We start from the raw sequence: 70,245 nt of genomic DNA, 5'->3' as shown, positions 1-70,245 counted from the left end.
GTGCCCAGGCCCCACAGGGCCATGAGATGTTTGTGCTGCACATTCAGCTCTAGGAGGCAGACGTCCTCTGGGTGCACGAAGGGCAGCAGGGGGCTCCTAGCTTTTGGGGCTCTGTCCCCAGCAGGGATCAGCTTGGGGAGGGGCAGCCGGGAGACGAGATGCAGCCTTTGCCAAGAGCGTCTCACTGCAGTGGGGATGGCCCCCAGCCGGGTCTCCACACATTTCTTTGCCACGTGGATCTGCAGCCGCTCCTGAGCGTCACGCCCCAGGCTGAGCCGTGGGCGGGGAGCAGCGCCCACTCTCCTGGCTTTCCCCACGCCCCGCTCCACGTGCACGTCACTCTTGTGCCATGGCAGCAGGAGATGCCCCCGTGCTTCCTTTTCTGCGGGGCTGTGGGGCCCAAAATCTGCGGGAGCTGAGGCAGGCCGGAGCAGCCGCACCGACTCCTGGATCCTCCTGGGCAGACCCCAGCGCCGGTGCATGAGTCTCTTGCGCAGGCTGAGCTCCAGCTCTCGTCTGCTGCTCTCGCTGAGGAAGGGCACCTCGGCCTGGAGAATGGCCACGTCCCTGGTGGCCGGCAGAGGGGCCTTGGGCTGGCCGGGGCCGGGGGCAGCCGCCATCAGGCCCCGAATGGATTTCTGGATGATGAGAGGCAGCCCCCACTCGTGCTGCAGCCTCTTCTTCCTGACGTGCAGCTCCAGGGCCTCTCTGGCCTCCGGGCCCAGGAACAGAGCCTCCCGCGCCCCGAACTCGACTACGGCCTCGCGGGGTGGAACCGGCGCAGGGGGCGCCCGGGGAACCATCCTGCTGAGGGACTGGGTGTAGAGAGTGCCCAGGCCCCACAGGGCCATGAGATGTTTGTGCTGCACATTCAGCTCTAGGAGGCAGATGTCCTCTGGGTGCACGAAGGGCAGCAGGGGGCTCCTAGCTTTTGGGGCTCTGTCCCCAGCAGGGATCAGCTTGGGGAGGGGCAGCCGGGAGACGAGATGCAGCCTTTGCCAAGAGCGTCTCACTGCAGTGGGGATGGCCCCCAGCCGGGTCTCCACACATTTCTTTGCCACGTGGATCTGCAGCCGCTCCTGAGCGTCACGCCCCAGGCTGAGCCGCGGGCGGGGAGCAGCGCCCACTCTCCTGGCTTTCCCCACGCCCCGCTCCAGGTGCACGTCACTCTTGTGCCATGGCAGCAGGAGATGCCCCCGTGCTTCCTTTTCTGCAGGGCTGTGGGGCCCAAACTCTGTGCGTGGTGAGGCAGGTTGAAGCAGCCGCACCGACTCCTGGATCCTCCTGGGCAGACCCCAGCGCCGGTGCATGAGTCTCTTGCGCAGGCTGAGCTCCAGCTGTCGTCTGCTGCTCTCGCTGAGGAAGGGCAGCTCGGCCTGGAGAATGGCCACGTCCCTGGTGGCCGGCAGAGGGGCCTTGGGCTGGCTGGGGCCGGGGGCAGCCGCCATCAGGCCCCGAATGGATTTCTGGATGATGAGAGGCAGCCCCCACTCGTGCTGCAGCCTCTTCTTCCTGACGTGCAGCTCCAGGGCCTCTCTGGCCTCCGGGCCCAGGAACAAAGCCTCCCGCGCCCCAAACTCGACTACGGCCTCGCGGGATGTAACCGGCGCAGGGGGCGCCTGGGGAACCATCCTGCTGAGGGACTGGGTGTAGAGAGTGCCCAGGCCCCACAGGGCCGTGAGACGTTTGTGCTGCACATTCAGCTCTAGGAGGCAGATGTCCTCTGGGTGCACGAAGGGCAGCAGGGGGCTCCTGGCTTTTGGGGCTCTGTCCCCAGCAGGGATCAGCTTGGGGAGGGGCAGCCGGGAGACGAGATGCAGCCTTTGCCAAGAGCGTCTCACTGCAGTGGGGATGGCCCCCAGCCGGGTCTCCACACATTTCTTTGCCACGTGGATCTGCAGCCGCTCCTGAGTGTCACGCCCCAGGCTGAGCCGTGGGCAGGGAGCAGCGCCCACTCTCCTGGCTTTCCCCACGCCCCGCTCCAGGTGCACGTCACTCTTGTGCCATGGCAGCAGGAGATGCCCCCGTGCTTCCTTTTCTGCGGGGCTGTGGGGCCCAAACTCTGCGGGGGCTGAGACAGGCTGGAGCAGCCGCACCGACTCCTGGATCCTCCTGGGCAGCCCCCAGCGCCGGTGCATTTGTCTCTTGCGCAGGCTGAGCTCCAGCTCTTGTCTGCTGCCCTCGCTGAGGAAGGGCAGCTCGGCCTGGAGAATGGCCACGTCCCTGGCGGCCGGCAGAGGGGCCTTGGGCTGGCTGGGGCAGGGGGCAGCTGCCATCAGGCCCCACAAGGATTTCTGGACGATGAGAGGAAGCCCCCACTCGTGCTGCAGCTTCCTCCTCTTGATGTGCAGCTCCAGCTCCTCCCGGGCTCCCAGTGGGAGGAAGGGCAGCTCCTGCTCCGTGAACGTGGTCCCAGCTGTGTGGTAGCTCGAGAGTGGCGGGGCAGACGGGGGGCCTGCGTGGAACAGCTTGGCCAGGGACTGTCGGTAGAGCGTGGGCAGCCCCCACCTGTAGCTCAGGTGTTTGTGGAGAAGGTTGAGCTCCAGGCGATCTGAGGCTGCCTGCTCCAGGAAGAGCAGCCCCCGGGGCCGCAGCTCCAGGGATCTCTGGCCTGGCCGAATGAGCCGGGGCAAGGGGAGCTTTCCCGCCCGGCGGGTGGCCTCCTGCGAGTGTTGGGCCCTGCGGGGGATCAGGCCCAGCCGGATCTCTATGTTTTTCCTGGTCACATGTCTCTCCAGCAGCTGGTGGCATGTGTCTCGGCTGAGCTGCTGGCTCCATGCAGTTCCCAGGGGCCCGGCCAAGGAGACAGCCACTGCCATGGGGCCCCCGGGTGCCCCTCTGGAGGGTGATTCCCTTGGAGCCCGTCTCGCTGACAGCCCCCTGAGAGGCTGGCTGGCCCTTCTGCCTTGCGTGTCTGGACGTGTCCCCGGAGCTGCGGTCATGGGGGGCATGAAGCCCCGCAGGGACTCCCGCACCCTCCTGGGGAGCCCCCACCTCCTCTTGGCCACCCTCCGCTGGATGTGGGCTTCCAGCTCCCTCTTGGTGGCCAGAGGGATGGGAGGGGCCCCGCTGCTGACACAGAGCTCCATGGCTGCCGGCCGGACGCTCCCCTTGGGCCTGGGGCGCGCGGGCGGGGGTGGCATGAAATGCCTCAGCGATCGCCGCACCAGGCCCGGCAGGCCCCATTCGTGCTGCAGCCGCTTCCTCAGGACATGCCTCTCCAGCAGCTCCCGGCCCTCGGGGGCCACGAAGGGGGTCTCCAGAGGGCAGAACTCGATGGCTGTTCCCAGGGGCAGCAGGGGGGCGGGTGGCCTGGGTGGGCAGGGCACCATCTTGGCCAGGGACTCTGCGTACAGGGTGGGGAGAGCCCAGAGATACTGGATGTGCTTGTGCCTCACGTTCAGCTCCACACTGCCCGCCTTGTGCCTGAGCAGTGGGCCGAGCCGGTGGCGGGACAGGGGGGCCTTGTGGCCTGGGGGGATAAGTTTAGGCAGGAGCAGCTCTCTGCGCCCCAGGGCAGCCATTTTCTGAGAGCTCCTCAGCATGGCGGGCAGTGCGCCCAGTCTGATTTCCAAGCCCTTCTTGGCAATGTGGCCCTGCAGTTCCCGGGTGTCTCTGCAGCAGTGCAAGCCAGGCGTGGATTTGGACGCTCTGGCGGGGCCCCGGGAGGGCCGGGCTGGGGCTCTAGTTCTGAGGCCGGGCGTCTGGGCTGCCCCCGTCACTGGGCCTGGCCCCTTTGGAGCCCATCTACCAGATGGCAGGGGGCTGAGCCAGGGGCGTAGAGGTGTGGCCGGCATCAGCAGCTTCAAGGACTCCTGGATCCTCCTGGGCAGCCCCCATCTCTTCAGCTGCACCATCCTTTGCAGATGCCGCTCCAGCTCTGCCCTGGAGCCGACGCTCAGGAAGGGGAGGGCCTGTGGCACCGTCACCACCCTGCCCGCCCCACAGGGTCTGCGTGCGGTGGGTTTCGGTGCTGGGGGCATGAAGATCTTCAAAGCACTCTGCAGGATGCAGGGCAGCCCCAGGGTGTGCTGCAGCCTCTTCACCTGGACGTGCCGCTCGAGACTCGCCCTGACATCGCCCTGGAGGAAGGGAGTCTCCGCTTCGGCCAGTTCGATCCTGCCGAGCAAACGCAGGGCTCCAGGGCTGCCCCGCGCTGGGGGTCTCCCAGCCAGAGACGTCAGAGCTTCCCCCGTGGCCCTGGGAGCCACGCTGTCTTGGTCCCGTTGCTGTTTGGCCTCCCGCCTTGACATCCTGGCCCCGCCTGGGGACTGGGCCAGAAACGGCACCCAACCGGGGTGATGCGCCTGCCTCTGGGGAGCAGCCTGGGGACTCCTTGCTCTGTCTCTGCACAGGAAACTCCCTCCCCAGCCATGTTCCCCTTGGCTTGGAGGGAAGGGCTCGTGCTGGGCAGGAGAGGGGCTGGGGTGCTCCTCATGCCTGGGAAGAAACATCTTGTGCTGGCTTGATCCAGTTCTCAGCTCCCAAGTGAATAAGGGTGGCTCATGCTGGAGAGAAGAGGAGCTCTGAGCTAGCGCCCAGCTGCGCAGGAACAGCTCCTGCTGGCTCCATGGGACTTTCTGCTCCTGATCCCAGCTGGTGCGGGACGCTGTGTAGTGGCTGGATGAGGAGCTCTGGGGCTGCTCCCAGCTGTGAAGGGCCGGCTCTGGCTGGCTGGACGAGGAGCTCTGGGCCTGCTCCCAGCTGTGAATGGCCGGCTCCGTCTGGCTGGACGAAGATCTCTGGGCCTGCTCCCAGCTGTGAAGGGCCAGCTCCGTCTGGCTGGACGAAGATCTCTGGGCCTGCTCCCAGCTGTGAAGGGCCGGCTCCGGCTGGCTGGACGAGGAGCTCTGGGCCTGCTCCCAGCTGTGAAGGGCCGGCTCTGGCTGGCTGGACGAGGAGCTGTGGGCCTGCTCCCAGCTGTGAAGGGCCAGCTCTGGCTGGCTGGATGAGGAGCTCTGGGCTTGCTCCCAGCTGTGAAGGGCCAGCTCTGGCTGGCTGGATGAGGAGCTCTGGGCTTGCTCCCAGCTGTGATGGGCCAGCTCTGGCTGGCTGGACGAGGAGCTCTGGGCCTGCTCTTGCCCGCGAAGGAGAGTCTCATCCCAGAGAGAGGAGCAGCAGAGACATTCCTCCCGCTCCCTGGAGGAGCCTTCGGCCTGCTGCAGGCGGGGCAGCCCCTCCTCATCCTCCCCCGGCGGGCGGCCCTCTGTTTGCCGACTGCCTGCCTGGCGCTCAGGAGTGGAGCGGGACTTGCTGGGTGGGAAAGGGTCTGGCGCGGGTGGGAGGACCCGGTCGCCTACGCATGTCCTAGAGCGAGACCACTGCAGCACGTCCAGGCCTCTCCACATGGAGCTGTCCAGCAGGTTCCTTCCTTTGGGCCCGGAGGCAGGAGGGGGAGGTGACCCTGGCCCGGCAGGGACCCACGCGCCGGCCCTGTCGGCGTACACCAGCCGCTCGGCTTGCCGGGCTGCCTCGTTGCACAGGGTGCAGTCTGCGTTGTCACACAGCAGCTGGCGGATGGAGTGGCGCCTGGCAGCCCGGCAAGCGTGGCTGGGGGGGTCCCGACACAGCCGGTCACGTGGCTGCTTCACCCGCTGCTTCTTTGCGCCTAGAACAGAACAGCAGAGAGGGTGTGACGTTATTGACATAATCTGGGACCGTATAGATCATCGTTGCAACCAAGGTCCTCTAGTGGCACCAAATCTTATATAAAGGGGGTCAAATGAGGTGTCTAAGACAAGGTGATGGTTTGCTGACTATGATTATGCTGTCTGTATGTGAGTATTATTTTTGTAGTTGAAGTTATGAATATTGGCTCTGTACTGTCTGTATTTCAAACCTGTGCTATGCTTCTGGGTGACACCCCAGACAAGTTGGTGTCAGCTCTGCCTAGCCTGCTGGATGGCCCATTAAGGACCATCAGCGATACAACTGACCCACTGAGAGAAAGCAGACACGCCTTGGGACTCAGCAAGGCATGCAGGGACCTGCCTATGGACAGAACTCTGAGGTTTTTCCAGGCCATGGGATGGGCAGCTTGTCTTTGGGACAAAGAAAGAAAGACCACATGGCAAGAGACTATAAAAAGCTGCTGCAGATCCTCCATCTGGTTTTCAATCCTGCTTCTTACCTCTGGAGGGACTTTGCTACACTGAAGCTTTGAACCAAGGACTGAAAGACCCATCCCAGCTGGGGATGTTCTCCAGAGACTGCATTTGAGCCTGCAGTTTATTCCATCACTGCTGCCAGCCTGAACTGAGAACTTGGCCATTACTGTATGTCATTGATTCCATTTAGCCAATTCTAGCTCTCATCGATATCTTTTTCCTTTTATGAATAAACCTTTAGATTTTAGATTCTAAAGGATTGGCAACAGCGTGATTTGTGGGTAAGATCTGATTTGTATATTGACCTGGGTCTGGGGCTTGGTCCTTTGGGATCAGGAGAACCATTTTTCTTTTACTGGGGCATTGGTTTTCATAACCATTTATCCCCATAACGAGTGGCACTGGTGGTGATACTGGGAAACTGGAGTGTCTAAGGGAATTGCTTGTGTGACTTGTGGTTAGCCAGTGGGGTAAAACCAAAGTCCGCTCTGTTTGGCTGGTTTGGTTTGCCTTGGTGTGCATAGAAACCCCAGCCTTAGGCTGTAACTGCCCTGCTTTAAGCAATTTGTCCTGAATTGGCTCTCAGTTGGGTCTGCCAGAACCAGCATCGTTACAGAGGGCTCCTGAGGAGAGACGGGGATGTGGAGCTGCTCCTGGGCCAGGAGCCACAGAAGCTCCCTTAATGTAGCGGGGGCCATGGGCACCTGCCCTGTGACCCCGCCCACCCGCACCGCCCCAACCCCGAATCCCCACTCCCGCACTGCCCCTAACCCCGAGGTCCCGCCCCGTGCCCCTCCTTCTCCCAGCGCCCCCGCCCTCATGTGACCCATTTCCCCCCGAGGCCTCGCCCCCACACCAAGCCCTGCTCCTCCGCCACTGCTTCCCTCCAAGACCCTGCCCGCCGCTTGCTCTTTCTTCTCTGCACCCCCTGCCTCCGGTTGCTCGCCCTTACAGCCAGTCAAAAGTCAGAGGGCATGGCCCCCCCCACCCCGCCCTCTCAGTCCAGTACCCTGGCCCCTGGCCGCTCTGTGCTGCTGCTCCAGGACTTGGCACGCTGAGCTTGTGAGAGCACGGGGCCCGATGAAACACTCCGCCAGCACCATGCCAGGCCCCCTCTCAAACACTGCCAGGGCGCTGGCCCAGTGCTGTGAACCTGTCCAGGGCAAAGTCCCAGTGCTGTGAACCCGGCAAGGGCATCGTGCCAGGGCTGTGAACCCGGCCAGTGCACTGTCTCAGTACCAGAAACCCAGATGGCGCATCATCCTAATGCAAATAACCCAGCCGGTGCCCCGTCCTGCAGAAATGGGTCTAGCCAGTGTGCGGGATCCCAGAAAAACTCTCTGGCAAATGCCAGGGGCTGGCAGCACCTAGCTGCCTTGGCCTTGCAAGCCCTGGTACGATGCACAGCAACGGAGTGCCAGAGGGCTACACCCCTATCCAAGACAGAGCAGACGGGGTGAAATAAAGAGAGAAGATATGCAGGGCAGTGGGCATCGCCTCCTGCTGGCAAAACTGCCCTGTTTAGGAGGCTCCTGGGAAGGGCAGGTATCTCCCCTCCCCCCACCCCCACACCCTGATGCTCACCATCAGCCAGCACCAAGCCCTGGAGGACATGGGGACAACCAGCCAGAGGGGACAGACAATCGAGCGTTTGCCTCCGTCGCGGCAAATCCCCCAGAAGACGGTTTGCTGGCACCATGTCAGCTTATCCCGGCTCCAATCAGCACCTTGGCTCCCCCTCCCATCCCCAAGGACAGGCCAACCGTGGGGGTCTCGTGTGGGATCCCTGGGCCAGGGTGAAGGACTTGGGAGAGGCCCTGGGATTCTGAGCCTGGGAGCCGGCAGGGAGTGCGAGGCAGGGCCTTACCTTCTCCCTCGTCCTCCGTCCCCCTCCGCCGGAGCCTGCTGACCAGAAGGGCCTGCGGGAGACAAGGAAGAGATAGAGTTATGTGGTACCCAGACTGAGGCTGTGCAGTGCCAGCCTCCCGCCCATCCCAGCCCGGTGCCAGGGGTGCCCGCACTTCCCTCCACCCCCCTGCAGCTGGAGAACTCCAGGCTCCTCCGGCCACACCCCAGGCTCCCCACCCGAGTGTCATCGGAATAATCCTGGGTCCCCGTCCCCCCCGCGACATCGGGCCATCGCCACACCGGACTCAGAGCAGGGTCCTGGGAGAAAAGCCAGGACCCGTCTGCCCTTGAAGCTGGCAGGGTGATGCCCAGCTTGTACAGATTCACGCTATAGCCCCTCCAGCTAGCATGCTAAAGCCAGAGGTGTATGCTCCGCATCGCACACAGCGGCAGCTCAGGATAGTGCAGACCCATCTAGATGCCGTGGGTACGGATGGGGGCAGCTAGCCTGTGGCACGGCTCCCACTGCCCGTGTCACCACTGGGCCCACTTGGTGAGAACCTCCTGCCAGCTGGGAATCGCCCCCTAGCTCTGGGTAGGGGCAGCCACGGAGCCGGAATGTAGGAATTGGCCTCTTTCTGCAGCCTCCCAGCCGGGTAACCTGGGCTTCCCTCTCCAACAACACGCCAAGGGGTCCCTGGCTCGCCCATGCCCCTCACCCAGCCCATGGTCATATGCCAGGGAACACAGGCTGGAGGGAATGCCCCGGGCTCCCCTTTCTATTGCCTGGGCACCAGGCTGGCCCGGCACTCTCTCAGCCCCTTGAACTCCAGGCTGCCTGCTGTCCTGGGCCCAGCTGAGACGCGGATTACCGCCTGTTCAAGAAACCGAGGCTGTAGGAGCTGCCGCGTCGCCCCTGGGGCTCTGGGGACCCCTGCACCCCGAGCCCAGGAAGCCCGAGCAGGGCCATGTGCTGGGACGTTAGTTCTGGGACTGGGGCCGGCTGAGCTGTTCAAGGCCCAGTTGTTTTGGGGAGCTGGGTATCAAACACAGACACTGTAGCCGGCTGGGCACCCTGCCCTGAGCCGAAACGGCATCAGCCCCAGAGTAACCCGGGGGGAGGGGCGGCAGGTTCCTCCTCTGTCCGTGGGCCCTGGGTCTGACCCTTCTGGGGGGTGATTTCTGCCCCCGGTGTTATGAGTCGAATGGGGATCAGGCCTTCGGTCTTCTTGGGCTTCACACTGTGCTCTGGCTTCCTCTTCTCTCCCCATCTCCTGTGGTTCCCACCTCAAAGCCCAGCTCCCCAGCTGATCTGGGACGGAGGCAGGACTCTGCCCACCCGAGCCAGGAGCCCCATCCGATCACACCCACCGGCTGTCCAAAGATCTGTCCCTGCTTCCCCCTTTCTCCACCCCCCATTGACTGCCCTCTCCCTGCCCGGCTGGGAGGCCAGGGACCCAGGAAAGCTTGTGCCTTTGGGAGGGAACTGGGAGGGTTTGTTGGTCAGCTTCCCCAATGGTAGGGAAATAACTGGCCAGAGCCGGCTCAGTGCCGGGGGTGCCGGGGAAGCTTGGGACCACGAGGGAGAGCCCTGGCATTTCTAGCACTAGCCGGGGGTCGGGGCAGTAAGGAACAACCAACGAATGGAGCCACTGGCTCTGTCTGTGGCCCTGTCTCTCTCTGCGGATGTGCCCCACCAGCCCAATGGGGCCTGGTCAGAACAGGGGGCCTCGGGTGCTCCCATCCCACCCTCCCTTCCATGGGGCTGTGTCCAGGAAGGGTGTGCTGAGAGAGCAGGACGGCTGCAGGGTGGTCGGGGGTGGTGGGGTGGTGGTGGTGGCCTCCTACCATCCTGCTTCTCCAGGAGAAGCTGCGCTGGGTCACCACAGCCACACAGATGACCAGGGCCAGAAGGACACAGGTGTACAACACCCAGGAGCTGTCCCAGCAGCCACAGAACCAGCTCTGCGTGATCCCCACCCCCGCGCCAAACATGGCGAGCTGGGGTGGAGACGCTGCGCTCCTTGCTGCTGCTGCGGCTGGATCTCTCCTGAGGGGCTGTTTCTTCCAGTGGCGCATCACAAAGGGGCAGGACCAGGTGGGTCCTGACATCACAAAGCCACTGCAGGCATCAGAGGTGGGCAAGACCCTGCCTGCAGCCCCTCCCCAGCACTCCATGTAGGTACTTAGAGACTGTGACCGAGTCACCCCGTAACCTTCTCTTCGTTAAGCGAAAGAGATTGAGCTCCATGGGGTCTCTCACTAGGAGGCAGGGTTTCTAACCTTTGAATCATTCTTGAGGCTTTTTTCTGACTTCTCTTTCATCAACAACATCCTTCTGGAATGGTGTTCGCCAGCATAACCCCTTGGAGAATGGCATTAAATTGGATTAACACCACAGTGAATCAGGCAGGTGCTGTGAGGCTCCAGATGGGACGGGTCCCCTGCCCGGGTGTTTGTCTGTCAACATTCACTGGTCACTGTTGGAAGACATGATACTGGGCTAGATGGATCTTTTGTCTGAGCCAATATGGTCTTTCCTATGTTCTTATGTGCCACCATCTTCCACTCTGGCACTGTTCAATTCAGAGACGAGAGGAGAATTTTCAGAAGAAAATCTGATTAAGCAGTTCTCTGCTCAGTATGACTAAGGACACCGCCATTTACTGTACACATTCACACAGCATTACCCATGCTTGCATTTTATCAGGAGATTCACTGTATTTGATGCAAAGCCTCAACTGCTGGAGTCACGTGATTATACGAGACTCTCAGCTTCCATGACAACAATAAGTAAGTTTCTGGCATTCATGGTTGTTCAGAAAAGAAACAAATGTGACCCAAGTGCATCCTAAAGACTGAAAACCCAGAAGGTGAATAAACAGAATCCAAATTTATTATTTTTTTTAAATCATGGTTTTGGAACCAATCTCTTGATTCTGGGGGGAACTGACTCAAGAATTTTGCACTCTGGAGGTTCACAATACTGAAATTATATAGTACAAACTGTTCTGTTCGCAACACATTTGTGACCTCTTGAGAACCCTCTTATTTTTCATGTAGAGTTTAAATAAATAAAAATAAACTGAATTGTGGAGTTTTATTTTTGATAAATCTGGGAATTAAAGCAACAGCCATTTCTGTGTTATTATGAGAGCTGGTCCAAATTTTCAAAAGAAATATATTTGCTGAATTTTTTTTCAAAACCAATACATTTGTACAACAAATGATTGATATTGTCAAAATTCTTCATCCCCCTGCCAAAATATTGTTTTATTTGATTATATTTTCTAAAATTTTATCCAACTATGTGTTGACATCTTTTCTTTCATGAACAACCATTTGATTGTGATTTTATAACAATGTTTTGGGAGAAACACAACTGGACCATTTAAAAAATGTTTCATAGAATCATAGAATATCAGGGTTGGAAGGGACCTCAGGAGGTCATCTAGTCCAGCCCCTTGCTCAAAGCAGGACCAATCCCCCACTAAATCATCCCAGCCAGGGCTTTGTCAAGCCTGATCTTAAAAACCTCTAAGGAAGGAGATTCCATCACCTCCCTAGATAACCCATTCCAGTGCTTCACCACCCTCCAGACTTGTTTTCAATCTCCCTCCCAAACAACACTTCCTTATCGACTTTCTCTACACCAGTCATGATTTTATAGACCTCAATCATCTTTCCCCTTAGCAATCTCTTCTCCAAGCTGAAAAGTCCCAGTCTTATTAATCTCTCCTCATATGGCAGCCATTCCATACCCCTAATAATTTTTGTTTCCCTTTTCTGAATCTTTTCCAATTCCAATATATCTTTTTTGAAATGGGGTGACAACATCTGTACGCAGTATTCAAGATGTGGGCGTACCATCGATTTACATAGAGGCAACATGATATTTTCTGTCCTATTATCTATCCCTTTCGTAGTGATTCTCAGCATTCTGTTCATTTTTCTGACCACTGCTGCACATTGAGTGGATGTTTTCAGAGAACTAGCCACAATGACTCCAGGATCTCTTTGCACCCTTTGATCACATGCACTGCAGTAGCCTCTCCCCTCTGAGAATAATGTTGTGGTGGACTCTGCTTCCCCATGACCCTGTATGTGCTGTGATGTATAAAGATGGTCTGATGGTTAGGGGGCTAGGCTGGGAAATGGGGGATTAAGGTTCTGTTCCCAATTTGGCAGCTGGGGGTGGGGTGGGGTGGGGCTCAGGGAGAAGGGGTGGGGGCAGGGCCTCGGGGAGAAGGGGCGGGATGGGGGCAAGGCCTTGGGGAGAAGGGATGGGATGGGGGCTGGGACTTGGGGCTCAGGGTGGTGTGAGGACAGGGTCACCGGGAGAAGGGGTTATGCGGGGACAGGGGCTTGGGGAGAAGTTGTGGGGTGGGGGCAGGGCCTCGGGGAGAAGGTTTGAGGGCAGGGGTTCAGGGAGAAGGGGCAGGGTGGGAGGAGGGCCTTGGGGAAAAGGGGTGGCATGGGGGCAGGGTCTCGGGGAAAAGGGGTGGCGTGGGGACAGGGCCTCAGGGAGAAGTGTGCCAAGCTCAGTTATAATGACATGGGCCTATATCTTCAAAGAGTGTTTAGGCCACTAACCCCCGGTGACAAGATTTAGACCCTGGTCCTTGTGCCAATGGGCTGGCAATGTAATTTCCAGCATGGCACATGGCAGGGGGCAGGGGCAAACAGTGGTGCATAGGAGATGGATAAAGAAGGACCAAGGTTACAGCCAGCTGGTTATTTACTGAGGTCCCCACTTCAGCAAAGTGCCTTGACTTCAGTGGAACTCGAAGCACGTTAATTGTGTAGCTGTACTGGGCCCAGAGAGTGTGTGTGTGTGTGTGTGTGTGGGGGGCTTGAACTGGAAAAATGCACCAGCTTCCTTGGAATATCAAGGTAGTGCAGGGAAGACACAGTCACACAGGGGTCTGTTCTCTGGTACTGTCCAATGAGAACTGGGGCTCCCATGGGCTCCACTTAAGGGGACCTAAGGAGAATGATTCATGGATTCCAAGTCCAGAAGGGACCATCGTGATCATCTAGTTTGACTCTCCGTATAGCACAGGCCAGAGACCAGCCCCACAATAATTCCTAGAGCAGAGCTTTTATAAAAAACAGCCAATCGTGATTCAAAAATTGTCAAGTGATGGAGAATCCACCAAGAGCCTGGATAAATCTCTTAGGGGAGGATTTATTAAAGGGGATACTCTATATCCTAGGCAAGAGAAGAGGATAGACATTGACAAAGTGCAGTAGGGTGTTAAGGAAAAGTTAGCATATGTGCATATGTGACTCCATTTTGGTTTGGGGCCCACCATTGTCTAAAAGCAAGCACATCATGCAGCAGGAGGATTGTTCCTTAGATACTGCATTCCTGTGGAACCCCCCCCCGCCCCCCCCCGGCTTGTTTCCATCCTGTCTTGACTCCCGGTTTCTGTTCTTTGTCTGTTCCTAACTCCCTGCCTCCTGGCCTTGATGTGAGCCTCCCATCCTGATAAGAAAGGCTACTGGTGCATTGCTTTAGGACCATGTAATGTAGTTGAAGTCATGGTTTAGCACGAGGGATGCACTTAGCAGGAATAGGTGGTAGATAAGGGAAGGGTTTGTCTATTGGCTAAGGTTTCCGATGCATGAGGGCAACATGCTTTGCTAAAAGGTATATAATCTCTTCATAACCTGCATTCGGGGTCCCCTCCTGATTAGCAGGGGGGCACCACGCTCAAGCGTAATAAACTTAGTATCTTTGGGAACTCTGCAGTTGTGGACTTTGTTCGTGTGCCTCAGCCTAGACTCAAACTGTGCGTGACCTATTGGGTATAATTCGTAGCAGTTCCTGTGCGTGACCTATCGGGTTTAATTCGCAGCAGTTCTTGTGCTTGACCTATCAGGTATAATTCATAACAGTTTGTGTGCGTGACCTGTCAGGTATAATTCGCAGCAGTTTGTGTGCATGACCAATTAGGTATAATTTGTAACAGTTTTGGCGACCACAAAGGGACTCTAGGCTCGCCCCCAACAAGCAAGGCTACACTCCTCCTCTCGGACAGCTCCAGCCGGCACAGGGTGAGTTCACCTTTGAGAACTCCAAGAAGCGGGGGTGTGAGCCGTTGCTTAGGCGATAAGGTGGCACATTTGGTGTCCTTTTGGTAGCCCATTATGGTTTCTGGGCAGAGTGTACGTAAGGGGACCCCTTTGGCTAAAATTCTCAAAAACTGGGAAAATATTTCTGGTACCCATGGGTTAGGTTAAAAAAAAAAAAAGCTGTAATCTTGTTCAAGGTTAAGTGGCCAGCACTAACAACTCAAACACCTTTCAAATGGCCACCAGATGGTTCCTTTGCTGGGAAAAAATTAACAGCACTTAGAAAAAGGCTGGAGAACAAAGCTCCAGCCTAGATAAATTATTGGTATGTATGGGACAACTGGGCTTATGCACGTGCAAAAGGACGTCCTCTTTCCTCCTCCTTTTCTTATTCATCTCAGGGGTCTCCAGCCCTGCTCTGTGCTATGCCTGCTTCTGCCCCTCCTCCGGCTTACCCTCGGCTTTCTGACTTATGCCCGTCACCTCCTTGCTTGCCAATTGGCCGTGCGTTCTGTCCAGGTGACAAGCCTCACGGGGGAGAACTCGGGTAGCCCTTGTAAGTAAAAATATTTAAAAAAAGAGACCAGAAGTGCTGCGGGGCTAGTTAAAAAGCCCACCCTCCTTGTTAAATTGGTAGTGGGACAAGGCTGGTGCTCATGAAAGGAACAGTTCAAAAAGAAAAACAAAATCGGGCCCAAGCGGGCAGGCAACAAATAAAAAAATTAAAAAACAGGTTGGAAACTTGAAGGTCATAGTGAAAAAAAAGAAGTAAATAATTACAAAAATAAAAAACATAAATCCCAAAATAATACTTAAAATGGTAAAATCTAAGTTAATTGGGTGTCGTTTTGGGAGATAAGCAAGTAATTTAAAAAAGGAAAGTAAAAAGTTAACTCTGTAGTTGCTAAAAAAAATTAAGGAGTTAAACTTTGTAAAATACTAAAAAAAAAAAAAAAGAATTATTGGTTTCTTTGCAGCCATTTTGGGGAAAATGGGCCCTTTTCCAAAGGAATGCAATTATACAGTGCTACTTAATTAATATCTTATTAGGCTCCAAGGAGCTACAATAGGTGGTATCTTCCTTTTCAGGTCGCTGTGTGTTTAACAGCAAAAGTTAAAAGTAAAAGGCAATCAAAAGTCTGGTAAAGTTTATTGTGCCCTTTTTAAAGTAAAAATCTTTAAGCTGTGGATCCAAAAGCAAGCCAAAAAGCATTTGTTTTAATGTAAATTACCTAACTAATAAGGTAAAAGCCACTAAAACCTGGGCTGCCTATAAAACAAATACAAAAAAATATATGTAATTCCTCTGTTTTGCCTGCAATTAACAAGGGTATTTGTATAAAAAAAAATATTTTAAGCAATGACTGACGGCCCAGAAGGGGTAAATCTATGTTCTTTTTGTCTTTCAAAAAATCAAAAAAAACTGATGCCAGCTGAAAAGCAATTCAACATCTCATGAATTTACTGGCACAATAGGAATTCTGTTCTGTGTTCTATGTCCTGTCTTGTGATGTTTGTCTTGTGGCCAAAATTGCTGTGTTTAATTTTTCATAGAACAGTTTAGTTTAAAACTAAATAGAAGGGTTAAATCAAAATGCAGATACTTGTTTTATTCAACTTGAAATACAAAGTGTTTAAATAATATAAAAAAAAGTAATATACCAAAGTTTAATACATTTGCTTAAGTAAGAAAAAAAAATTTCATTCGCCAGATCTTTTAATTAAAAAAAAATGTTGTTAAAATTTGCACACCAACAATCTTTAAAAGCAAGGACATGAAAGGTTAACCCACTCCCCATATTATACATGGGATCCTTATGGCTACCTCAAATTTCTAGCCAAATGGCTGGGGAGGGAGGAAAGCTATTGGACACCAGAGGTTGTACCAAGTGGACTCCTCAAAAGTGGGTGTGCTTGTCCTGGCTTGTTGCTCCAAAGCTCTGTAATAAAGTCATTTTCCTAAAAGGGTGTATGTAGCATACATTAAACAATAAAACTAAAGTGCTGTATAATGGGCAATGTACATGTGTTCATTTTTAAACAAAGATGTGTAAGTAAAAAATAAAAGTTTCCTTTGCAGGTTAATAAAAGCCAAAAAGAAAAAAAAAATAAAACAAAGGACAAGCTAATTCAACGCTGTAGCTGGCAGGCTCGGTCCAAAGATAAGACGCTGGTCTGCCCAAGGACACTACTCACAGCTAGAATTTGGCTAACAGCCAAGAAAGAGGAGGGCTTTAATGTGCCCAAGCAGCTGTGAGATCTGTAAAACACTGCCAGACATTAATGAAATGTGTGAGGTCTCTGTATTTACAGGTGAAAGAAGTCCTGCTCCAAGGATCCTAAGCAAACCTGCCATTTGTTAAAACCAGGTAACTGGGTCTAAATAAAGGTCCATCAACAAAAGACTACTCTGGCCCCATGCTGGAAAGGCCCTTATTAAGTCCTGCTAACTACCAACACCACTGTGAAGTGCCAAGGACTGACTGCCTGGACCCATGCTTCTCACTGCAAAAAGACCCCTCCACCTCGAGATGACTTCACTTCGACTACTGATCAGCCTGTCCCTCCTTCTGGGTTTTTTTTTCTTTCCTCCTTTTGGACAGCAGGGAAAAGGACAAGGTAAAGTGCTAGTAACCTCTCCCTTGTCCACTGACAGAGCTAACCTGCATTCAGTATTTGCTAAAGAAACCAAAGCACTATAGGGTGACATGCTAGTAACCTCTCCCCTGTATATGCAAAACCACGACTGTTCCAAGAGAGAAGAAGGAACACCTGCTCTGTTGAAACCACCAAGATCCAAGAATTCCTAACTGCAAAAGACACTAAAAATTGGCCTTGGTGGCAAAGAAGGAGCATTGTACATTGGCAGGGAGGAAGTTGCGGGATGTATTCTTGGGAATGTGAAGTGAAGTGGTGGGGTGGGTTTATTCCAGGGGCTGAAATCTGTGCTTGTGGGCAAGTATAAATACCAAAAACGCCTTACAGCCATGAACATTACTCCCACCATCTGCCACCACTCCTTTGGTCTGGGGATATTGATATAACAGGCATCACAGAAATGTGATGGAACGATGATAATTAAGGGGACAGGGTAATACCAGGGCACAAAATGTAGACTAGGAATGACAGAGTAGGTTGTGCTGGTCGGGGAGTGTCACTATGTGTGAAAGAAAGAGAATGTCAAATATAGGAAAAATCTTAAATGAATCAAACTGAACCATAGAATATGGATAGAAATTCCATGCTTGGATAAGAGTATAGCAATAGGAATATATTACTGACCAGGATGGTGGCAGTGACTGTGAAATGCTCAGGGACATTAGAGAGGTTACAATAATAAAAAATCCCAATAATAATAGGGGATTTCAACTATCCCTGTATTGACTAGATACATGTCACCTCAGCACGGGATGCAGAGAGAAAAGTCTAGGTACCACTAATGACTGCTTCCTGGAGCAGCTAGTCTTGGAACCCACAAGGAGAGAGGAAATTCTTGATTTAGTCCTAAGTGGAGCACAGGGTCTGGTCCAAGAGGTGAATATATCTGCAGCACTTGGTAATAGTGACTATAATGTAATTCAATTTAACATCCTTGTAGGGAGGGAAATATCAACAGAGCTCACCAGGGTAACATTTAACTTCTGAAAGGGGAACTACATAAGAATTAGGTAGTTAGTTAACGGACATTAAAAGGAAGAGTAACAAGAGTGAAGTGCCTGCAAGCAGCATGGAAATAATTTAAAAACATCATAATAGAAGCTCAAACTAAATAACCACCACCACCACAGAAGAAACCCCAGGAAGATGTCCAAAAAACACCATTGTGGCTAAACAAGAGAGTACAAGAGGTGATTAGAGGCAAAAAGACATCTTTTAAAAATTGGAAGTCAAATCGTCCTGAGGAAAATAGAGAGGTGCATAACCTCTGGCAGGTCAAGTGTAAGAGTAGAATTAGGCACGCCAAAAAAAGAATTTGAAGAACCACTCGAAAAAGACACAAAAACTGTCAGCAATTTTTTTTCAAAGTACACCAGAAGCAAGAAGCCGGCCAAAGAGTGAGTGGGCCCCCTGGACACTCGAGGTGCTGAAGGAGCAGACAAGAAAGATGACGCTATTGCAGGGAGGATAAATGCATCGGTTTTCACTGCAGAGGATATGAGGGAGATTCTCACACCTGATTCTTTTTAGGTGACAGATCTGAGGAACTGTCCCACAGTATCGTTAGAGGAGGTTTTTGGAACAAATTAAACCGTAATTATTCACCAGGACCAGATGGGATTCACCTAAGAGTTCTGAAGGAACGCAAATATTCAATTGAAAAATACTAACCATGGTATGTAACATATCACTTAAATCAACCTCTGTGCCAGGTGGCTGGTAGAGAGCTAATGTAATGCTGATTTTTTAAAAAGGCTCTTGGTATATGTAGGAAAGGGGGATCCAGTGGATACAGTGTACTTGGACTTTCAGAAAGCCTCTGTCAAGGTCCCTCACCAAAGGCTCTTAAGCAAAGTAAATTGTCATGAGTTAAGAGGAAAGGTCCTCTCATGGATCAGTAACTGGTTAAAATAGGAAACAAAGGGCAGAAATAAATGGTCATTTTTGAGAATGGAGAGGAGTAACTAGTGGTGTCCCACATGGATCTGTACTGGGGCCCGTGCTGTCCAACACAGTCATAAGTGATCTGGAAAAAGGGGTAAACAGTGAGGTGGGAAAATTTCCACTCGAGACAAAATTACTCAAGATAGTTAAATCCCAAACAGATTACAAAGAGATCTCACAAAACTGGGTGAGTGGGCAACAAAATGGCAGATGAAAGTCAGTGTTGACAAACGGAATGTAACGCACGTGGGAAAACATCATCCCAGCTACACATACAAAATGATGGGGTGTAAATGAGCTGTTACCACTCGAGAAAGAGATCTTGGAGCCATTACCCATAGTTCTTTGAAAACACCCACTCAATGTGCAGCAGCAGTCAAAAACCAAAACCAAAACCAAAACCAAAACCAAATCAAACTAACAGAATGTGAAGAACGGTTAGGAAAGGGATAGAAAATAAGACATAAAATATCATGTTGCCTCCATATAAATCCACGGTATGCCCAAACCTTGAATACTGCTTGCCGTTCTGGTTGCCCCATCTCACTATACTGGAGTTGGAAAGGGTACTGATGGGTGGGCTGCTGCAGACCAGCCATTTCCAGGGGCTCCCTCTGTTACAGAGCTGGCGTAGCCACCCTAGCAGAAGTCCAGGGGGGTGCTGAGGGTGGGAGAGGCTGTTGGGGGGCGAGTGCTGCCACCTAGGGGTGTGGTCCTGTAGCACGAGGGACAGAGGTGCATTATTTGAGCTAGAGCTGGACTGGAAATCAGAGAGGTTTTTCCCCCATGAAAAATTTTGACTCAGACTAAAATGTTTCCTTTTCACCCATTCAACAGATCATTTTTCTCTGAAAGCTCAGTTATGACTATACTGCCCAGCTGCAGCTGCCTGGATCCCCAAGAGAAACTGGAGGCTTTTCATCTGGCCTCGTCCTCGTCACATAAATGAAGTTTGGAGTGACGGAGTCTATGGCTTCACTCTGGGTATGGAAAGGTCAAAAGCTCCTGCCCAGTCCCCTGTACTTGTGGCAGGACTAAGTATTATATAGACCATTCCTGACCGGTGTTTGACCTGTTCTTAAAAATCTCCAATTATAGAGCTTAAAAATCTCCAATTATAGAGATTTCATAACATACCTGGGCAATTTCTTCCAGTGCTTAACCACCCTGACAGGTGAGAAGTTTTTCCCCTACTGGAACGATCCAAGGGTTAAAGCTGGTGCACACTAAGACAAACAGCTGAGGTTCCCTGATGGCCAAGTGGCCCCCAAGGGAATGTGCCGGCATCTTCATAAAGACAGCTGCCTCCCTGTCTGAACAGATACTGCCTGCTGCCCGTGCAACCGCTCCGATGACTCCTTGTCCTCTAGGATGAAGACCTCTGGCGGCTCCTCTTCTAGCAGGAACTCGGTACGTTGGCAGGTTTCACTATCTTTAAAATGCGAAGTGAAGGGGAAAGGCTGGAAGCTGTTTCCATTGGCAGATGTTCTGTGCAGCGGCAGAGGACTCAGTGGGGCGGTCAGAGTGACTCACTGGCAGGGGCTGGAGGGCAGGCAGCGCTAGGCAGCTTGGGAACCCCTCCCTGACATGTGCCCAGATTCCTCTGTGGGTCATTCAAGCTACACAGAAAGCGGAGTGTTAAAACCCTCATGACCCGAGTCAGGATTTCTCTAGGGGTCCCGTGTGCTCTGGGCCCGATCCTGCCAGGGGCTGAGTGACAGGAGACCCCATGGAATATCAATAGCTAATTCCCAAATGGCCTCAGGTTTATTTACTCCTGGAAATTTAATCAGCAAATGTATTTTCAAAGATTTTATTCTCTGGCTCGATTGTGAAGGCAGGAATTCAGAGCTGCGTTGCTCTGTGGTGACAGGTCAGTTGAGGCATATTTCTGTTTCTTGACTGGCTGAGGGCTGCAGCAATTCTTCCTTCTAGATACCCCTCTGAGTTACAGGGCTACCTACATCTCTACCTTCTCTGAGGTCTCTGAGTGCCACATGTCAGGCCTCATACCCTGCCCTCTCATGGGGTGGAATCCCATGGTTCTCCCACCCTCAGACTCGGCCCTGGACTACAGCTCACTGCAGGTCGACCATGCTTGCCGAGCAGGTCCGAGTGGGCTCGGCACCTGTGGTTCTTCCCTCTGGGAGTCTGTGACTAGTGGTGGGACGAGTGACCAGCCAGCCTTCGAGAACCAAAATACTGTTTAATCTCAGCAGTAGGGAGAACAAGGGAGTTTTCAAACAATAGTCTGTTCTCTTCTCTGTCCCCAAGCCCTCCCGCTCTGACGGGGACTCAGGCAGGCCGAGGGCCTTCAGACTTCCCCAGCGCTGTCTGCGCCTGTCAGTCTGAAGAGCTTTTCAGTAACAGTTGCCCCACCTCTGGACAGACTCCCAGTGATGGCAAAATAAGCTGTGTAATGTGGCTGGGGCCCAGAACTAGGCTCTTCCCAGCTTGTAGCTTCTGTGGGGTCTCTCAACCTCCTTGAAGTGCTGACTGAGAGATGGCTTTTCTTGAGCTATTGCTTCCCTTCCTGCTTATTTTCCAGCAGCCTGCTATGAAACTAAGGTGAGCCAGACTGGTTTCACCCAGTACAACCATAACATCAACACCCCAATAGTTAATCGAATATAGCTCTATAGCAAACATCCCCAGACCTGGGTTTAACATACACATTCATTGTGGCAGCTTAGCCCCATGTCTGTCACTATGCGTTCCCGGCTGCTGCAGATTTTACAAATACAGGACATAGACTGTCAGAGAGCAGTAGACTATTTCACGTGGGAAATGAAGTTCCACATGCACCTGGCTTTGAAATCTACTTCCTGCAAACCCTCTTTGTGGCTGAATAACAAGTGCTGGGGTTACTATGTACTAGACCATTGGTTTAAGTCTGTAATTTGTGGGCCACTGAGGGTCTGCAGACGATGTCTAAGATTTCCAAAGGTATTCACACCCCCATTTGAAATTTTGTTAGGGCTCCACAAATGAAAAACGTTGAAAAATAGAGAGTGAGAGCCCAGGGCATGAATATTTTCCATACTGATCCCAATGCCTGTTACCACTCCAGGTACAGGCTACAGACTGACAGAACAGAACCTGAGGAGAACCCGTCAGCTATGAACCCAGGAACAGGGGAACTACTAGACTTTTGTTTGCTGGCAAACAATTGAATGAGGGCTGAGACGCTGCAATTTGTTCAGGTTTCAGAGTAACAGCCGTGTTAGTCTGTATTCGCAAAAAGAAAAGGAGGACTTGTGGCACCTTAGAGACTAACCAATTTATTTGAGCATAAGCTTTCGTGAGCTACAGCTCACTTCATCGGATGCATACTGTGGAAAGTGTAGAAGATCTTATTATATACACATAAAGCATGAAAAAATACCTCCTCCCACCCCACTCTCCTGCTGGTAATAGCTTATCTAAAGTGATCACTCTCCTTACAATGCGTATGATAATCAAGTTGGGCCATTTCCAGCACAAATCCAGGTTTTCTCACCCCCCCACCCCCCACACACAAACTCACTCTCCTGCTGGTAATAGTTTCTCTAAAGTGACCACTCTCCTTACAATGTGTATGATAATCAAGGTGGGCCATTTCCAACACAAATCCAGGTTTTCTCACCCCCCCCCCCACAAACTCACTCTTCTGCTGGTAATAGCTTATCCAAAGTGACCACTCTCCTTACATTGTGTATGATAATCAAGGTGGGCCATTTCCAGCACAAATCCAGGGTTTAACAAGAACGTCGGGGAGGGGGAGGGCTCTAAGGTGCCACAAGTACTCCTTTTCTTTTTGCAATTTGTTCAGGGTCTGAAGAAATCCAGATGACAGACACTACATTTTAACAGGTTTCAGAGTAACAGCCGTGTTAGTCTGTATTCGTAAAAAGAAAAGGAGTACTTGTGGCACCTTAGAGACTAACCAGTTTATTTGAGCATGAGCTTTCGTGAGCTACAGCTCACTTCATCGGATGCATAGCATATCGTGGAAACTGCAGAAGACATTATATACACACAGAGACCATGAAACAAAACTTCCTCCCACCCCACTCTCCTGCTGGTAACAGCTTATCTAAAGTGATCATCAAGTAGGGCCATTTCCAGCACAAATCCAGGTTTTCTCACCCTTCCCCCCCCCCCCCCCAACACACACATACAAACTCACTCTCCTGCTGGTAATAGCCCATCCCTCTTTGAAACCTCTCTTTATAATGCGCATGATAATCAAGGTGGGTCATTTCCAGCACTAATCCAGGTTTTCTCACTCCCCCCCACACACCCCCCTCCAAAAACCACACACACAAACTCACTCTCCTGCTGGCAATAGCTCATCTTACAATGTGCACAGCAATAATCCAAGTTTAACCAGAACGTCTTGGGGGGGGGGGGGGGGGGGTTTGTAGGAAAAAAAAAACAAAAAACAAAAAACAAGGGGAGATAGGCTACCTTGCATAATGACTTAGCCACTCCCAGTCTCTATTCAAGCCCAAATTAATAGTATCCAATTTGCAAATGAATTCCAATTCAGCAGTTTCTCGCTGGAGTCTGGATTTGAAGTTTTTTTGCTTTAAGATAGCGATCCTCATGTCTGTGATTGCGTGACCAGAGAGATTGAAGTGTTCTCCGACTGGTTTATGAATGTTATAATTCTTAACATCTGATTTGTGTCCATTTATTCTTTTACGTAGAGACTGTCCAGTTTGACCAATGTACATGGCAGAGGGGCATTGCTGGCACATGATGGCATATATCACATTGGTGGATGTGCAGGTGAACGAGCCTCTGATAGTGTGGCTGATGTTGTTAGGCCCTGTGATGGTGTCCCCTGAATAGATATGTGGGCACAGTTGGCAACGGGCTTTGTTGCAAGGATAGGTTCCTGGGTTAGTGGTTCTGTTGTGTGGTATGTGGTTGTTGGTGAGTATTCGCTTCAGGTTGGGGGGCTGTCTGTAGGCAAGGACTGGCCTTTCTCCCAAGATTTGTGAGAGTGTTGGGTCATCCTTCAGGATAGGTTGTAGATCCTTAATAATGCGTTGGAGGGGTTTTAGTTGGGGGCTGAAGGTGACGGCTAGTGGCGTTCTGTTATTTTTTTTGTTAGGCCTGTCCTGTAGTAGGTGACTTCTGGGAACTCTTCTGGCTCTATCAATCTGTTTCTTCACTTCCGCAGGTGGGTATTGTAGTTGTAAGAATGCTTGATAGAGATCTTGTAGGTGTTTGTCTCTGTCTGAGGGGTTGGAGCAAATGCGGTTGTATCGCAGAGCTTGGCTGTAGACGATGGATCGTGTGGTGTGGTCAGGGTGAAAGCTGGAGGCATGTAGGTAGGAATAGCGGTCAGTAGGTTTCCGGTATAGGGTGGTGTTGATGTGACCATCGTTTATTAGCACTGTAGTGTCCAGGAAGTGGATCTCTTGTGTGGACTGGACCAGGCTGAGGTTGATGGTGGGATGGAAATTGTTGAAATCATGGTGGAATTCCTCAAGGGCTTCTTTTCCATGGGTCCAGATGATGAAGATGTCATCAATATAGCGCAAGTAAAGTAGGGGCGTTAGGGGACGAGAGCTGAGGAAGCGTTGTTCTAAATCAGCCATAAAAATGTTGGCATACTGTGGGGCCATGCGGGTACCCATAGCAGTGCCGCTGATCTGAAGGTATACATTGTCCCCAAATGTAAAATAGTTATGGGTAAGGACAAAGTCAAAGTCATTTTAAGTCCCACTCCAACCTGAGAAATCATCTCTGAAGGAAGATCAGAGGGGAAAGAACGGGTTTACGTGTGAGCTACACCATATATGTGTAAATGTTATAACTTTTGCTTTAGAAAGTATTTTAGAAGTACTCCAAATACTGTGTGCAATGGGTTTGTGCTATTAACTCTTTGTTCAGTGAACAGTTGGACGATACTGTCTCCTGATAACTGACCAGAAGCTTTTTCTCACACGTACATTCAGGCACAAAATACCTCTGCAATACACATGCTTGACTTTCCAAAAAGTCCTGAGAGACCAGAACTGCTCATCAGTGTTTCAGCAAAGCATAGAGCTGAGGTGCAGGAAAGGGAAGCATAATAGTGCTTGTATGTAATTTACACCTGTCACCTGTTACACGAGCATGGCTGAAATCATCAACTGACCCTTGCATGGGGAGAGGCTGCAGGTCCTGTGAGGATAAAGAGAAGCCTATAGGACGAACGAACTCTCTGGAGTCAGTCAACATTGGCCAGGCAAAGAACTTCAGCTTCTCTCTTGGAGGGATTCTTGGGGGTCCGAGAGCATCACTGGGAGAATTTGGAAAGGGAAAGTTAATAGAGCCCGGTTCTGATCGAATTTACGCATGTAAATCTGGAGTGAAACCATTGAAGTCAATACTACTGAATTCAGAATCTGGTCCTAAGAATTTATCCCATGTGCTACAAAGAGGCAGTGGCATAATTTGGACTCTCAGGAGTGGAGAAGATAAAGAATATATATAATGAACCACTCCATGTTTATAAATTGCTTGAATGCAGGACAGATGTAGCCTGATCTAAAGATTATGAATAAAATTCTCAGTTATCACTTTGAGGGTTGACAGGTTCTGGTCCCAAGATCAGGCCCGGTCAGATTCTTATGAAAGTGATCATATGGTTGGGAACCCTGATGTGCCCAGGTGCAACACTCACACTATAGGAACTTTTTATATTTACAAATAAATAATCTATTAATACATTTAGCAAAGTCACAGACACGGTAAGGTAGATAGAGATAATACAGATAGCACATCTGAATATCCATATTGACACCATCCCTTGCTGAACAACCTGAAATGTTAGCCATTATCTTCCTCATCACTGTCACCATTCTCATCTTCACCAGTGGCCATCATTCTGGCCCCTCCCAAGGTCTACCTCTCTCCCCTGCTGCCCTGGGATGCCACTTTTATAATATGGAGCGCTTACATTAGCATGTTGAATGCATATTTAATAGGGGTTTCTCCCCTGTTCCTTATACATATATCCTTCCCTTACCAATGTTAAGGTGTCCTTCTTCTATAGGTTAGTGTATTTATGATTTCACCCCATTATCATATACCTCAATTCATTGTCATGGCACTTTTGCGGTCAGATGTTCCATCCAAAACTTTCCAGAAGCTGGTGTCTGTTCATGTTCTATGGTTGGCTGATAGCGTTATGGATAAAATTCCCCTCCCTACACTTTACTTCCAGTTCCCCATAACTTGTGGGTTACCTAAGTTTATTTATGCCAAAGTTCATAGGCGTCAGGCCTCATGCTAACTGCTGAAGACAATGTCTTACAGGATACGAGCCTGTAGGGTCCATTACAGTTGAATATAATAAAGCAAAATATAATGAAAAGCAGTGTATGTAATAGAGATAAGCTGGTCCACTGGGCTACACAGATAAGTTTTCACCATGCATTTGCTATGGCATGATGCAATGGGCCACACTCAGGAGTGGAGGGCCAGAAAGGGTGTTTGTGGGAAGGTCACGATACAATGCTCAAGTACGCTGCGGAACCCACAGCCACAAGATATCAATGGAACCAAGAGTTTAGCAGGATTCAAAGAGGGACGGGATGTTTATATGGGTATCCAGAAAATACAATTATAGGAATGAGGATTGTTTTAAAAAAGTCTGGAAGGGCTCTAAACCTTCCTGATTTGCACCACAAAATATGTCTAACTAGTGGGTGACAGGGGGAAAGTTTCCCTGGGAGCAGGTTATCTCATAGCTGCCTACTGCAAGGCTTCTTCCACCTTCCTCTGCAGCATCTCATGGTGGCCACTGAATATTGGGATAGATGGACTACAGGTCTAATCCAGTCTGGCAGTGCCTATCTTCCTAGCGGTGGTGTAAATCCAAGACTATGTTTTTGCTGATCTTCCTTGAGCTCTTGAAAATCTCTAGACTTGCACTCAGAGCAGAATGATGTCTTGTTAAATATCATCTAGTCTCCTGTTCTTTCTCCTTTTAGGAAGGAAAGTTCAAAACTCCTCTGACCTGTCCAGTACATTATGTCAGCTGTCAATGACACCAACTTCAACTCTGCAATGTTACTTTTCACCGGGATACCTGGGCAGGAACATGTCCATCTCTGGATTTCCATCCCCTTCTGCTTAATATATGTTATTTCAATATTAGGAAATTCAGTCATTCTGTTCATTATAAAAACAGATCCAACCCTCCATGAGCCCATGTACATTCTCCTTTCCATGTTGGCTGTCACAGACCTTGGTTTATCGATATCCACCATACCGTCAACACTGGCCGTATTCTTGTTTAACTCCAGGGAGATCAGCCTTGATGCCTGTTTTGCCCAGCTGTTCTTCATCCACTCATTTTCGTTCACTGAATCCTCCATACTCCTGTTGATGGCCTTTGACCGCTTCGTTGCGATCCAGAACCCGCTGAGATATGCTTCCATCTTAACCCCATCAAGAATAGCCAAGATGGGGCTAGTGTTTGTGCTAAGAGGGGTGGCCGTAATATTCCCACTCCCCTTTCTCCTGAAACGCTACCGATACTGTCGAACCAGTGTCCTCTCCCATTGCTACTGCATAAACCAGGAGGTCATGAAGGCCGCTTGTTCAGAGATCAGTGTCAGCAGCATCTATGGCTTGTTTGTTACAGTCTCCACGGTAGGACTGGACTCGCTGCTCATCTTCCTCTCTTATGTGATGATCCTCAAAACAGTGCTGAGCATCGCGTCCCACGCGGAGCGCCTCAGGGCCCTGAGCACCTGCGTCTCCCACCTCTGCGCCGTCCTGCTCTTCTACGTGCCAGTGCTCGGCTTGTCTGTGATACACAGATTCGCGAAGAACTCTTCTCCCTTGCTTCCAATTCTCATTGGCTATGTCTACCTAGTGGTCCCTCCCCTGATGAACCCAATTGTGTACAGCGTGAAAAGCAAACACCTTCGTGCGAGGATAATCAGGGTGTTTGTCAAGTGAAGGGTCAGTTCATCACCAGGCTCCAGCACTGGTGATATGGGAGACAAAAAACACAGGCCACCTATTCCATCCTGGACACTTGCATCTGGGAGGACAAGAGCTACTGATCTCCACTCTGTAGGGAAAGGTTCAGATGGGATCTAAGGTCTGGAGCGGTGGGAGAGCGGCTGGTGAGGGAGGACAGGACACTGGGGGAAGGAGACCAAGGCAGGCAGCAGCATTTGCTCTCGTCAATAGCCAGGGGACCGGTGGGATATTGGCCCATAAAGAGCCATATCAGTGCCTGCTCCGACCTCAGAATTCCTGTTGATACAGTCAATAAAGAGAAGGGACGTGGATGTTGTTTCCCATTACTCCTGGCCTGTCACTCTCCCGTCTCTGGTTAAACATCCAGGGGCCATGAGAAAAGCTGAGCTCTGGGAGCTGTGTGATCCATGATTCCTGCACCAGCTGTGGACAGGGGCTATTCAAGGGGCACGGACACCCACCCTTCCCCCACGCCCTCAGCCAGGTGTTTGTGACTGAGTCATGTCAGAGGCCATGCCAGGAAAGGCCGCTCAGGCAGCCCACCCCCACCACCCCTGTTGACGGCTCTGCACACCACACGCTTGCTGAGCCCACTCCCTATCGAGGCAGGGCAGAGCTGCGTGTGTGAGTGAGGGTCTGACAAACAGGCGTCCTGGCAAGAGTCTCAGGCCCAGATTCCCTCCTCATCTGCTCCATTTGTGCTGCCCCAGCAATGCAAAGGGGTGGAAATGGGCCTCAGCTTCCACACAGAGGCATGGCTAACTCCTATCCCAGCCCAGCCCATTCAGTGTAGGGTGACCTCCCCTGAGTTGCTACCCCCTTCTCCTCCTCTTAGGTTTGCCAGGGGTCCGGTTTTCGAGCAGAATGCCTGGTGAAAAAGGGACCCTGGTGGCTCTAGTCAACACTACTGACCAGGCCATTAAAAGTCCAGTTGGCAGCACAGCAGTGCTAAGGCAGGCTCCCTGCCTGCTTGGTGCCGTGTGGCTCCCAGCAGCCGTGGCATGTCCTTTCTCCAGCTCCTAGGCATAGGGGCATCCAGGGGGCTCTGCACGCCGCTTCTGCCCCAAGCACCAGCTCTGTAGCTCCCATTTTCCAGGAACCACGGCCAATGGGAGTTGCGGGGGTGGAGTCTGCAGACAGGGCAGCATGCAGAGCCACCTGGCCGCACCTCCCATAGGAGTCAGAGGGGGGACATGCTGCTGCTTCAGGGAGGGGCTTGAGCTAAGTGCCGCCTGGAGCCTGAATTCCTGACTCCCTCCCACACCCCAACCTCCTGCCTCAGCCCAGAACCCCCTGCCATACTCCGAACCCATTGGCTCCACCCCCAGACCTAGAGGCCCTCCTGCACCCTGAACCCCTTATCTCTGGCCCCACCCCAGAGCCCACATCCCCAGCCAGAGCCCTGACCTGATACAACATCCCAACACACTGTCTCAGTGTGACAAAGTGGGACTGTTCTTAATGTTTCCTCTGAATACTGTAGGGGTGCCTCAGTTTCCCCCAATGCATTTCTTCAGTCTCTAGGGGGTGGGTTAAGGGGGTGTAATTGTTGCAGAGCAAAGGGCCAGTGTACATAAATGGCCGACACTCTGTCTCCTGGCAACTGCTGGCCTGGACCCTTCCCCCCTGCAAGGTGAGAGCTGAAGGGTTGGAGAACAAAGGAATCAGGTGACCTCCTGGCCTGGGAAAGGGACAAAGCCGAGAGGAGGAGGGGCTGGAGGGTAAGTCAGTTTGGGCTAGCTGGGGACGAGGCGTGAAGTGCAGACGTGGTTGTCTGGCTCGCTGCCACCCCAAAATGGACCCAGCTGTGGGGTCCTGTTCTCTTTACCTACAAGCTCTGTTTTAGACTGTATTCCTATCATCTAATAAACCTCTGTTTTACTGGCTGGCTGAGAGTCACGTCTGACTGCAGAGTTGGGGGGCAGGACCCTCTGGCTTCCCCAGGACCCCGCCTGGGCAGACTCGCTGTGGAAGCGCACGGAGGGGCAGAGGAGGCTGAATGCTCCGAGGTCAGACCCAGGAAGGTGGAGCCGTGTGAGCTGTGTGTCCTGCAGACAGGCTGCTCCCAGAGAGGAAACTTCACCCGAGTCCTGCCTGGCTCCGTAGGGAGCAGTTCCAGACCGTAGCCCGGGACTCCGTGACACTCAGCCCTGAGCCCCCTCCTGCATATCGAAATATTCATTTCTTGCCCCATCCCAGAGCCTGCACCCAAAGCCGAAGCTCTCACCCACTCCCCCTTTCCAACCCCCTGCCCCAGGCCGGTGAAAATGAGAAAGTGAGTGAGGGTGGGAAGAGTGAGCGACAGAGCAAGGGGGGGATGGAGCAAGTGGGGGGCAGGGCCTTGGAGAAGGGGTGAGGCAGGGATGGGGCCTCAGAGGAGGGGCCAGGCAGAGGGTTGGACAAGAGTGTGTGGTTTTCTGTGAGTAGAAAACCGGCAACCCTACCTCCTCTTCCCCCAAGGCCCTGCCTCCGGCCAGGCTGGGATCCAAAGCTGGGCCATGGTAAGAGCCATCCAGGGAGCCAGAGACACTGCGAGGAGCCCCAGACCCTCCACCTGCCCTGGGTTGGGGGGCCCGAAAGCAGCCCCCAGCCTGTGTCACCACCCCTCAGGACGCAGGGAGGGCGGAGAGTCTCTTCTACTGATTTCTTCTGTGACCTCGGGCAACGCACTTAGTCCCTCCGTGCCTCAGCAACATGTGTTTTAATACGGCTCAATGTAGAGGTTTCCATCTAGGAGCAAGAGATGCCGGCCATCCTTACTGAATGCGGGACCCAATCCTGAGATGCAGTGACTGAAAAAGAGTTGGGGGTCATAATCAGCTGAACACGAGCTCGCAGTGTGGTGCTATAGATGAAAAAGTGAGTGCAACCCGGGATGAACAAAGAGGGGAATCTCGAGTAGGGGCAGAGGGGTTTTACCTCTGTGTTGGGCCCTGGTGTGAGCACTGCTGGGATCCTGTTGGGAGTAAGATTTTTAGCATTGTAAAAGATTTAGGTTTTGTAGTTGATCTGAACCGTGGGTTCGTGAGGATGCTACTAGTAAGGATAGGCCCATACCGGCTTCGCAGGCCGAGAAGGATAATATTAATATTGGGGTGAGTATAAGTGATGGGGCTTGTAGTTGGATAGGTCATATTGATAGGGCAATAAATAAAGACAGTATTATGCTTTCTAGGCATAGTAAAGTTGAGATTAGATGAGTTCGGTGTAATGAGAGGCCTATAATGCTAATGATGAAGGCGGAGTGATAGCTGAAGTGTAATGGTGTCATTGGGAAACCATGAAGTTTAATCATGATTAACTAAGTCGAAATTAGTTGTCTTGTGTTAGACTAGTTACATATTCTGCTCATTCTAGGCCCCCTTGGAGTCATTCGTAGATGAGGCCTAGTGTTAGGAGGAGTAAAATAATAAAGGTTCAGGTAAAGGTGAGAGTTGGAGATGGAAGTTGGATGGCTCATGGTAGGGGTAGGAGTAGTGTGATTTCTAAGTCAAATAGTAGGAATAAAATTGCTACTGAGGAAGAATCGAATTGAGAATGGTAGGAGGGCTGATTCTAATGGGTCAAATCCACATTCGTATGGGGATAGTGAGGGAGCTGAGGGGTTAATCTCAGATGTAGGAATTAGCAGTTCTTATTGTATTATACCTCTCGGTTCATAAGGAGATTTTAACTCCTATTTTTAGAGCCACAGTCTAATGTTTGTTTTGAAACTATATTAACAGTGGAAGGAGCCTCAGATTAGTTCTGGTTTTATTATTAGTAGGATTATTGGTAGGATGTGTAATGATATGAGGAGATGTTCTCGTGTATGGGTTGGTGGGATAGTTTTGATGTATGAGGGTGTTTCTCCTCATTGTGTTGTGGATAGTATATATAGGGTATAAGTAGCGGTGATTAGGGTTCCTAATCCTGTTATTAGGATTGTAATGTTGGATCAATTAAATAGTGAAGCAATAATAGTTAATTCTCCTATTAGATTGATGGTTGGTGGAAGGGCTATGTTGGTTAAGCTGGCAAGTAGTCATCATAGGCTTATTAGTGGGAGTAAGAGTTGTATGTTTCGGGCTAATAATAGTGTTCGGCTGTGGGTCCATTCGTAATTTGTGTTGGCTAAGCAAAAAAGTATTGACGATGTTAGGCCGTGGGCGATTATAAGTGTGATGGCGCCAGTGTATGCTCATTGAGTTTGTGTTAGTGTTGCAGCGATAACTAGGCCTATATGGCTTACTGATGAGTAAGCGATTAATGATTTTAGGTCTGTTTGTCGTAAGCAGATGGAGCTAGTTATGATTACTCCTCATAGTGCGAGTACTATGAAAGGGTAGGAAAGTGTTTTTGATAGGGGGTTTAGTATTATTGTAATGCGGATGATACCATATCCTCCTAGTTTTAGTAATACTGCAGCTAGAATTATTGAGCCTACAATTGGGGCTTCTACGCCCGCTTTTGGTAGTCATAGGTGTAAGCCATATAGTGGTATTTTAATTATAAAAGCTATTAGTAGTGCAAATCACCATGTTATATGGGTTCATGAGTTTAATATGGTGGGTTGGTTTAGTTGTATCGTATGTATAGATAGGGAGCCGTTTTCGGTGTTTAGGGATAGGAGGGCGATTAGTAGTGGGAGAGATCCAATAAGGGTATAAAATAGGAAGTAAGTTCCTGCATTTAGTCGTTCTATTTGATTACCTCATCGTGTGATGATTACTAGTGTTGGGATAAGTGTGGTTTCAAATGTGATGAAAAATATGATTAGTTCTGTAGTTGAGAAGGCTAGAATTAGTGAGATTTGTAGTAGGATAATAGTGAAGATAAAGGTTCGTTTTCGTGAAGTTGGTTCAGTGGTTAAATGGTTTTGGCTGGCTAAGATTATTAGAGGAGTAAGTCAGCACGATAGGATTAGTAAAGGAGCTGAAATTTGGTCTACCCCTAGGTAGTAATTAGAGAAGTTTATGGTTGGTTCTATGGAGGTTTTAAATCATTGTAAACTTAGAATGGCGATTGTTAGGCTATGGATTAATGTGGAAAGTCATAGTTGTGTTGGTTTACATAATGTGTCCATTCTGGTGTCTACCGTTCAAGAAGGATGGTGATATATTAGAGAGGGGTCCAGAGAGATCAGAGAATGATGAAAGGATTAGAAAACCTGCCTCCTAATGAGAGACTCACGAAGCTCAATCTATTTAGTTTAACAAAGAGAAGGGGAAGGGGTGACTTGATCACAGTCTGTAAGCAGCTGCATGTGGCTCTTCAGTCTATCAGAGAAAGTTGTAACATGATCCAATGGATGGAAGCTGAAGCTAGACAAATTCAAACGGCATCTAAGGGGTAATTTTTTGAAACAATGAGGATAATTAACCTTTGGAACAATCCATGAACGGCCGTGGTAGATTCTCCATCACTGACAATTGTTGAATCAAGGCAGGGTATTGTTCGAACAGCTCTCCTCCAGGAATTATTTTGGGGGCAGGTCTCTGGCCTGTGCTATGCAGGGGTCAGACTAAAGGATCACAATGGTGGCTTCTGGCCTTGGGATCTGCCCAGTGGTGTTAACAGCACTCCCCTACCGCATGGGGTGTGGTGCTGATAAACATGTTACAGAGTGTGAGGTGCTCAGATGCTACAATAATTGGGGCCAGAGCTAAGTGCCTTAGAGAGATTTCAGCTCGGTGTGCCCCATAGGGACAATTTGGGGCAGTGGGTGGAGAACCTGAACTCTTCCCAACACGCCTTGGTGATGAGGCCTGTCATTAGCACAGCACCCTTTGACGAGGGAGTTCCGGGCCCCTCCTGCAGCTCGGCAGTAAGAGGGGGAATCAGGACGTGGTTTCAGAGAGTGAAGGGTCTGGAGAGTGTTGCCTGGCTGAACAGAGCCCTGCTGGTCTGCTCCACGGTCTGATCCTGACCCTCACCCACTCCATGAGCACTGAAAGCTGCTCTAGTACTGGAGATAGACCTCACACCCTGCATCCAAATTTCCATCATGACCAGATTTGGGGGTAGCTGGATCTGGGGGAGGGGGTTGTTTGGGTCCAATAGAGAGCTAGCGGCAGGTATTTGGAACTGGGCTTGGGTCATGCCCCTTTCTGTTAAGAATGTGCATGGCCTTGCTTAGCTGTTGTGTGCATGTCTCATGCCTGAGCAAGAGGAGGAGACCCTCTGAGCTGTGCCTGAGGAAACAGTGACTCTCCGAGCCCGTCACTGTTATGTCCGGCTGTCTGTGGCGTAACCCTGTTCCTTACAACAGGAGGCTCTGTAGCCCAGTGCAGAGGGAAACAGTGTCTCTGCCACTGCTGGACTGTGTGACCAGAAATGTCCGCTAACCAACCCTAGTGCCTTCGTTTGTGGGTGCTCTGCCTGAGAGACGGCCAGCAGCGCCCCCTCTTGGGATTTTATGGGGAGTCTTGCACTAGTTCCTGTCTGTCTGAAAGCCCCAGATTCTGGGATCACAAGACTGCTCGGGAATCTCAACTTTCAGCTTTCTTTAAAAAGTTTATTTAAAAAAGTGAGTTGCAGAGAAGCTAGAAAACCTGAAGCAGGTGACCCCAAAGGCTGAGAAACCGAAGGCACTTGAAAAACGAACCCCCACATTAGTGTTTTTTTAAATCCCATTATTTTTAAACCAATCTCATGATTCTGGGGGGAGGTTGACTCAGACTTGTTTAATGGACTTTGGTGACACTGTGTACCGAGTTCAGAAGATCTGAAAACCAACTAGCAAATGACACAAAAATTAACAGCGATTTTTTTTTAAAGTACAGCCGAAGCGGTCAGCCTGCCAAACAACGAGTGGGGTGTAACGATGCTGCCTCTGGTGGGACACTACTGAGAGTATCAATTCAGGACAAATTGCTTAGAGCAGGGCAGTCATAGCCCAAGGCTGGGGGTTTTTTACTATTAAGGCACGCCAAACCAGCCAAATAGAGAGGACTTCAGTCTCACCCCACTGGCTAACCAGAAGTCATACAAGTAATTCCCTTAGACATTCCAGTTTCCCAGAATCACCATCAGCAGCCACTCCTTATCATAGAATCATAGACTCATAGAATATCAGGGTTGGAAGGGACCTCAGGAGGTCATCTAGTCCAACCCCCGGCTCAAAGCAGGACCAACCCCAAATAAATCATCCCAGCCAGGGCTTTGTCAAGCCTGACCTTAAAAATATCTAAGGAAGGAGATTCCACCACCTCCCTAGGTAACGCATTCCAGTGTTTCACCACCCTCCTAGTGAAAAAGCTTTTCCTAATATCCAACCTAAACCTCCCCCACTGCAACTTGAGACCATTACTCCTTGTTCTATCATCAGCTACCACTGAGAACAGTCTAGATCCATCCTCCTTGGAACCCCCTTTCAGGTAGTTGAAAGCAGCTATCAAATCCCCCCTCATTCTTCCTTTCTGCAGACTTATGGGGATGAATGGTTAAGAAAACCAATACCCCACTGAAAGAAAAAAGGTTCTCCCAATCCCAAAGGACCAAGCCCCAGACCCAGGTCAATATACAAATCAGATCATACCCACAAATCACGCTGTTGCCAATCCTTTAGAATCTAAAATCTAAAGGTTTATTCATAAAAAGAAAGAAATATAGATGAGAGCTAAAATTGGTTAAATGGAATCAATTACATACAGTGATGGCAAAGTTCTTGGTTCAGGCTTATAGCAGTGATGGAATAAATTGCAGGCTCAAATCAAGTCTCTGGAGTCCATCCACAGCTTGGATGGGTCATTCAGTCCTTTGCTCAGAGCTTCAGTGTAGCAATGTTCCTCCAGAGGTAAGAAGCCGGATTGAAGACAAAATGGATGGGTTTCCAGGGCCTTTTATAACCTCTGCCATGTGGAAGGACACCCCTTTGTTCTTACTGTGGAAAATCACAGCAGCAAAATGGAGCATGGGCAATCACATGTCCATGCATGACTCAGTTCCTTACAGGGAGAGCAGCCATTGCTCACATGCTACTTTGAATGTTCCCAGGAAGACTTCTCATGTGGATTGGAGTCTCCCAAGGTCCATTGTCAGTTAAGTGTTTCTTGATTGGGCACTTAATCTGAAGAGTCCCTTCTCAATAAGCTGGCCAAATGCTTCACTGGTGCTACTTAGAATCACACACATTGAGATATAAGTACATAGCCAATATTCATAACTTCAAATACAAAAATGATACACACATTCAGACAGCACAATCATAATGACCAAATCATAACCTTGTCTTAGACACCTTATCTGACCTCCTTTATACCAGATTTGGTGCCACTACAGGACCTTGGTTGCAACAATGATCTATACGGTCCCAGTTTATGTCAATAACATGACAAAGTACAGCAGAAGCGGTCAGCCTGTCAAACAATGAGTGGGGCCACTGGAAGATCGAGGGGTTAAAGGAGCACTCAAGGAAGATGAGGCTGTGGCCAGGAGGCTAAATGAATTCTTTGCATCAGTCTTCACTGCAGAGGATGTGACGGAGCTTTCCACACCTGAGCCATTCTGTTTAGGGGACAAATCTGAGGAGCTGTCTCACACTGAGGTGTGAATAGAGGAGGTTTTGGAAAAAACAGATAAATTAAACAGTAATAAGTCACCAGGACCAGATGGAAGCATTCTAATGGAACTCAGATATCAAATGATCAAATCAGACTACTAACTGTGGTATGTAAACTATGGCTTAAATCAGCCTCTGTATCCGACGACTGGCACATAGCTAATGTGATTTTGATGTTTAAAAAAGGCTTCAGAGGGAATACAGGCCAGTACCGGTCAAATTGGTTGAAACAATAGTAAAGACCAGAACGATGAGACACATAGTTGAACACAGTTTGTTGGGGAAGAATCAACACAGCTTTCCAAAGGGAAATCCTGCCTCACCCATCTCTTAGAATTCTTTAAGGGGGTCAACAAACACGTGCGATATGGTGATCGGGGTGGGGCCTTGGGCCGAAGGGGCGGGGCTGGGGTCAGCCTCCTCCAGCCAGCCCTTCGGTGCTGCCTGGCCTGTGCCACCTGGGGCTCTGGCAGCGATTTAAAGGGCCTGGGGCTACTGCGGCAGCGGGGGCCAGGAGCCCCAGGCCCTTTTAAATTGCTGGGCCCTCGGGCAGCTCATGGGGCAAGAAGGAAGGTCCTCTCCTAAATCAGTAACTGGTTAAAAGATAGGAAACAAAGCTCAGCAATAAATAGCCATTTTTCAGAAGGGAGAGAGGTAACTAGTGGTGTCCCCCAGGGGGTCTGTATTGGGACCAGCGCTGTTCAACATATTCATAAATGATCTGGAAAAAGGGGGTAAACAGAGAGATGCCAAATGTACAGATGATACAAAACTACTCAATATACATAAGTACAAAACAGATTACGAAGAGTTACAAAGAGACCTCACAAAATGGGTTAAGCAGGCAACAAAATGGTAGATGAAATTCAGTGCTGAGTAACGCACATTGGAAAACATAAACCCAACCATACATATAAAATGATGGGGTCTAAATTAGCTGTTACCACTCAAGAGAGAGATCTTGGAGTCATTGTGGATAGTTCTCTGAAAGCATGCACTCAATGTACTGCAGCCCGCATCTTGAATACTGATCACAGTTCCTGTTGCCCCATCACATAAAAGATACGTTTGAATTTGAAGAACTACAGAGAAGGATGACAAAAATGTTTAGGGGTATGGAACTGCTTCCATATGAAGAGAGATTAAAAAGATTGGGATTATTCAGTTTGGAAAAGAGACAACTCGGGGGGGAAATGATAGAGGTGTATAAAATCATGAGTAATGTGGAGGAAGTCTATAAGGAAGTGTTATTTACCCCTTCATAAGAGGCAGGGGTCACCGGTGAAATTAAGAGGCAGCAGGTTCAAAACAAAAAAGAAAGTATTTTTTCACACAACGTACAGTCAACCTGTGGAACTCACTGCCAAAGGATGTTGTGAAGCCCAAAAGTATAACTGGTCCAAAAAAAAAAAAGAACTAAATGAGTTCCTAGTAGCCAGGATGGTCAGGGATGCAGCTCCATGCTCTGGGTATCTCTAAACCTTGGACTGCCAGAAGCTGGGAGCAGACGACAGGGGATGGATAACTCGATAATTTCCCTGTTTGGTTCATTCCCTCTGAAGTATCTGCATGGGCCATTGTCAGAAGACAGGACACTGGGCTAGATGGACTAGAATATGGCCGTTCTTATGTTCACAAATTGTTCCACTGATGGATGGGCTGCTGAAGACAAGCCATTTCCAGGGACTCCCTCTGCTATAGAGCTGGTGTAGCCACCCTAGCAGACATCCAGGGGGTGCTGAGTGTGGGAGGCTGATGGGGGGCGAGTGCTGCCACCTCGGGGTGTGGTCCTGTAGCACGAGACAGAGGCGCTTGGGGTGAGCTAGAGCTGGTCTGGAAAACAGAGAGGATTTTCCCCCCATGAAAAATTTTGACACAAACTAAAATGTTTCCTTTTTCTCCATTTTTTGGGCTGAGTTTTCATAGAAAATGGATCATTTTTCTCTGTATGCTCAGCTGCCATGATGCTGCCCAGCTGCAGTTGCCTGGATCCCCAAGAGAAACTGGAGGCTTTTCGTCTGCTTCTCCCTCATAACATAAATGGAGGTTGCACTGACGGAGTCTCTGGCTGCACTCTGAGCATGGAAAGGTCAAAAGCTCCCGACCAGTCTAGGGCTGGGTTATTGTGCCCCCCAGCTACTCTAACCAGCCTCCCCATCTCTGTGCACCCCCCACCCTTCTGTACAATGTCCCTTCAGCAGATCCTGCGGGCAGTGGCTACTGTGACAGGCCTGGTAGCACATCTCTGCTAAGCCTGTGCTAGCAGGGAGCTGGAGACGGTCCTAGAGCAGTTGTGGAGGCCCAGAGATTGTGGATGGGCCGAGCTGCCAGTGGATCACTGAGCTCTGTGCCTAACTTTGGGGATCCCTGGATCCTGTGGCCCACTGTTTATTCCTCAGGGAGAAGTGAAGCGACCTCCCCTTCTGGAATGATCCAAAGGAAATTCCCCTGTAGGGAGCCTTGTGAAATCTCCCTTCCCTGGCCAGTACGCTGGGTTTGTAATGCAGGAAAGGGGGCTGCCGGGGAGAAATCTGGTCCTATGTTATTGTTAATTATTATTATTAATTTACTTATTTATTAATTTTATTATGGAAAGCTCACAGCTGTGACAGCAGCATTGTTACAACTCGGCCTCCCCCGAGGTAGCCCTGTGACTAGAAGCCCAGATTCCAGGAGTAGATCCTGCAGCAGGGCTGGAGCTGCAGTCCAGCTGGGCAGCATCACCGCACGTCCCCTGTGATTTGGCCTCCTGCAGTTTGCCATTGGCCATGATGAGGGTTACAGCTGATGCACATTAAGCCAGGCAGCTGAGGTTCCCTGATGGCCAAGTGGTCCCCAAGGAAATGTGCAATCATACTTCATAAAGACAGATGCTTTCCTAGCTGAACAGATACTGCCTGGTGCCTGTGCAACCTCTCCGATGACTTCTTGTCCTTTACTGTGAAGACCTCTGGTGTCAGTGGCTCCTCTTCGAGCAGGAACTGGGTACGTTGGCAGGTTTCACTATCTTTAAAATGCAAAGTGGAGGGGAAAGGCTGGAAGCTGTTTCCATTGGCAGATGTTCTGTGCAGCGGCAGAGAACTCAGCGGGGCTGTCGGGGTGACTCAGTGACGGGGCTGGAGGGCAGGCAGCGCTAGGCAGCTTGGGAACCCCTCCCCCACATCTGCACATACTCCATGGTGGGCTGTTCAAGCAACACAGAAGTCTTACATTGAAAGCAACCTCAAAGTGTTAAAACCCCGATGCCCCAAGTCAGGATTTCTCCAGGGGTCCCATTTTTAGAGGTTCCATGTGCTCTGGGCCCGATCCTGCTAGGGGCTGAGCAAGATGAGACCGCACAGATTATCAGTGACTAGGTCCCAAATTGCCTCAGGTTTATTTGCTCCTGGAAATTTTATCAGCAAATGTATTTTCAAAGTTTTTATTCTCTGGCTCGATTGTGAAGGCAGGAATTCAGAGTTGCTTTGCTCTGTGGTAACAGATCTAATAGGGCATATTTCTGTTTCCTGACTGGCTGAGGGCTTCAGCATTTCTGCCCTCTAGATACCCCTCAGAGTTACAGGGCTACCTGCATCTCTGCCCCCTCTCTGGTCTCTGAGTGACAGATGTCAGGCCTCATACCCAGCCCTCTCATGGGCTGGATCCCGTGATCCTCCCCCCCTCAGACTGGGCCCTGGGCTACAGTTCACTGCGGGTCGCCTATGCTTGCCGAGCAGGTCCCAGTGGGTTCGGCACCTGTGACTCTTCCCTTTGGAAGTCCGTGACTAGTGGTAGGACGAGTGACCGGCCAGCCTTCCCAAACCAAAATACTGTTTAATCTAAACAGCAGGACTAAAGCCTAACAGGGGAAAATAAGAGGGTTTTCAAACAACAGTCTTCTGACCCCAAGCCCTCCTGCTCTGAGGGGGACCCAGGCAGGCCAAGGGCCTTGAGACTTCCCCACCGGTGTCTATGCCTGTCAGTCTGAAGAGATTCTCAGCACTGTGAACTCGGCAACGTGGCTGGAGCCCAGAAACAGGCTCTTCTCAGCTTGTAGCCCCAGTGTTGTCTCTCCGCCTCCCTGAAGTGCTTTCTTTTTCTTGAGTTGTTGCTTCCCTTCCTGCTTTGTTTTCCAGCAGCCTGCTATTAAACGAAGATGAGCCAGACTGGTTTCTCCCCATACAGCCTGTCAGGGTTCGCTCCCCACTCTGAACTCTAGGGTTCAGATGCGGGGACCCACATGAAAGACCTCCTAAGCTTATTTTTACCAACTTAGGTTAAAAACTTTCCCAAGGCACAAATTTCGCCTTGTTCTTGAAGAGTATGCTGCCACGATGAAGTGATTTATACAAAGAACTGGGAAAGGACCACTTGGAGTTCCTATTTCCCCAAAATATCCCCCCAAGCCCTTACACCCCCTTTCCTGGGGACGCTTGAGAATAAACAAGATGAGCACAAACCAGCCTTGGATTTTTAAGACCCAAAAAACCTAATCAGATTCTTAAAAAACAGAACTTTATTAGAAGAACAAAAAAAGATAAGAGAACAACTCTGTAAGATCAGAATGGAAGATAATCTTACAGGCAGTCAGATTCAAAACATAGAGAATCCCTCTAGGCAAAACCTTAGTTTACAAAAAGACACAAAAACACGAATACACATTTCTTCCAGCACAGCGAATTTCACAAGCCAAAACAAAGAAAATGTAACACATTTTCTAGCTAGATTACTTGCTAACTTTACAGGAGTTGGAGGACTTGCATCCTTGATCTGTGCCCGGCAAAGGTATCACACAGACAGACCAAAGCCTTTCCCCCCCCCCGCTCCAGATTTGAAAGTATCTTGTCCCCTCATTGGTCATTTTGGGTCAGGTGCCAGCCAGGTTACCGTAGCTTCTTAACCCTTTACAGGTAAAAGGACTTTGCCTCTGGCCAGGAGGGATTTTATAGCACTGTATACAGAAAGGTAGTTACCCTTCCCTTTATATTTATGACACAGCCAAAACATAAACATCCCAATAGTTAACCCAATATAACTCTGCAGCACACATCCTAAGAACTGGGTTCAACATAAACATTGATTATGGCCGCTCAGCTCCATGTCTCTCACAATGCAGTTCCCAGGTACTACGGATTTTATGAATGCAGAATATAGACACAGTGAGAGAGAGAGAGAGCGAGAGACAGAGAGAGAGAGAACTTACCTGTGGGAAATGAAGTTGCATTTCCATGAATACTCATGTGTTTGACTTTGAAATCCACTTCTTGCAAACCCTCATCGTGGGTGAATAAGAGGTGCTGGGGTTACTCTGTACTAGAGAGTGAGAGCTCAGGGAAGGATTATTTTCTATTCTGATACCATTGCCTGTTACCACTCCGGATACAGGCTACAGACTGACAGAACAGAACCTGAGGAGAACCCGTCAGATATTAACCCAGGGACAGGGGAGCTACTAGATTTTTGGTTGCTGACGAGTGACTGACTAGGGGCTGAAATGCTCAGTCTGTTCAGGTTCTGAAGAAATCCAGATAACGGATGCGACATTTTATGCTGCACTCTAACCTGAGAAGTCGCCTCTGAGAGAAGATCAGAGGGGAAAGAATGGGTTGACATGTGTGCAAAAGTACAGATGTGTAAATATTGTGCCAAAACTTTTCATTGTAATACAAATATTACAAACCAAACTTTCATGATATGAATGAATATTGAAAGCCAGCAGCAGACTTGTTGGAATCTCTACAGGAAGGAACAGTGGAAACTTTACTGCTTAATGTTTTTTTCCTTAGAAAGTATGTCAAAAGCATTCCAAATACTGTGTAGAATGGGTTTGTGCTCTTGATTCTTTGTTCAGTTATCAGTTGTATGATCCTGTCTCCTGGTAACTGAGCAGAAGTTGTTTCTAACACTTATATTCAGGGTCGTGCATTCAATCACTCTGCAAGACTTGTACAAGACTTTCCAAAAAGGCCTGAGAGAAGAGAACTGCTGGTCTGTGTTTAGGCAGAGAAGAGAGCTGAAAGGGGAGTGTAATAGTGGTTGTATGCAATTTATGCCATTTTCTCTTACAGACCATGGCTCAAGTATATATACACTGAACTGGATATTAGTGTAAACCCAATGTTTGCATATTCACCCATTTGGGACACCATCCCCTCCTCTGCCCTGCTGAAGTAACTGTCTGTGTTAACCTGTAACTTACCAAAAAATATCTACAGACATTTGGATGAGAAGAGGATGCCGGTCCCGTGCGGATGAAGGGAAGCTTGTAGGATGATCATACTCTCTGGAGTCAGGCAACATTGGCCAGGCCACGCACTCCAGCTTCCCGTGGAGGGATTCTTGGGGGTCAGAGTGTATTAATGGGAACCTAAGTTAAGGGAAAGTTAATAGAACCCAGTTCTGATCAAAATTACACATGTAAATCTGGAGTAATGCGATTGAAGTCAATTTTATTGAATTAAGAACCTGGACCTAAGAATTTATCCCATGTACTGCAAACATGCATTGGCATAATTTGAACTCTCAGAGTGGAACAAATAAAGAATATATATATATATAATATTATATTATATTATATTATATTATATTATATTATAAAGAATATATATATAATGATGCAAAGAAGCACATTTATAAATAGCTTCAGTGCAGGACAGATAAATGCAATGACTGTTTTCACCATGCACTTGCCATGTGTTTATACACCTGTCATGGTACAATGGGCCCCGCTCAGAAGTGGAGGGCCAGAAAGGGTGTCTGTGGGAAGGTCACAATTGTAAAATCACACAATGCTCACATAGCCTGCGGAACTCCCAGCCACAAGATATCAAAGGGGCCAAGAGTTTAGCAGGATCCAAAGAGGGAGGGGATGTTTATATGTGTAATCAGAAAATCCAATTACAGTCGTGAGGATTTTTTAAAGAAGAGTCTTGGAAGGGCTATACACTTTCTTGATTCACACCACAAACTATGTCTAACTAGTGGGTGTCAGGGGGAAACTTTCCCTAGGAGCAGGTCATTCATAGCTGCCTATTGCAGAGCTTCTACCACCTTCCTCTGCAGCATCTGGAACTGGCCACTGGATAGGGGGCTAGATGGACTACAGGTCTGATCCAGTCTGGCAGTGCCTACCTTCCTATCCTTGGATCCAAGGATATGCTTTTGCTGATCTTCATTGAACTCCTGGGAGTCTCTAGACTTGCACTGAGAGCAGAAAGATGTCTTGCTAAATATTATCTAATTTCCTGTTCTTTTTCCTTTCAGGAAGAAAAGTTCAGAACTCCTCGGACCTGCCCAGTACATTATGTCAGCTGTCAATGACACCAATTTGAACTCTGCAGTGTTCTTTCTCACCGGGATACCTGGGCAGGAAGACGTCTATCTGTGGATCTCTATCCCCTTCTGCTTCATGTACGTTATTTCCATAGCAGGAAATTCAGTTATTCTGTTCATTATAAAAACAGATCCAAGCCTCCATGAGCCCATGTACATTTTCCTTTCCATGTTGGCCATCACAGACCTTGGCTTATCGATAGTCACCATACCGACGATACTGGGCATATATTTGTTCAAATCCAGGGAGATCAGCTTCGATGCCTGCTTTGCCCAGCTCTTCTTCATCCACTCGCTTGCAAAATTTGAATCCTCCATTCTCTTGTTGATGGCCTTTGACCGCTTCATCGCAATCTGTAACCCACTGAGATATGCTGCCATCCTAACTCCACCGAGAATAGCCAAAATGGGACTGGCTTTTATGTTAAGAGGGGTGGCTGTAATATTCCCACTTCCCTTTCTCCTTAAACGGTTCCAATACTGTCGAGACAACGTCCTCTCCCATTCCTACTGTGTGCATCAGGAGGTCATGAAGATGGCTTGTTCGGATATCACAGTCAACAGCATCTATGGCTTGTGTACTACACTCTTAACAGTGGGGTTGGACTCGCTGCTCATCTTCCTCTCTTATGTGATGATCCTCAAAACAGTGCTGAGCATCGCATCCCACACGGAGTGCCTCAGGGCCCTGAACACTTGCGTCTCCCACCTCTGCGCCGTCCTGGTCTTCTACACACCAGACATTGGCCTGGCTGTGACACACAGATTCGGGAATAGCTCTTCTCACTTGCTTCAAACAGTCCTGGGCTATGTCTACTTGCTGGTCCCACCTCTGATAAATCCAATTGTGTACAGCGTGAAAAGCAAACATCTTCGTGAGAGGATAATCAGGGCATTTGTCAAGTGAAGGGTCAGTTCATCACCCGTCTCCAGGGCTGGAGGCACGGGAGACAAAAAACACAGCCACCTATTTCATCCTGGATCCTCTTCCCTGGAGGTCCCTCCCTTTGCCCTGTCTCCAGGCTGGAAGCCAGAGCCAGGCTGTGGTAAGAGCTGCCCAGAGAGCCACAGCCACTGTGAGGAGCCCCAGACCCTCCACATTTGATGCCTCCCCCCCCAGGATGTACAACCCAGGGAAAGTGGAGAGTCCAGGGTTCCCCACAACAACCTGTGCTCCTGGGACAGCTCTTACCATGGCCCGACTCTGGGCAGGCTGGGAAGCAGAGCATCAGGGGAAGTGGAGGAGCAGGGGGCAGGGCTTAGTGGGAAGAGATGGGACAGGGGGCGGGGCTTCAGGGGAAAAAGAGGAATAGGGATGTGGGACGTTTGAACCAATGCTGGCCCCAGCTAGCAAGGTGGTGGGGGGCTCGTGAGCTAAGGACCTGGGGGTTAGGAGACCTTGAGTTTTGGAGAAGACTGAATTAATGCAACCCCAGAAAGGGGGCTCCTTTTTTAAGTATCCTAGGCTGAGCATAAGTCATTGCAAGGATCTTAGAGGGAAAGGTAGAGCAGGGCTACCTCAGGCCCCAAGGGGACACTCTGGGGTGGCCCCTGTCTACAGGGACTTGGCCAGAGTGGGCTGTGCTCTTGGAAGCCGATACTAAAGGGCGGAGGCCAGCCCAGCCTCCAGGCTGCCCTAAACTCCGCTCAGGGGGAGAACAGGCCAACGAGTCAAACCACTGTACCTGGCTCCTTGCTCTCCATGCTCTCTGCAGCGCAGGGGGGAGCTCTTCTGGCACAGCAGACAATCCAGCCAGGCCTGTCACTGCTCAGACGGCTGGAAGGCTGGTCCTGTGGTCTGGGCACGGCTCTGTGACTCAGGAGAGTTGGGTTTGATTCCCTGAGATGTGTGACCGTGGGCAAGCCATTGGCTGTCTCTGAGCCTCTGCACAGGTGGATAATAGCCCTGCCCTGCCTCACAGCGGTGACGGGAGCATAAATACATTCAAAGGGCTCAGATACTCAGAGACCCTAAGATCAGGGCTAGGTCAGGGTTCCACCTCTGACACCGATCTATAAAAGGCTTCTTATCACAGCCTCCTTGGACAGCGGGTTTCTGGGAAGCCCCATGAGTTTAGCCCCTTGATGTCTGCGGCAGCAATCTGAGGGCAAAGGTGAGCTTCACACCTAGGCCCTGTAACATGGACATGGCTGAGCACTCCTGTGACTGGACCCAGGCTCACACTGGTTTCAGCAAAGGCTGCTTCCACAAGAAAGGGGTAAACAGATGGGAAGATGCTCTCAGGGACACAGGGAAACTAGGCTGGGTCCCAAGAGCTCCTTGGCATCCGAAAAGAAAGTAAGTTGGGCCAGTTCTGTTCCTCTATCTCCAGAGCAAAGCCTGTCTCGCTTAGCTTGTAGTGAGACGTGAGATAGCTGAGTGTAGACATGTGACAGCTGCCTGGTATTTTCAAACCATTTTCTCGAATGCTTTGTGAGATTTGCCAATAAATCTACTACTTTTAAAGAAGCTGGGGGTGACTGTGTAGCTCTGGTCACAAACACCCGAAGGGAAGAGACTGAGGTGTCCAATTGGACCTGCTTGGTGATAAGCATTTTATATAGACGGGGTGTTGTTCCCAGCTGGAAGAGTGGGACAGTTGTGAGTTCCCCCCAAGACAGGAAAGGACCTGGTTTAGAGAACAAAGACCATATCTCCTGGTTTTACTTTGACAATCCAGATTCTTCTTGGCCAGCGTCTCTCCTGGCTGAGTGCCTGTCAGCATTCAAAGTAGCAACTTGTTCAAATTGGATCCAACATAACTATCCACTCAAGACAATGATTCATAGAGTCATAGAATTTAAGGCCAGAAAGAGCCGTTACATCATCTAGTCCAGAGGTTCTCACACTGGGGGCTGGGCCTCTCTGGGGTGTGCAGAATGTATTCCGGTGTGGGGGGCATGAGAAGCTTTCGGGGAAAAACCTGACTGCACATTTTACCCACAGCAATGAGTAACTAGCCACGCTAATTCCTCCAGTCAGATCCAGTCCTCAGATGGCACTGTGCGTTTGATTCTACGCGGTGCTGTGTATTTTGACAGATTTCTGTTAGGTTTGCACAGCATGATAGAAAGTCGGTGCCATCTGTATGTGAATCCGTTTGCTATGGCACAGTGTGCGTATTTCACTGGAAGCAGGGACCACAATCACAGTTTTGTTTTGCTCTTATTACAGTGGATCATTGGATCATTCATGCAACAGAAAAAACCCACAACTGATTCAAGTGGAGCCCCGCCCCCACATGTATCACTATATGTATTTGTGTGGTGGTGGTCGGCGGGGGGCGGGGGGGCGCTACCCTCTTACAGACACAAAGACATGGGGGCGCAATCAAAAAGTTTGAGAACCACTGATCTAGTCTGACCTCCTCTATATCACAGGCTGGAGAATTTCACCCATTTACCCCTGTCTTGAACCCAGTGACCTTGTCTGACTAACTCATCACTTGCGTTCATCTAAAGTGTGCTTGTACACGGTTATCAAGTCAGCTCTGCGCCTTACTTTTAGTAAGCTAAGCAGTCTCAGCCCTTGAAGTCTCCACTGTCCGGCATTTGCTCCAGCCCTTCAGTCATTTTTTGTGGCTCTTTTCTCCACCCACTCCAATTTTTCAATCTAGGCACCAGACCGGTGTGCAGTATTCCAGCCCTGGTCTCAACAATGTCATATAGAGACCTGAGATCACCTCCCTCGTTCTAGTCACTACACACCTGTTTATACAGCCAAGGGTATGTTGGAAACGAGAGAGGAGAAGAAAGACATGGGTGTATTAGTCAGTCCCAGGATGACTGTGAGTCACGGATGTGATGCGGCTTTGAACAAGAGGCATGAGGTCCTAGAATGTGTTAGGCAAGATAGAGAATTATGAATATCACTATACAAGGCCCTGGTGAGACCTCCTCTGGCAAACTGTGTAAAATTCTGCTCACTCCTATGCTAGAAAGAAGAATTCAGGCTGGAACAGGGGCAGAGAACGGCTGCTAGGATCGTCAGGGCAATGGAGGGCCTGGCTGATCAGGAGACTGAAAGAGCTTGGCTGCTTTAGCCTAACACAAGGCAGGCTGAGCAGGGATCGGATTGCTCTATAAATACACCAGGGGAGTAAAAATCAAGGGGGGAGCCGAGCTCCTGAAGCTAAAGGTCAGTGTTGGCCCAAGAAGAAATGGGGAGAAACTGGCCAGGAGCAAACTGAGGCTGGAGAGGAGAAGGAGGTTTCTGACCATGCGTGGAGGGAGGTTCTGGAACAGCTGCCCAAAAGCAGCAGTGTGGGGCCAACAACCCAGCTGGTTTTAACGTGGAGCTTGACAGGTGCATAAAGTAGGCAATATGCCAGGGTCACCTGCCATAGCAGGGACCGGGCTCATGGAGCCATGAGGTCACTTCCAGACCTATATCCCTCTGGATCACATTCACCCATTTTCACAGAATCATAGGACTGGAAGGGACCTCGAGAGGTCATCGAGTCCAGTCCCCTGCACTCATGGCAAGACCAAGCACCATCTGGAGCATCCCTGACAGGTGTTTGTCCAACATGCTCTTAAAAATCTCCAATGATGGAGATTCCACAACCTCCCTAGGCAATTTATTCCAGTGGTTGACCACTCCGACAGTTAGGAAGTTTTTCCTAATGTGCAACCTAAACCTCCCTTGCTGCAATTTAAGCCCATTGCTTCTTGTCCTATTATCACAGGTTGAAGAGGACAATTTTTCACCCCCCTCCTTGTAACAACCTTTTAGGTACTTCAAAACTCTTATGTCCCCTCTCAGTCTTCTCCTTTCCTGACTAAACAAACCCACTTCTTTCCATCTTCCCTCAGAGGTTTTCTAGATCTTTAATCATTTTTGTTGCTCTTCTCTGGACTTTCTCCAATTTGTCCACCTCTTTCCTGAAATGCGGCACCTGGAACTGGACACAATACTCCAGCTGAGGCCTAATCAGCATGGAGTAGAGAGATTTCAACTCTGTATGCCTCATAGAGGTGCTTTGGGGTACTGGGTGGAGACCCTGAACCTTCCCAACACCCCTTGGTGCTGAGACCTGTCATTAGCACAGCATTCTTTGGCAGCAAGAGGGGGAATCAGGATGTGATTTCAGAGAGCGAAGGATCTGGAGAGTGGTGCCTAGCCGACCAGAGCCCTGCTGGGCTACTCCTCAGTCTGATCCTGACCCTCACCCACTCTATGAGCACTGAGAGCCTCTCTAGTGCTGGTGATAGACCTCACACCCTGCGTCCAAATTTCCAACATCACCAAGTTTGGGGGGAGCTGAATGTGGGGGAGGGGGTTGTTTGGGTCCAAGAGAGAGCTCGGAGCAGGCATTTGAAGGTGAGCTTTGATCATGCCCCTTTCTATTAAAAATGTGGATGGCCTTGCTTAACTGCATGTGCATGTCTTATGCCTAAATATGAGGAGAGCCCCTCTGAGCTGTGCCTCAGGTACCCAGTGACCATGCGAGCCCATCGCTGTGGGCTCTCTGTGGTATACTACTGTTCCTTACAACAGGGGCCTCTGTATCCCAGTGCCGAGGGAAAGAGCGTCTCTGTCAGTGCTGGACTGTGTGACCACCAATGTCCACTAACCAACCCTCAGTGCCTTCGTTTGTGGACAATTGGTCTGACCCAATATGGCCTTTGTTATGTTCTGCATTTGTGCCACTGATGCATGAGCTGCTGCAGACAAACCATTTCCAGGGCCACCCTCTGTTATGTTGCTGGCATAGCCATGCTACGAGATGTCCCGGGGCTGCTGAGTGTGGGAGACCGATGAGGGGCTAGTGATTCCACGTAGGGGTGTGGTCCTGTAGCACCTGGCACGGAGGCTCATGGTTTGAGCTAGAGCTGAGCTGGAAAACAGAGTGTTTTCCCCCATGCAAAATTATGACGCAAACTCAAATGTTTGCTTTTCATCCATGTTTTGGGGTGAGTCGTCATAGAAAATGGACGACCAATTTTCTCTGTAAGCTCAGCTCCCAAGATGCTGCCCAGCTGCAGCTGCCTGGATCCCCAAGAGAAATTGGAGGCTTTTCATCTGCCTCTTCCTCATAACGTAGATGAAGTTTGCACTGACGGAGTCTCTGGCTGCACTCTGGGTATGGAAATGTCAAAACCTCCCGAGCAGTCTATGGCTGGGTACTGTGCCCAGCAGCTACTCTAACCAGCCCTCCCATCTCTGTGCAGCCCCCTCCACCCTGTACAACCCCCTCCACCCTGTACAACACCCCGAGTAGATCCTGTGGGCAGTGGTTACTGTGACAGGCCCTGGCAGCACATCTCTGATTAGCCTGTGCTAGCAGAGAGCTGTAGAGGGTCCTAGAACAGTTGTGGAGGCCCAGAGATTGTGGGTGGGGGGCCTAGCTACCAGTGGATCACTGAGATCTATGCCTAACTTTGGGGATCCCTGGGTATTGGGTCCCCCTTTTCATTCCTCAGGGAGAAGGGAAGGGGACCCCCCCCCAAAACGATCCGAGGGACATTTCCATGTAGGGAGGCTTGTAGAATCTCCCTTCCCTGGCCTGCACCCTGGGTTTGTAATAAAGGAAAGGGGGTTGCTGGGGAGAAATCTAGCCCTATGTTATTATTATTGTTATTATTATTATTAATTTTATTTCAGCAAGATCACAGCTATGACATCATCATTGTCACCACTCAGTGACTCTCGAGGTGGCCGTAGGATTAATCAGAGCCATAGGAGCAGTGATGAAAAGCCCAGACTCCAGGAGCAGAGCCTGCAGCAGGGCTTGTGCTACAGCCCATTTGGGCAGCATCACCACACGTCCCCTGTGATTTGGCCTCCTGCCGTTTGCCATTGGCTGTGATGGCGGTTAAAGCTGGTGCACACGAAGCCGAGCAGCTGAGGTTCCCTGATGGCCAGGTGGCCCCAAGGGAATATTCAGGCACGCTTCATAAAGACACCTGCCGCCCTGTCTGAGCAGAGACTGCCTGCGGCCAGTGCTACCTCTCCAGTGGCTGGTCCTGGTGTCAGCGGCTCCCCTTCTAGCAGGAATTGGGTACGTTGGCAGGTTTCACTCTCTTTAAAATGCAAAGTGAAGGGGAAAGGCTGGAAGCTGTTTCTTTTGCAGATTTTCTGTGCAGTGGCCAAGGACTCATCTGGACCGTTGGGGTGACGCTGAGATGGGGCTAGAGGGCAGGCACTGCACGGTAGCTCAGGAACCCCTCCCTTACATCTGCCCATGCTTCATGGTGGGTTATTCAACCTCCACAGAAACCTGACACTCAAAGTGAACTTGGAGTGTTAAAACCCTGATGCACCAAGTCAGGGTTTCTCCAGGGCTCCCATTTTGAGAGGTGCCGTGTGCTGTGGGCCCGATCCTGCCAGGTGATGAGTGAGCGGAGACTCCATAGAATGTCAGTGACTAGTTCCCAAATCACCTCAGGTTTATTTGCTCCTAAAAATTTAATCACAAATGCATTTTCAAGGGTCTTATTCTCTGGCTTGATTGTGAACACAGGAATCCAGAGCTACAGTTCTCTCTGGGAACAGGTCCCATGGGGCAAATTTCTGTGTCCAGACTGGCTGAGGGCTTCAGCATTTCTGCCCTGAAGATACTCCTCAGCGTTCCAGGCTACTAGCATCTCTGCCCCTCCTCTGGTCTCCGAGTGCCAGATGTCAAGTGTCGTAGCCTTCCCTCTCGTGGGGTGGAATCACGCGATCCACTCACCCTCACACTGGGCTCTGGGCTACAGCATACTATGAGCCGAATGTGCTTGCTGAGCAGGTCTGAGTGGGCTCAGCTCCTGTGGTTCTTCCCTTTGGGAGTCCGTGACTAGCGGTGAGATGAATGACCAGCCAGCCTTCTTGAGCTAAAATTCTGTTTAATCTGAACAGTCGGAATAAAGCGTAACATGGGAGAATAATCATTTACAAACTAGGGAAATACATCCTAGATGGAGCTGCTATAAGGGTGGGGGGGGGTGCATAACTGACTGGATAACCATTCCCAGAGAGTAGTTATCAATGGTTCACATCAAGATGGAAGGGCATAATGAGCAGGGTTCCACAGGGATCAGTTCTAGGTTCTGTTCTGTTCAATATCTTCATCGATGATTTAGTTGATGGCATAGAGAATACACTTATAAAGTTTGCAGATTATACCAAGATGGGAGGGGTTGCAAGTGCTTTGGAGGATAGGATTATAATTGAAAATGATTCAGACAAACTGCAGAAATGATCTGAAGTAAATAGGATGAAATTCAATAAGGACAAATGCAAAGTACTCCACTTAGGAAGGAACAATCAGTTGCACACATATAAAATGGGAAATGACTGCCTGGGAAGGAGTACTGTGGAAAGGGATCTAGGGGTCATAGTGGACCACAAACTAAATATGAGTCAACAGTGTAACACTGTTGCAAAAAAAGCAAACCTCATTCTGGGATGTATTAGCAGGAATGTTGTAAGCAAGACACGAGAAGTAATTCTTCTGCTCTATTCCACGCTCAGCTGGAGTATTGTGTCCTGTTCTGGGCGCCACATTCCAGGAAAGATTTGGACAAAATTGGAAAAAGTCCAGAGAAGAGCAACAAAAATGATTAAAGTTCTAGAAAAAAAGACCTATGAGGGAAGATGGAAAGCATTGGATTTGTTTAGTCTGGAAAAGAGAACACAGAGATGGGACATGATAAAAGTTTTCAAGTACCTAAAAGGATGTTACAAGGAGGAGGGAGAAAAATTATTCTCCTTAACCTGTGATGCTAGGACAAGAAGCAAGGGGCTTAAATTGCAGCAAGGAAGGTTTAGGTTGGACATTAGGAAAAACTTCCTCACTGTCAGGGTGGTTAGGCACTTGAATAAATTGCCTAGGGAGATTGTGGAATCTCCATCACTGGAGGTTTTTAAGAGCAGGTTGGACAAACACCTGTCAGGGATGGTCTAGATGTTGCTGGTCCTGCCATGAGTTGAGGGCACTGGACTTGATGAGCTCTCGAGGTTCCTTCCAGACCTATGATTCTGAGATTCTGTGAATAAGAGGGATTTCAAAAAACAGTCTATAGGTGTCTCTGACCTCAAGCCCTCTCACTCTGACGGGGACCCAGGCAGGCCGAGGGTCTTCAGACTTCCCCAGCGCGGTCTGTGCCTGTCAGTCTGAAGAGCTTCTCAGTAACAGCTGCCCCACCTCTGGGCAGACTCCCAGTGCTGGCAAAACAAGCTGTGTAACGTGGCTGGAGCCCACAAAAAGGCTCTTCCCAGCTTGTAGCTCCAGAGTTGTCTCTGAGCTTGCCTGAAGTGCTGACTGAACGATGGCTTTTCTTCAGCTCTTGCTTCCCTTCCTGCTTTTTTCCCCACCAGCCGGCTGTTAAACTAAGATGAGCCAGACTGGTTTCACAGGCTATAGCCATAGCATAAATGTCCCCATAGTTAACCCAATGTCGCTATACAGCAAACATCCCAAGAACTGGGTTTAACATCCACATTCATTATGGCAGCTCCACTCCATGTCTGACCCAATGCCATTATCGGGGGCTAAGTATTTTATAAATACCGTAGCTAGACTGTCAGAGAGAGAGAGAGAGAGCATTTGACTTTGAAATTCAGTTCCTGCAAACCGTCATCGTGGCTGAATAACAGGTGCTGTGGTCCCTATCTACTAGAGAGTGAGAGTTCCGGGAATGAATATTTTCTATGCTGACCACAATGCCTGCAGCCACTCCGGATACAGGCTACAGACTGACAGAAGAGAACCTGTGGAGACCCAGTCAGCTATTAACCCAGGGACAGGGGAGCTACTAGACTTTTGTTTGCTGACAAGTGACTGATTGAGGGGTGAGATGCTGCGATCTTTTCAGGTTCTGAAGAAATCCAGATGACAGACACTACCTTTTAATTCCCACTCTAACCTGAGAAATCACCTCTGAAAGAAGATCAGAGGGGAAAGAACGGGTTGACATGTGTGCAAAAGTACAGATGTGTAACTGTTATGCCAAAAGTTTTCATTGTAATACAAATATTACAAACCAAACTTTCATGGTATGAATGAATATCGAAAGCCAGCAGCAGAGTTGTTGGAATCTCTGCAGGAAGGAGCAGTGGAAACTTTACTGCATAATGTTTTTTTCCTTAGAAAGTATGTCAAAAGTATTGCAAATACTGTGTGGAATGGGTTTGTGCTCTTGATTCTTTGTTCAGTTATCAGTTGTATGATCCTGTCCACTGGTAACTGAGCAGAAGTTGTTTCTAACACTTATATTCAGGGTCGTGCATTCAATCACTCTGCAAGACTTGTACAAGACTTTTCAAAAAGGCCTGAGAGAAGAGAACTGCTGGTCTGTGTTTAGGCAAAGACGAGAGCTGAAAGGGGAGTGTAATAGTGGTTGTATGCAATTTATGCCATTTTCTCTTACAGACCATGGCTCAAGTATATACACACTGAACTGGATATTAGTGTAAACCTAGTGTTTGCATATTCACCCATTTGGGACACCATCCCCTCCTCTGCCCCGCTGAAGTAACTGTCTGTGTTAACTTGTAACTTACCAAAAAATATCTACAGACATTTGGATGGAGAGAGGATGCCGGTCCCGTGCGGATGAAGGGAAGCTTGTAGGATGATCAAACTCTCTGGAGTCAGGCAACATTGGCCAGGCCACGCACTCCAGCTTCCCGTGGAGGGATTCTTGGGGGTCAGAGTGTATTAATGGGAACCTTAGTTAAGGGAAAGTTAATAGAGCCCAGTTCTGATCAAAATTACACATGTAAATCTGGAGTAATGCGATTGAAGTCAATTTTATTGAATTAAGAACCTGGACCTAAGAATTTATCCCATGTACTGCAAACAGGCAGTGGCATAATTTGAACTGTCAGGAGTGGAGCAAATAAGGAATGTACATATAATGAGGTAAAGAAACACATTTATAAATAGCTTCAGTGCAGGACAGATAAATGCAATGGCTATTTTTACCATGCACTTGCCATGTGTTTATACACCTGTCATGGTACAATGGGCCCCGCTCAGAAGTTGTGGGCCAGAAAGGGTGTCTGTGGGAAGGTCACAATTGTAAAATCACACAGTGCTCAAATACGCTGCGGAACTCCCAGCCACAAGATATCAAAGGGGCCAAGAGCTTAGCAGGATTCAAAGAGGGAGGGGATGTTTATATGGGTAACCTAGAAAATCCAATTACAGTTGTGAGGATTTTTTAAAGAAGAGTCTTGGAAGGGCTATACACTTTCTTGATTCACACTGCAAAAGATGTCTAACTAGTGGGTGTCAGGGGAAAACTTTCCCTAGGAGCAGGTCATTCATAGCTGCCTATTGCAGGGCTTCTTCCACCTTCCTCTGCAGCATCTGTAACTGGCCACTGGATAGGGGGCTAGATGGACTACAGGTCTGATCCAGTCTGGCAGTGCCTATCTTCCTATCCTGGGATCCAAGGATATGCTTTTGCTGATCTTCATTGAGCTCCTGGGAATCTCTAGACCTGCACTGAGAGCAGAAAGATGTTTCGCTAAATATTATCTAGTTTCCTGTTCATTTTCCTTTCAGAAAGAAAAGTTCAGAACTCCTTGGACCTGCCCAGGACATTATGTCAGCTGTCAATGACACCAACTTGAACTCTGCAGTGTTCTTTCTCACCGGGATACCTGGGCAGGAAGACGTCTATCTGTGGATCTCTATCCCCTTCTGCTTAATCTATGTTATTTCAATAGTAGGAAATTCAGTCATTCTGTTCATTATAAAAACAGATCCAAGTCTCCATGAGCCCATGTACATTTTCCTTTCCATGTTGGCCATCACAGACCTTGGTTTATCGATAGTCACCATACCGACGATACTGGGCATATATTTGTTCAATTCTAGGGAGATCAGCCTCGACGCTTGTTTAGCCCAGCTCTTCTTCATTCACTCGCTTGCAAAATTTGAATCCTCCATTCTCTTGTTGATGGCCTTTGACCGCTTCATTGCAATCTGTAAACCACTGAGATATGCTGCCATCCTAACTCCACCAAGAATAACCAAGATGGGACTGGTAGCTGTGCTAAGAGGGGTGGCCATAATATTCCCAGTACCCTTTCTCCTGAAACGGTTCCGATTCTGTCGAGCCAATATCCTCTCCCATTCCTACTGCCTGCACCAGGAGGTCATGAAATTGGCTTGTTCAGACATCACAGTCAACAGTATCTATGGCTTGTGTACTACACTCTTAACGGTAGGATTGGACTCGCTGCTCATCTTTCTCTCTTATGTGATGATCCTCAAAACAGTTCTGAGCATCGCGTCCCACACGGAGTGCCTCAGGGCCCTGAACACCTGCGTCTCCCACCTCTGCGCCATCCTGGTTTTCTACACACCAGACATTGGCCTGGCTGTGACACACAGATTCGGGAATAGCTCTTCTCACTTGCTTCAAACAGTCCTGGGCTATGTCTACTTGCTGGTCCCACCTCTGATAAATCCAATTGTGTACAGCGTGAAAAGCAAACATCTTCGTGAGAGGATAATCAGGGCATTTGTCAAGTGAAGGGTCAGTTCATCACCTGTCTCCAGGGCTGGAGGCACGGGAGACAAAAAACACAGCCACCTATTTCATCCTGGATCCTCTTCCCTGGAGGTCCCTCCCTCTGCCCTGTCTCCAGGCTGGAAGCCAGAGCCAGGCTGTGGTAAGAGCTGCCCAGAGAGCCACAGCCACTGTGAGGAGCCCCAGACCCTCCACATTTGATGCCTCCCCCCCCAGGATGTACAACCCAGGGAAAGTGGAGAGTCCAGGGTTCCCCACAACAACCTGTGCTCCTGGGGCAGCTCTTACCATGGCCCGACTCTGGGCAGGCTGGGAGGCAGAGCATCAGGGGAAGTGGAGGAGCAGGGGGAAGGGCTTAGTGGGAAGAGATGGGACAGGGGGCGGGGCTTCAGGGGAAAAAGAGGAATAGGGATGTGGGACGTTTGAACCAATGCTGGCCCCAGCTAGCAAGGTGGTGGGGGGCTCGTGAACTAAGGACCTGGGGGTTAGGAGACCTTGAGTTTTGGAGAAGACTGAATTAATGCAACCCCAGAAAGGGGGCTCCTTTTTTAAGTGTCCCAGCCTGAGCATAAATCATTGCAAGGATCTTAGAGGGAAAGGTAGAGCAGGGCTACCTCAGGCCCCAAGGGGACACTCTGGGGTGGCCCCTGTCTACAGGGACTTGGCCAGAGTGGGCTGTGCTCTTGGAAGCCGATACTAAAGGGCGGAGGCCAGCCCAGCCCCCAGGCTGCCCTAAACTCTGCTCAGGGGGAGAACAGGCCAACGAGTCAAACCACTGTACCTGGCTCCTTGCTCTCCATGCTCTCTGCAGCGCAGGGGGGAGCTCTTCTGGCACAGCAGACAATCCAGCCAGGCCTGTCACTGCTCAGATGGCTGGAAGGCTGGTCCTGTGGTCTGGGCACGGCTCTGTGACTCAAGAGAGTTGGGTTTGATTTCCTGACATGTGTGACCGTGGGCAAGCCATTGGCTGTCTCTGAGCCTCTGCACAGGTGGATAATAGCCCTGCCCTGCCCCACAGCGGTGACAGGAGCATAAATACATTCAAAGGGCTCAGATACTCAGAGACCCTAAGATCAGGGCTAGGTCAGGGTTCCACCTCTGACACTGGTGTATAAAAGGCTTCTTATCACAGCCGCCTTGGACAGCGGGTTTCTGGGAAGCTCCATGAGTTTAGCCCCTTGATGTCTGCGGCAGCAACCTGAGGGCAAAGGTGAGCTTCACACCTAGGCCCTGGAATATGGACATGGCTGAGCACTGCCGTGACTGGACCCAGGCTCACACAGGTTTCAGCAAAGGCTGCTTCCACAAGAAAGGGGTAAACAGATGGGAAGATGCTCTCAGGGACACAGGGAAACTAGGCTGGGTCCCAAGAGCTCCTTGGCATCCGAAAAGAATGTAAGTTGGGCCAGTTCTATTCCTCTATCTCCAGAGCAAAGCCTGTCTAACTTAGCTTGTAGTGAGACGTGAGATAGCTGAGTGTAGACATGTGACAGCTGCCTGGTATTTTCAAACCATTTTCTCGAATGCTTTGTGAGATTTGCCAATAAATCTACTACTTTTAAAGAAGCTGGGGGTGACTGTGTAGCTCTGGTCACAAACACCCGAAGGGAAGAGACTGAGGTGTCCAATTGGCCAGCGTCTCTCCTGGCTGAGTGCCTGTCAGCATTCAAAGTAGCAACTTGTTCAAATTGGATCCAACATAACTATCCACTCAAGACAATGATTCATAGAGTCATAGAATTTAAGGCCAGAAAGAGCCGTTACATCATCTAGTCCAGAGGTTCTCACACTGGGGGCTGGGCCTCTCTGGGGTGTGCAGAATGTATTCCGGTGTGGGGGGCATGAGAAGCTTTCGGGGAAAAACCTGACTGCACATTTTACCCACAGCAATGAGTAACTAGCCACGCTAATTCCTCCAGTCAGATCCAGTCCTCAGATGGCGCTGTGCGTTTGATTCTACGCGGTGCTGTGTATTTTGACAGATTTCTGTTAGGTTTGCACAGCATGATAGAAAGTCGGTGCCATCTGTATGTGAATCCGTTTGCTATGGCACAGTGTGCGTATTTCACTGGAAGCAGGGACCACAATCACAGTTTTGTTTTGCTCTTATTACAGTGGATCATTGGATCATTCATGCAACAGAAAAAACCCACAACTGATTCAAGTGGAGCCCCGCCCCCACATGTATCACTATATGTATTTGTGTGGTGGTGGTCGGTGGGGGGGCGGGGGGCGCTACCCTCTTACAGACACAAAGACATGGGGGCGCAATCAAAAAGTTTGAGAACCACTTATCTAGTCTGACCTCCTCTATATCACAGGCTGGAGAATTTCACCCATTTACCCCTGTCTTGAACCCAATTACCTTGTCTGACTAACTCATCACTTGCGTTTATCTAAAGTGTATCTTCCAGGAAGGCATCCAGTCTTGGTTTGGAGATAGCAGGAGAATCCACCACCTCCCTGCGGAGTTTGTTCCAGTGGTTAAACACCCTGGATGTTAAAAAGGTGTGCCTCATGTCCACATTTAGTTGGTCTGGTTTCAGTTTCAAGCCATTGGCTCTTATTATAACTTTCCATGCTTGATAAACGATCCCCTTAGTAGCTGGTATTTGGACCCTGTGAAGGTGCTTGTACACGGTTATCAAGTCAGCTCTCCACCTTACTTTTAGTAAGCTAAGCAGTCTCAGCCCTTGAAGTCTCCACTGTCCGGCATTTGCTCCAGCCCTTCAGTCATTTTTGTGGCTCTTTTCTCCACCCACTTGTTAGCCGATGGCCAAGGATGTTTGGTGAGGTGCCAGTTATGCCCGTTTTATACCATCCGTGACTTTAACCGCTAGGATGCACTGTCCCTTCGCGGCGGGCAGCCCGGGCTAGGCTGACGGATGCCCCAAGGTCCTAAACACCCGTGACTTTAACTGCTAGAGCTCAGAGCTCCTTCGCAGCGGGCAGTCAGGATTGACTGACAGGTGCCCCAAGAGTTTGCCCCGTGGAGGCGGCACAACTCAACGCTAGGCTCTTAGTACTCTCACCTAATGGCCAGGCTTTATAGCCAAAACGGCTGAGGTTCTTTAATTGTGTTGGCTGCTTTACAGTAAACCAGAGAAACAAGTCAGGCTTATGCACAAATGGTTACCAAAATTTATTAAACTAGATTCTAATCATGTGGTTACAAAATTGCTAGTGCCTACTTATTTAAATGTAGAGATGTTACACACACAAACAAGTTACAAAACTGAAGCCACAATCCCAAAGAAAGAAAACAAAGTATAGAGCTCTATTTCAAAATATGTGTACACTAAAGATAGGAGATCAGGTGTGGGTGCTTCTTACCCTCCTTGCATCTCTCGATTCCAGCGGTGCCAAGCCAGGATCGGTCACTCAATTCCGCGGAAAGACGAATAAGGGACAAGGCTTAGGGACCCTCTTAGCTGCAGAAGCCTTGGGAGGCTGTCACTTATCTGACCAGCAGATAGATAGTGAAAAGCACTCAAAAATCATGGTGCTGTAGGTCCCCTACTTATACCTCTGTACTCCTTTATTCTCTTTCTCCTTTCTTATGCCAAATTGGGGCTGGTCTGTCTGGGTGACGCCAGCTCTCGCAAGAGTAGTTCACACTTGCAAGGGAGAGAAACAATAAGTTTCGACTACCGGACATTCCTTTTATTAGGGTAAATATTTTCCCACCTAGGATGTTGGTGTGTGTGCATCATGCTATTTAGTAGGGGCTAAGAGCCATATCTGTCACAGCTCCCCTGCCTGCTGTGAGCCTAATCGTTGTATATGTTCCCAGAGGCACATTGTAGCAGCACACCTGTGCTTTTCACAGCTTCAAAGGCTGTGCTGGAATTTATGTTAAGTGCCCTGTTCTGGCTTCATCTTGTGTTCCCAGCAATGCTGGTCTGCGGGGGGTGGGGGGGGGGCTGGCTGTCTGGCTACATTACTCCAATTTTTCAATCTAGGCACCAGACCGGTGTGCAGTATTCCAGCCCTGGTCTCAACAATGTCATATAGAGACCTGAGATCACCTCCCTCGTTCTAGTCACTACACACCTGTTTATACAGCCAAGGGTATGTTGGAAACGAGAGAGGAGAAGAAAGACGTGGGTGTATTAGTCAGTCCCAGGATGACTGTGAGTCACGGATGTGATGTGGCTTTGAACAAGAGGCATGAGGTCCTAGAATGTGTTAGGCAAGATAGAGAATTATGAATATCACTATACAAGGCCCTGGTGAGACCTCCTCTGGCAAACTGTGTAAAATTCTGCTCACTCCTATGCTAGAAAGAAGAATTCAGGCTGGAACAGGGGCAGAGAACGGCTGCTAGGATCGTCAGGGCAATGGAGGGCCTGGCTGATCAGGAGACTGAAAGAGCTTGGCTGCTTTAGCCTAACACAAGGCAGGCTGAGAAGGGATTGGATTGCTCTATAAATACACCAGGGGAGTAAAAACCAAGGGGGGAACCGAGCTCCTGAAGCTAAAGGACAGTGTTTGCCCAAGAAGAAATGGGGAGAAACTGGCCAGGAGCAAACTGAGGCTGGAGAGGAGAAGGAGGTTTCTGACCATGCGTGGAGGGAGGTTCTGGAACAGCTGCCCAACAGCAGCAGTGTGGGGCCAACAACCCAGCTGGTTTTAACGTGGAGCTTGACAGGTGCATAAAGTAGGCAATATGCCAGGGTCACCTGCCATAGCAGGGACCGGGCTCATGGAGCCATGAGGTCACTTCCAGACCTATATCCCTCTGGATCACATTCACCCATTTTCACAGAATCATAGGACTGGAAGGGACCTCGAGAGGTCATCGAGTCCAGTCCCCTGCACTCATGGCAAGACCAAGCACCATCTGGAGCATCCCTGACAGGTGTTTGTCCAACATGCTCTTAAAAATCTCCAATGATGGAGATTCCACAACCTCCCTAGGCAATTTATTCCAGTGGTTGACCACTCCGACAGTTAGGAAGTTTTTCCTAATGTGCAACCTAAACCTCCCTTGCTGCAATTTAAGCCCATTGCTTCTTGTCCTATTATCAAAGGGAAAGAGGACAATTTTTCACCCCCCTCCTTGTAACAACCTTTTAGGTACTTCAAAACTCTTATGTCCCCTCTCAGTCTTCTCCTTTCCTGACTAAACAAACCCACTTCTTTCCATCTTCCCTCAGAGGTTTTCTAGATCTTTAATCATTTTTGTTGCTCTTCTCTGGACTTTCTCCAATTTGTCCACCTCTTTCCTGAAATGTGGCACCTGGAACTGGACACAATACTCCAGTTGAGGCCTAATCAGCATGAAGTAGAGAGATTTCAACTCTGTATGCCTCATAGAGGTGCTTTGGGGTACTGGGTGGAGACCCTGAACCTTCCCAACACCCCTTGGTGCTGAGACCTGTCATTAGCACAGCATTCTTTGGCAGCAAGAGGGGGAATCAGGATGTGATTTCAGAGAGCGAAGGATCTGGAGAGTGGTGCCTAGCCGACCAGAGCCCTGCTGGGCTACTCCTCAGTCTGATCCTGACCCTCACCCACTCTATGAGCACTGAGAGCCTCTCTAGTGCTGGTGATAGACCTCACACCCTGTGTCCAAATTTCCAACATCACCAAGTTTGGGGGGAGCTGAATGTGGGGGAGGGGGTTGTTTGGGTCCAAGAGAGAGCTCGGAGCAGGCATTTGAAGGTGAGCTTTGATCATGCCCCTTTCTATTAAAAATGTGGATGGCCTTGCTTAACTGCATGTGCATGTCTTATGCCTAAATATGAGGAGAGCCTCTCTGAGCTGTGCCTCAGGTACCCAGTGACCATGCGAGCCCATCGCTGTTATGTCCGGCTCTCTGTGGTATACTACTGTTCCTTATAACAGGGGCCTCTGTATCCCAGTGCCGAGGGAAAGAGCGTCTCTGTCAGTGCTGGACTGTGTGACCAGCAATGTCCACTAACCAACCCTCAGTGCCTTCGTTTGTGGACAATTGGTCTGACCCAATATGGCCTTTGTTATGTTCTGCATTTGTGCCACTGATGCATGAGCTGCTGCAGACAAATCATTTCCAGGGCCACCCTCTGTTATGTTGCTGGCGTAGCCATGCTACGAGATGTCCAGGGGCTGCTGAGTGTGGGAGACCGACAAGGGGCTAGTGATTCCACATAGGGGTGTGGTCCTGTAGCACCTGGCACGGAGGCTCATGATTTGAGCTAGAGCTGAGCTGGAAAACAGAGTGTTTTCCCCCATGCAAAATTATGACGCAAACTCAAATGTTTGCTTTTCATCCATGTTTTGGGGTGAGTCTTCATAGAAAATGGACGATCAATTTTCTCTGTAAGCTCAGCTCCCAAGATGCTGCCCATCTGCAGGTGCCTGGATCCCCAAGAGAAATTGGAGGCTTTTCATCTGCCTCTTCCTCATTACGTAGATGAAGGTTGCACTGACAGAGTCTCTGGCTGCACTCTGGGTACGGAAATGTCAAAACCTCCCGAGCAGTCTATGGCTGGGTACTGTGCCCAGCAGCTACTCTAACCAGCCCTCCCATCTCTGTGCAGCCCCCTCCACCCTGTACAACCCCCTCCACCCTGTACAACACCCCGAGTAGATCGTGTGGGCAGTGGCTGCTGTGCCAGGCCCTGGCAGCACATCTCTGATTAGCCTGTGCTAGAGGGAGCTGTAGAGGGTCCCAGAGCAGTTGTGGAGGCCCAGAGATTGTGGGTGGGGGGCCTAGCTACCAGTGGATCACTGAGATCTATGCCTAACTTTGGGCATCCCTGGATATTGGGTCCCCCTTTTCATTCCTCAGGGAGAAGGGAAGGGGACCCCCCCCCAAAACGATCCGAGGGACATTTCCATGTAGGGAGGCTTGTAGAATCTCTCTTCCCTGGCCTGCACCCTGGGTTTGTAATGCAGGAAAGGGGGTTGCTGGGGAGAAATCTAGCCCTATGTTATTATCATTGTTATTATTATTATTAATTTTATTTCAGCAAGATCACAGAGATGACATCATCATTGTCACCACTCAGTGACTCTCTAGGTAGCCGTGGGATTAATAGGAACCATAGGAACAGTGATGACAAGCCCAGATTCCAGGAGCAGAGCCTGCAGCAGGGCTTGTGCTACAGTCCATTTGGGCAGCATCACCACGCGTCCCCTGTGATTTGGCCTCCTGCCGTTTGTCATTGGATGTGATGGCGGTTAAAGCTGGTGCACACGAAGCCGAGCAGCTGAGGTTCCCTGATGGCCAGGTGGCCCCAAGGGAATATTCAGGCACGCTTCATAAAGACACCTGCCGCCCTGTCTGAGCAGAGACTGCCTGCGGCCAGTGCTACCTCTCCAGTGGCTCCTGGTCCTTTAGGGTGAAAATCTCTGGTGTCAGCGGCTCCCCTTCTAGCAGGAATTGGGTACGTTGGCAGGTTTCACTCTCTTTAAAATGCAAAGTGAAGGGGAAAGGCTGGAAGCTGTTTCTTTTGCAGCTTTTCTGTGCAGTGGCCGAGGACTCATCTGGACCGTTGGGGTGACACAGTGATGGGGCTAGAGGGCAGGCACTGCACGGTAGCTCAGGAACCCCTCCCTTACATCTGCCCATGCTTCATGGTGGGTTATTCAACCTCCACAGAAACCTGACATTCAAAGTGAACTTGGAGTGTTAAAACCCTGATGCCCCAAGTCAGGATTTCTCCAGGGCTCCCATTTCAAGAGGTGCCATGTGCTGTGGGCCCGATCCTGCCAGGTGATGAATGAGCGGAGACTCCATAGAATGTCAGTGACTAGTTCCCAAATCACCTCAGGTTTATTTGCTCCTGAAAATTTTATCACAAATGCATTTTCAAGGGTCTTATTCTCTGGCTTGATTGTGAACACAGGAATCCAGAGCTACAGTTCTCTCTGGTAACAGGTCCCATAGGGCAAATTTCTGTGTCCAGACTGGCTGAGGGCTTCAGCATTTCTGCCCTGAAAATACTCCTCAGCGTTCCAGGCTACTAGCATCTCTGCCCCTCCTCTGGTCTCCGAGTGCCAGATGTCAAGTGTCGTAGCCTTCCCTCTCATGGGGTGGAATCACGCGATCCACTCACCCTCACACTGGGCTCTGGGCTACAGCATACTATGAGCCGAATGTGCTTGCTGAGCAGGTCTGAGTGGGCTCAGCTCCTGTGGTTCTTCCCTTTGGGAGTCCGTGACTAGCGGTGAGATGAATGACCAGCCAGCCTTCTTGAGCTAAAATTCTGTTTAATCTGAACAGTCGGAATAAAGCGTAACATGGGAGAATAATCATTTACAAACTAGGGAAATACAACCTAGATGGAGCTGCTATAAGGGTGGGGGGGGGTGCATAACTGACTGGATAACCATTCCCAGAGAGTAGTTATCAATGGTTCACATCAAGATGGAAGGGCATAATGAGCAGGGTTCCACAGGGATCAGTTCTAGGTTCTGTTCTGTTCAATATCTTCATCGATGATTTAGTTGATGGCATAGAGAATACACTTATAAAGTTTGCAGATTATACCAAGATGGGAGGGGTTGCAAGTGCTTTGGAGGATAGGATTATAATTGAAAATGATTCAGACAAACTGCAGAAATGATCTGAAGTAAATAGGATGAAATTCAATAAGGACAAATGCAAAGTACTCCACTTAGGAAGGAACAATCAGTTGCACACATATAAAATGGGAAATGACTGCCTGGGAAGGAGTACTGTGGAAAGGGATCTAGGGGTCATAGTGGACCACAAACTAAATATGAGTCAACAGTGTAACACTGTTGCAAAAAAAGCAAACATCATTCTGGAATGTATTAGCGGGAATGTTGTAAGCAAGACACGAGAAGTAATTCTTCTGCTCTACTCCACGCTCAGCTGGAGTATTGTGTCCTGTTCTGGGCACCACATTCCAGGAAAGATTTGGACAAAATTGGAAAAAGTCCAGAGAAGAGCAACAAAAATGATTAAAGTTCTAGAAAAAAAGACCTATGAGGGAAGATGGAAAGCATTGGATTTGTTTAGTCTGGAAAAGAGAACACAGAGATGGGACATGATAAAAGTTTTCAAGTACCTAAAAGGATGTTACAAGGAGGAGGGAGAAAAATTATTCTCCTTAACCTGTGATGCTAGGACAAGAAGCAAGGGGCTTAAATTGCAGCAAGGAAGGTTTAGGTTGGACATTAGGAAAAACTTCCTCACTGTCAGGGTGGTTAGGCACTGGAATAAATTGCCTAGGGAGGTTGTGGAATCTCCATCATTGGAGGTTTTTAAGAGCAGGTTGGACAAACACCTGTCAGGGATGGTCTAGATGTTGCTGGTCCTGCCATGAGTTCAGGGCACAGGACTTGATGAGCTCTCGAGGTTCCTTCCAGACCTATGATTCTGTGATTCTGTGAATAAGAGGGTTTTCAAACAACAGTCTATACACGTCTCTGACCTCAAGCCCTCTCACTCTGATGGGGACCCAGGCAGGCCGAGGGTCTTCAGACTTCCCCAGCGCTGTCTGTGCCTGTCAGTCTGAAGAGCTTCTCAGTAACAGCTGCCCCACCTCTGGGCAGACTCCCAGTGCTGGCAAAACAAGCTGTGTAACGTGGCTGGAGCCCACAAAAAGGCTCTTCCCAGCTTGTAGCTCCAGAGTTGTCTCTGAGCTTGCCTGAAGTGCTGACTGAACGATGGCTTTTCTTCAGCTCTTGCTTCCCTTCCTGCTTTTTTCCCCACCAGCCGGCTGTTAAACTAAGATGAGCCAGACTGGTTTCACAGGCTATAGCCATAGCATAAATGTCCCCATAGTTAACCCAATGTCTCTGTACAGCAAACATCCCAAGAACTGGGTTTAACATCCACATTCATTATGGCAGCTCAGCTCCATGTCTGACCCAATGCCATTATCGGGGGCTAAGTATTTTATAAATACCGTCCTAGACTGTCAGAGAGAGAGAGAGAGAGAGAGAGAGAGAGAGAACGAGAGAGAGAGCAATAGACTTCTTTCCTGTGGGAAATGGAAAGTTCCATTTCCATGAATACTCATGTATTTGACTTTGAAATCCACTTCCTGCAAACCCTCATCGTGCCTGAATAACAGGTGCTGGGGTCACTACGTACTTTGGAGTGAGAGCTCAGTGAATTAATATTTTCTATACTGACCCCAATGTCTGCAGCCACTCCAGATACAGGCTACTGACTGACAGAACAGAACCTGAGGGAAACCAGTCAGCTATTAACCCAGGGACAGAGGAGCTACTAGAATTTTGTTTGTTGACAAGGGACTGAATGAGGGCTGAGATGCTGCGATCTTTTCAGGTTCTGAAGAAATCCAGATGACAGATTTTAAGTCCCACTCTAGCCTGAGAAATCACCTCTGAAAGATGAGGCAAACAAATGGGTTCACATGCGTGCACTAGAATTCAGATGTGTAAATGTTATGCTGGAACTGTTCATTGTAATACAAATATTACAAACCAAACTTTCATGAATTGTTTGGATATCAAAAGCCAGCAGCAGAGTTGTTGGAATCTCTTCAGGAAGGAGCAGTGGTAACTTTACTTCTTAATAGCTTTTGCTTTTAGAAAGTATTTCAGAAGTACTCAAAATACTGTGTACAATGGGTTTGTGCTATTAACTCTTTCTTCAGTGGATAGTATGATACTGTCTCCTGGTAACTGACTAAAAGCTGTTTTGAAAATTTACATTCAGGGCCGTGTATTCAGTAAATCTTCAATACATGTGCAAGATTTATCAAAAAGTCTTGAGAGAACAGAAGTGCTGGTCTGTGTTTCAGCAAAGAGAAGAGCTGAGGTGCAGCAAAGGGGAGTGGTACAGTGGATGTATATAATTTACACTCATCACCTGTTACATGGGAATGGCTGTAGTAACTTGCACACTCAACTAGATATTAGTTCAAATATACTGTTTTCATTATTCACCCATTTTTCACACCAACTCCACCCCTGCCCAGCTGTAGTAACTGTCTCTGTTAGCTTGTAAATTGCCAAATATCTACACACCCTTCCATGGGGAGAGGATACGGGTCCTGTGAGGACGAAGAGAACCCTGTAGAATGACTGAACTCTTTGGATTCAGTCAATGCTGGGCAGGCAAAGCACTTCAGCTTGTCTTGGAGGGATTCTTGGAGGTCAGAGTGTATCACCAGGAGCATTTGGTAAGGGAAACTTAATAAAGCCTGGTTCTGATCGAATTTACACATAAATCTGGAGTGACACCATTGAAGTCAATTTTATAACTCTCAGGAGTGGAGAAACTAATTATCTATCTAATGAGGCAATGAAACACGTTTATAAATAGCTTCAATGGAGGAAAGATAAATACAATGACTGTTTTCACCATGCACTTGCCATGTGATTACCCACAGGTCATGATACAGTGGGCCAAACTCAGAAATGGAGGGCCAGAAAGGGAATGTCTCAACTGTAAAATCACACAGTACTCAAGTAGGCTGTGGAACTCCCAGCCACAAGGTATCCAGGGGGTAAGAGCTTAGCAGGATTCAAAGAGGGACTGGATAATACAATTATAGTAGTGAAGATATTTTTGAAAAAGTCTTGGAAGGGGTGTAAACCTTCCTGATTTACAGCACAAAATATGTCTAAGTAGTGGGTTTCAGGGGGAAACTTTGAACTGGCCACTGGTTACTGGGCTAGATGGACTGTAGCTCTGATCCAGTCTGGCAGTGCCTATCATCCTATCGGTGATGTAAATCCAAGACTGTTTTTGCTCATCTTCCTTGAGCTCCTGGGAGGCTCTAGACTTGCACTGAGAGCAGAAAGATGTCTCGTTAAATATCATCTAGTCTCCTGTTCTTTTTCCTTTCAGGAATGAAAGTTCCAAACTTCTCGGACCTGCCCAGTACATTATGTCAGCTGTCAATGACACCAACTTCAACTCTGCAGTGTTCCTTCTCTCCGGGATACCTGGGTGGGAAGACGTCTATCTGTGGATCTCTATCCCCTTCTGCTTAATGTATGTTATTTCAATGGTAGGAAATTCAGTCATTCTGTTCATTATAAAAACAGATCCAAGCCTCCATGAGCCCATGTACATTTTCCTTTCCATGTTGGCCGTCACGGACCTTGCCTTATTGATAGCCACCATGCCGACGATACTGGGCATATACTTGTTTAACTCTAGGGAGATCAGCTTCGACGCTTGTTTAGCCCAGCTCTTCTTCATCCACTCACTTTCATTCATTGAATCCTCCGTGCTCTTGTTGATGGCCTTTGACCGCTTTGTCGCGATCCGTGACCCGCTGAGATATGCTTCCATCTTAACTCCACCGAGAATAGCTAAGATAGGAATGGTTTTTATGCTAAGATCAGTGGTCCAAATATTCCCACTCCCTTTTCTCCTGAAACGGTTCCAATACTGTCAAGCCAATGTCCTCTCCCATTCCTACTGCCTGCACCAGGAGGTCATGAAGATGGCTTGTTCAGACATCACAGTGAACAGTATCTATGGCTTGTTCACAATAGTCTTCACAGTGGGGTTGGACTCAATGTTCATTTTTCTCTCATATGTGATGATCCTCAAGACAGTGCTGAGCATCGCGTCCCGCGCAGAGCGCCTCAGGGCCCTGAACACCTGCGTCTCCCACCTCTGCGCTGTCCTGGTCTTCTATACATCATTGATCAGCCTGGCTGTGATACACAGGTTTGGGAATAGCTCTTCTCACTTGCTTCAGATTTTCGTGGGCTATGTCTACATGCTGTTCCCGCCCCTGATTAATCCAATCGTGTACAGTGTGAAAAGCAAACACCTTCGTGCGAGGATAATCAGGGCATTCATCAAGTGATGGATCAGTTCATCACCTGGCTCCAGCGCTGGTGATACGGAAGATGAAAAACACAAGGAATGGCAACAGCCACTTATTCCTTCCTGGATCCTATTCCCCTGAGGCCTCTTCCTCTTCCCTATCTCCTCCCCGAATCCCTACTTCTACTACTTCCCTTTACCCAAGGCTCCACCCCCTCTCCAGGTGGGAAGCCCAGCCGTGACTGCAGGAATCAGGGCAGTGGTGGGTTCCTGAGTAAGGGATGAGGATGGGGTCAGAGAGTAGGAAAGCCTGTGATTTGGAGAAGACTGAATAAATGTGGCCCCACAAAGGTGGCTTTTGTTTTAAGTATCCCAGGCTGAGAGTAAGTCTTTGCAAGGACCATACAGGGAAGGGCAGGGTCTCTCTGAGCCTCTGCACAGGTCAATAATAGTCTTGCCCTGCCTTATAGTGCTGGTGGGAGGATAAATACATTCAAGGTGCTGAGATACTCTGAGACCCTAATATCAGGGTTGTGTCAGGGTTCCACAGAGCAACATCCCTGACGTTTGTCTATGAAAGGCCTTTGACCACAGCCTCCTGTGACAGCTGGCTTCTGGGAAGCCCCATGACTCCGGCCCCTTGGTGTCTGTGGCTAATGTGGGGATGCTCAGGGGTGAAAGTGAGGGGTAAGTAGTGAATTTCTGAGGGAGTGTTGGAGCATCACAGCATCGCTGGGAGTTTCAGCACAGTCACGGGACCGGTGTTTGCCAGCCATTGAGGCTGAATGAGTCTAACTGCCAAACTATGGATCAACGGCCATGTGGGCCTCATCTTAGATGGTCTGGCTGGGAGAAAGCCATCTGAGGGCAAAGGTCAGCTTCACACATTGACCCTGTAACATGGACATGGCTGAGCACTGTGGTGACTGGGCCCAAGCTCACACAGGTTTCAGCAAAGGCTGCTTCCACAGGAAAGGGGAAAACAGAGGGGACAATGCTCCTTGGCTTCCTAAAAGAATGTAAGTTGGGCTAGTTCTCTTCCTCTATCTCCAGAGCAAATGCTGTGTAACTTAGCTTGTAGTGATACATGAGATGGATGAGTGCAGACATGTGACAACTGCTTGGTACTTAAAAAACATTTTCTCTAATGCTTTGTGCTGTTTGCTAATGAACTTCGTTTTAAGGAGGACTGGTCACAAGCACCCAAAGGGAAGAGACCGTTGCATCCTGTCAGACCTGTTTGGTGATAAGCTTTTAGCATAGATGGGGTGTTGTTCACAGCACAAAGATTGGGACAATTGTGAGATTCGCCCGAAGACAGAACGGATCTGGTTTAGAGGGTAGAGAGACCATATATCCTGGTTTTACTGTGACAATCCTGATTCTTTTTGTCCAGCGTCTATCCTTGTTGACTGTCTATCAACATTCAGAGGAACAACTTGTTCAAATTGAAGCAAAGATAACAATTTAAGGCCAGAAAGAGCCATTACATAATCTAGTCCAGAGGTTCTCACACTGGGGGGGGGAGCGGGTTCCCTCTGGGGGGTGAGAAATGTATTCGTGGAGGTGTGTGAGAATCTTTAGGGAAAAAA

The 70,245-nt window shown here is 49.5% G+C and overlaps 4 protein-coding genes and 1 pseudogene across 5 annotated transcripts; 4 read left to right on the top strand and 1 right to left on the bottom strand.

Moving 5' to 3' along the window:
• The first annotated feature begins 19,986 nt into the window (after positions 1–19,986).
• On the top strand, positions 19,987–27,584 carry LOC102948307 (olfactory receptor 51G2). 2 transcript variants are annotated; one of them, XM_027833557.2, is made up of 2 exons: positions 19,987–20,006; positions 26,669–27,584. In XM_027833557.2, the coding sequence occupies exons 1-2, from the start codon at positions 19,987–19,989 to the stop codon at positions 27,582–27,584; spliced, it is 936 nt and encodes a 311-aa protein (XP_027689358.2). The 2 variants fall into 2 exon arrangements, with proteins under 2 accessions (XP_027689358.2, XP_007071446.2); XM_007071384.2 differs by lacking the exon at positions 19,987–20,006 and having other exon boundaries at positions 26,649–27,584.
• A 3,750-nt stretch (positions 27,585–31,334) lies between these two features.
• Positions 31,335–41,372, bottom strand: LOC102929425 (annotated as a pseudogene).
• A 2,030-nt stretch (positions 41,373–43,402) lies between these two features.
• Positions 43,403–44,371, top strand: LOC119565185 (olfactory receptor 51G2-like). The gene has a single exon (XM_043526742.1). It carries the CDS (start codon positions 43,436–43,438, stop codon positions 44,369–44,371), a length of 936 nt encoding a protein of 311 aa, XP_043382677.1. The 5' UTR covers positions 43,403–43,435.
• Positions 44,372–54,969: 10,598 nt separating this feature from the next.
• On the top strand, positions 54,970–55,938 carry LOC119565184 (olfactory receptor 51G2-like). The gene has a single exon (XM_043526731.1). The coding sequence runs from the start codon at positions 55,003–55,005 to the stop codon at positions 55,936–55,938; it is 936 nt and encodes a 311-aa protein (XP_043382666.1). The 5' UTR covers positions 54,970–55,002.
• An 11,789-nt stretch (positions 55,939–67,727) lies between these two features.
• LOC102936858 (olfactory receptor 51G2) lies at positions 67,728–68,693 on the top strand. The gene has a single exon (XM_007053284.4). The coding sequence runs from the start codon at positions 67,758–67,760 to the stop codon at positions 68,691–68,693; it is 936 nt and encodes a 311-aa protein (XP_007053346.3). The 5' UTR covers positions 67,728–67,757.
• The last annotated feature ends 1,552 nt before the right edge of the window (positions 68,694–70,245 follow it).

The sequence above is a fragment of the Chelonia mydas genome, chromosome 1 (assembly GCF_015237465.2).
Source record: "Chelonia mydas isolate rCheMyd1 chromosome 1, rCheMyd1.pri.v2, whole genome shotgun sequence".
Lineage (NCBI taxonomy): Eukaryota > Metazoa > Chordata > Testudines > Cheloniidae > Chelonia > Chelonia mydas.
This window is presented reverse-complemented; position numbering and strand designations above follow the sequence as displayed.

What these genes read in the sequence shown, in the direction of transcription:
- LOC102948307 (XM_027833557.2), top strand. Translation starts at nt 19,987, where the DNA reads ATGACTCCTTGTCCTCTAGG. An exon ending in ATGACTCCTTGTCCTCTAGG is followed by an intron (nt 20,007 to 26,668) that starts ATGAAGACCTCT and finishes TGTCAATGACAC; the next exon opens with CAACTTCAACTCTGCAATGT.
- LOC119565185 (XM_043526742.1), top strand. Translation starts at nt 43,436, where the DNA reads ATGTCAGCTGTCAATGACACCAATTTGAACTCTGCAGTGTTCTTTCTC.
- LOC102936858 (XM_007053284.4), top strand. Translation starts at nt 67,758, where the DNA reads ATGTCAGCTGTCAATGACACCAACTTCAACTCTGCAGTGTTCCTTCTC.
- LOC119565184 (XM_043526731.1), top strand. Translation starts at nt 55,003, where the DNA reads ATGTCAGCTGTCAATGACACCAACTTGAACTCTGCAGTGTTCTTTCTC.